Source organism: Myxine glutinosa, chromosome 1 (assembly GCF_964187855.1).
Source record: "Myxine glutinosa chromosome 1, kmMyxGlut1.1, whole genome shotgun sequence".
NCBI lineage: Eukaryota > Metazoa > Chordata > Myxini > Myxiniformes > Myxinidae > Myxine > Myxine glutinosa.
In genome coordinates, this window is record NC_136261.1 from 107,001,144 (window position 1) to 107,073,232 (window position 72,089).

General features: G+C 46.4%; 3 protein-coding genes across 5 annotated transcripts in view; 1 reads left to right on the top strand and 2 right to left on the bottom strand.

The window, feature by feature from the left end:
* Positions 1-1,938, top strand: part of HID1 (HID1 domain containing) — a 107,551-nt gene extending 105,613 nt beyond the window's left edge. The window contains exon 19 of the mRNA XM_068116764.2: positions 270-1,938. Coding sequence (XP_067972865.1) covers positions 270-333 — 64 coding nt within the window. The 3' untranslated portion in view covers positions 334-1,938. The remainder of the gene's footprint in view (positions 1-269) is intronic.
* A 20,223-nt stretch (positions 1,939-22,161) lies between these two features.
* TMEM11 (transmembrane protein 11) lies at positions 22,162-24,990 on the bottom strand. The gene is made up of 2 exons (XM_068116777.2): positions 24,924-24,990; positions 22,162-24,219 (listed from the first exon to the last, which is right to left on the bottom strand). Exons 1-2 carry the CDS (start codon positions 24,941-24,943, stop codon positions 23,718-23,720), a joined length of 522 nt encoding a protein of 173 aa, XP_067972878.1. The 5' UTR covers positions 24,944-24,990; the 3' UTR covers positions 22,162-23,717.
* An 11,872-nt stretch (positions 24,991-36,862) lies between these two features.
* LOC144889744 (uncharacterized) lies at positions 36,863-39,115 on the bottom strand. 3 transcript variants are annotated; one of them, XM_078770928.1, is made up of 5 exons: positions 38,107-39,115; positions 37,745-37,884; positions 37,505-37,569; positions 37,224-37,318; positions 36,863-37,040 (listed from the first exon to the last, which is right to left on the bottom strand). In XM_078770928.1, the coding sequence occupies exons 1-5, from the start codon at positions 39,077-39,079 to the stop codon at positions 36,916-36,918; spliced, it is 1,398 nt and encodes a 465-aa protein (XP_078627054.1). In that variant the 5' UTR covers positions 39,080-39,115; the 3' UTR covers positions 36,863-36,915. The 3 variants fall into 3 exon arrangements, with proteins under 3 accessions (XP_078627054.1, XP_078627055.1, XP_078627056.1); XM_078770929.1 differs by lacking the exon at positions 38,107-39,115 and having other exon boundaries at positions 36,864-37,040; positions 37,745-37,911; XM_078770930.1 differs by lacking the exon at positions 36,863-37,040 and having other exon boundaries at positions 37,137-37,318; positions 38,107-38,219.
* Positions 39,116-72,089: the final 32,974 nt, after the last annotated feature.

The window sequence follows — 72,089 nt, forward strand, 5'->3', positions numbered from 1 at the left end:
AAGCGGTTTTGACCAAGAGAGAGACAGAGACAGAGAGACAGAGACAGAGACAGAGACAGAGACAGAGACAGAGAGAGAGAGAGAGAGAGAGAGACAGACAGACAGACAGACAGACAGACAGACAGAGACAGACAGACGGACCCCTTTTTTTCTAACTTTTGCTTTTAAATATTTACTTTGCAAGATTTCAGGTGAGGTGAGTGTGAACAAATGGGATGTTTTAAAAAAAAAACCCTGTCATTGTGCGTTCTTGTCATTTGTTCATGTAGAAATGTCAATCCTCCGATCTGGTATGATACCGACGTGAAGCTGTTCGAAATCCAGCGTCTGTAAAGGATCCAGTGCTCGACGCAACACCTGCCCAGAAGAGTCATTTGCATTCAGCATGTTCTTGCACCTTTAGCTTTATGGTTATTTAATAAGCTTGTTATCTATGGGAATTTTGATGTTGGTTGTTGCTTGGTGTTGTTATTTCGTTTTAAATTTTTTAACTTGTTCTATGCCTTATAGGCCATGTGCACTTGCTGCTTCTGCTCCACCCCGGGTCCAAACCCATTCCGAACATCGACACACAGCATATTTGGCCTTTACATCAGATGCCATATTTGCAATTACATATCCTGCCTTATGTGCTGTACTCTATGCTCATCTAAAAATGCCAAGGCCAGACCCAGGAGGAAATATTCGATGGCTAAAGTGAGCAGGTCGGTGGGCTAAAATCTCCAAAGTAGTGCTGGGTTATATTATTGTAAAGTTCTTTGGAAAAGGGGTCAACATGTAAATACGAGTCACAGTTAGTATATATCAAAATGAGTATAATTTTTGCAAAAGTAACGGACAGAGTTAAAACGAAGAACCCTGTTTCCAAAAGGTTTATGTGTGGGTGAACACTTGCAGGTCGTGCCATAGTTGTATAAATTTTCTTACTGTACCATTCTTGCATCCACTGTGATCTCACGTACACTGCTTCATAAAATGAACCTGTATTGGTCAAATTTTTTTGTTCGACGGAACTTCTCAACTAGAGTGGTTAATGGTTATCCTCCAGTGACAGATCAAAAAAAATGCTGTTTTTTTTTTGTTTTTTTTTTTCATCATGTGCGATTCAATAAGCATGAGAAGCAGGTTTAGCTGTACCTGCAGAATCGTGGTATCCTATCTCTACACTGTGACAGATGTAACAATAGCACCAAAGTACTGAGGATTTTCATACTCGTGTGTAGATTTTAGCTTAAGACAGAGATGGTGTTGGTTAATGGGTTAGTAGTTTGTATGGGATTCGAGATGACGACTGACTTGAGCTCATTGCAGCTTGTCGATCCTGGAGCATGTGGCATCCATCTGACTACAGGTGCAAGAGCAGAAAAGGAGATCATTTCCTGCTATACCAGGCTAACTACTGAAACATGCATTCGCACAAGCTAAGAGTTTGGGATGCGTCGGCAACACATTTCCATTTCTGAATGTAGGAAACCGTTAGGTGTCATGGGAGCAATAATATAAAACGACGATGGATGTAATCAAGAAAACATTGATCGAAGTATGACGTCCACCGTGGGAAGGAAGGAGCTGACATCTGTTGTTAACGTTTTGTGGAATAATGGGTTGACAACCAAAATGTTGTCTTTTCCTAGCTTCCCAAGGCGATTGACATATTTTGATCAATGTTCTATTTATTCCATCTATTGTTCTACCTGTCCATATTCTCATGCCTTTACCAAGACTAGTTTTCCATTCTAAAACAATGATGGTTCAGGTTCCAGAAAGCAGAGCTGCTCTTGAATCCCAGTCAGAAATGGGGGTACGTACACCCATTACATATTGGTCATGTTCTCAGTGAGCACTTAAATACTAAGGGAATTGTGCCATGAGGTTATGCACTTGATGCGCCCATGTTGCCTCTGTGAAAGAGAAATAAATGATTTAAAAAAAAATCGATTTTTTTTTTTGTGTTACATCAAGTTAATCTGCTGTGGGAGTAGTTTTATGAGCAAGTGTTGATGAAATCGATGTGGATTTGGAAATATCATTCACATTGGAAAATTAAGAGATTTGATTTCTGGTCTGGGCGTGTAATTTTCCCACAAATATCAATTTAATTAATTTTAATCCTGTTCATTAATGTAAATGATTCACCCCCCCAGTGGTGTTTATAATAGCAAACCCCCCCCCCCCCCCATTGGAGGAAGACCCTCTCGTGTTCAGGCCGTTTGTGTTCCTATGGTTGGCAACGAGTGCCCCGGAAGCATTGACAGAGAGTGGCAATCATACGTGTGGGGCAATTGCATGGTTGGTCAGGGTCGCCCAGATAGCTCAGATAGCAGAGCACTGGTACGGGTTTCCAGAGGACCTGGGTTCGATTCCTGGTGTGGGCGGGTAATTTTCCCACATATATCAATTTAATTAATTATAATCCTGTTCATTAATATAACTAAGAAATAGATTTGGGCAAGTGTGTGATTAAATGTGGGAAAAATTCAATGCAGGCCCCAAAAAAGTCCTTGGAGACCACTAGCCCAGGGTCAATGCTCTGGGAGTTTTTCTTGGCTGTGCACAATTTCCCATTACCATGGGGTTATTCGATAGGAATGAAGGAACAGTTTATTTGAAATTACACTCGGGAGCTGTTAGGCTAAATTGTGTGTAATCTACTCCATAAGAAAGAAAGAGACTGGTGTTGGCTTAGCGGTTAGGGTGCCAGCTTGGGATCCTAGGATCCTGGGTTTGAATCCCGGTCGATCGCTGAATTAACGCCAAGGGGGTGGACTCAGCCTGTCATCCTTCTGGGGTCGGCAAATTGAGTACCAGTTCGCTGGTAATTCCCTGTGTGTGGCAAGAGGTGACTAACAGGGTTGGTGGCAGGAAGGGCATCCGGCCATAAAACATTGCTTCAAAAAGGGGACCATGGTGCCCGAAAAAGGTTGGAAAAACGTCCTCCAAAGGTGGTTCTACTATATAAGAGCTGGTGGTGTGTCTGTGTCGCCATTTTTCTCAGAGATGGCTGAACTGATCATCAAACTTTCAGAGGTTCATCAGTGAGTGCCTGGGAGTGCTGTGGTCAAAAAAAATATAGATATATATATATTGTTGGGAAAAAAGTTTTTTTGGGGGGATTTAAAAAAAAATTGCTCTATAGTGCCCAAGCCTTTTAGATTAATGACAGTTATATACAAATACACATTCGCATGAATAAATACAAAACAATCACCAGACATTTGAACACAAATAATCAAACAATTCCGGAAGCGGTCGAGGTTGGTGGGAAGGCTTCTTCTTCTTCCTGAACGTCATCATACTTAACTCAGAAACGTGATGAACGTCATATTCACCAGCATATATTCAACGAAAAGGTAAAATTAGTATTTGACATTTGTGATGGATTCTGATTTGGATGTAATTTTTCAAATATGTTAATGTTTTTTTTGCTTGAGCAACGCCGGATACTCCAGCTATAAACGCTTATATACTTCACTCGGTGTACAAATACAAATACAACTTTGTCTCGGGGGTAACATAGGTTATGTGGTGTTAGCCTCATTCGGGGGGGGGAACCGGGAGGAGGGCGTAAATTCTCTATGTAAATGTGTATCGCTACCTGGTCATGGTGGCAGAGGGTATTACAATTTCCCTTTTTACCTGTGCAACACTGAGGTTATGAAGCACTCTGCATGGCAAATTTTTTCCTCCTTTCCTTCCCCCTCCCCCAAAACGGAGGGACCTGTCAAAGCCACCCTCCCCCCTCCTCCCCCAAAAAGATGTATTTGAAGTATATCTTTCCCCTCCCTCTCCACTCCCACCACTCCCTTCTTCACCCCCCCCCCCCCCCCCCTCCTGCTCTCCCTCCCCCCAGAAACCCCAGAATGCCCGGGAGAAACTTCCATAAGGACAACCATCACTGCAACACTCCACCGATCTGGGCTTTATGGCAGAGTGGCCAGACGGAACCCAAACAGTTCCATCTAGGTTTCATCAGACCACAGAATCTTGTTTCTCAGTCTGAGAGACCTTTTTGGGCTTTTATGTGTCTTTCACTGAGGAGAGGCTTCCGTCTGGCCACACAATCCTGTCTCTGAGCTCTGCAGCAGTTCCTTCGACCTCATGGCTTGGTTTTTGCTCCGATATGCATTGTCAGCTGTGAGACCTTATATAGACAGGTGTGTGCCTTTCCAAATCATGTCCAATCAATTGAATTTACCACAGGTGGACTCCAATCAAGGTGAAGAAACATCTCAAAGATGATCAAGAGAAATGGGAGGCAACTGAGCTAAATTTCAAGTGTCATAACAAAGGGAATACAGATGCAGATGTATTCCATGCAGATGAATACTTATGTCAATGCGATATTTCAGTTTTTTATTTTTAATAAATTTGCAAAACTTTCTAAAATCCTGTTTTCTCTTTGTCATTATGGGATATTGAGTGTAGATTGATGAGGGAAAAAATGAATTTAAACGATTTCAGCATAAGGCTGCAACATAACAAAATGTGAAAAAAGTGAAGGGGTCTGAATACTTTCTGAATGCACTGTATCTGAGTAAAGATGTGATGCAGAGCATGATACTTGCAAAATCCACCCCTCCCCAAAATAAAAAGTTGCCATGGATACATCAAATTATCCATTTCATTAAGTTTAAAATTGATGATCTTAAAGTTTGGGTCAATCGGACTAAAATTGATTTTTCAGTTGAAAATTGATATTATAAGTTGGACCTTGAGCTGTTTAACCTTTGACCTTAAATAGTTGGTTCTCAATTCAGTGATGCACTGTGCAATTGCTGTTTATTTACAAAGTTAGTAGGATGAAAATTGACGATTTTAGAAGTTTGACATTGAGTTGACCTTTTTACCCCAAAAATAGTTGGTTTCCCAATTCAGTGAGGCACTATGCAATTGCTGTTTAATTTTCAAGTCAATCGGATGAAACTTGATGATTTTTCAGATGAAAATGAATGAACCTGTAAGTTTAACCTTGAGTTGACCTTTTGCCCTCAAAAATAGTTTGTTTCCCAATTTAGTGACAATATGCAAAGGCTGTTCAACTTTCAAGTCACTCGGATGAAAATTGTCGATTTTAGAAGTTTGACATTGAGTTGACCTTTTGACCCCAAAATAGTTGGTTTCTCAATTTAGAAACTCAATATGCAATTGCTGTTTAATTTTCAAGTCAATCGGATGAAAATTGACGATTTTAGAAATTTGACTGAGTTGACCTTTTGACCCCAAAAATATTTGGTTTCCCAATTTAATAACTCGATATGCAATTGCTGTTCAACTTTCAAGTCAATTGGATGAAAATTGACGATTTTAGAAGTTTGACTGAGTTGACCTTTTGACCCCAAAAATATTTGGTTTCCCAATTTAGTGACAATATGCAAAGGCTGTTCAACTTTCAAGTCAATTGGATGAAAATTGATGATTTTATAAGTTTGAACTTGAGTTGACCTTTTGACCCCAAAAATAGTTGGTCTCCCAATTTAGTAACTCAATATGCAAATGCTGTTCAACTTTCAAGTCAATCGGATGAAAAATGACAATTTTAGAAATTTGACCTCAAGATGACCTTTGACCTCAAAATCAATAGGCTTCTTCCTTATGACCAACTATGCCACCTTGTGAAGTTTCGTCAAGATCGGTTTAAAGTTGTGACCTGTCGGCGATTGACATCGAGAATAACGCACAAGACCAACCAATATATACACAAAGAATTAAGTTAAGCACCCCCCCCCCCCGTTTTTTTACAACCTCGCACATCACAAGTTTGTTGTCGTCAAAACAGTGTAATATACCCATGATATTGCTATATTTTCTGGAGAAGTGATATTATGGTCACATAAAAACATAACAATCATGCCGTTTTCAATATTTTATTCTGAATAATTTAAGGTGAAATTTTTTGGGAATTTTAGGCATATTTTCACCTCAATTTAAGTATGGAGCTATAGGTCCATCACGGACAGTGTGGATGACGTTTATGTTTTCTAACGTACAGTCATTGTTCTGAGAAGACCTCTAGCGATCTTTGCGTCAATAACGTGTGTAGGACCCACGTGATCGGATCACTGACTCAACCAATCACTTTTTTTCACTTTGATCACTCAATTTCATCAATGGATAATTGCTAATGTCATACCAATCATTATTTGATCTCACATACCTTAGAATATATGCCAATGTATACATATACACAAAGAATATATATTAGGGGGTGCTTACCTTAATTCGTTGTGTAGGGGTGCTTAACTTAATTCTTTGTGTATACTTGAAAAATCTTCGATTTTTGCAAGTAACAGACAGGAGTGAAAACAAAACATAACGTCACCCACCTTTGATAGTGGAAGTAATAAGGTCTAAGTTACCCATTATAGCATAAACAGTCCTATAATGTCACCCTTATGACAGATATACACATCACATTTGAATGACCAGTATCATATCGAACATGCAGATGGCAAACGGGACGAAGTTGATTTGATGAAAGGAATTTGTTCAATCAAGCACCTGGGTGCTTTCTGCTGTGTGTGACTTTTATTTTATCGACACCATCACACGAGCAAGTATGGCGGATTCAGTTATTTCTGTGCAGAATGAACCTCAACTGCAGCTGAATCGGTATCACTGCCTGCGTACCTGTTTTTGCAGTTATCAGGACGAGACTCGCAGAGCTCTGCACTGGACCCCTCCCTTACCGTGCCTCCTCCCGCCCCCCCCCCCCCCAAGCCCTCTCCCTCCCACAGATCTCCCGATGTCCCTGTTCTCTACTGTTGTGCTTGTTTGCTTCCCTCTCTCCATATTGTCTCCCGCCCCCTTTATCATACGTTTTATGTGTCCGTTTGTCTTTTTGTGATTAATGTTAGCTCTTACACGAGCCTCGATCTTGTATAGAAAAAATAAAAACTCGTTATCGTCCTTACACGAAGAGCATCCAGTGCATCACGAAGAGCACCCGCTTCACACATCCACATCTCACCAACTTCAGAACAGAATCGGGAGCAAGAGGAACTCTGTGGTCAGTATGGGCATACCAATTCCCCTGTGTTCACCCATGACCACACAATATCTGTTGGTTCACCAGACATTCTGGATACGGATCGAGTACTTGTCTCCGACTTCGACATGCAAGTGGGCCTCGAATCCACAGAATGCAAGAAGTACCGTCACTAGTTTTCACAAAAACATTCCACCAAGAAGTCTTCCTCTTACCATACATGCGTCCAGTTGTGTCGCAACAACTATTGCATGAAAACCTTGAAGGGCCTGAGCACGAATATCTCCAGGTGCATGATATATAGACTGCAGATTGACATCACGACCATTTGTCGCCACGAGGACTGTTTGATTGCACAATGCTGACACGGCAAGGATCAAAACATCTGTGTCTGGAGTATAGATGTGAACATTTTCTCCAGTTTTGTGAATTTCTGAAGCAGGAAGTACAAGAAATGGATCTGCCCGATTTGATTGCACACTCATATGGGTGATCGTTGTGACTGCAGACTTACACTTCTGAATCACCTGTTTAGCAAAGTATAGTCTTTTGTCTTGATAGTTTTGACATTGGGTAAAATCTCTAATGTGTGTTGTTTATTTTGTATTCTTGCATATGTGGTGATGTTCGTCCAGTGTGACGTTGTCTTGTGCTCTCTTTGAGAGATTTCACATTGTAGATATCAAACTAAATATGAATTAGGGTACCGATAACTTTCGCTCAGCCATTGCATCAAGGAGTATAGATGTATCATCTATGATTTAATAAAATGGCTGCTCAGGGGACACTGCAGTTTGTGTTCAGATTTGTCTCCACTTGTGCTTCAAGTAGATGACTAAGTTGTGTTTTGTCATTACCTGGATGAAGACTCCCATCAGCTGTCAGCAACAGGGGATTAATTGCCAAGAATTCGTATTCTTCAATAACTTCGTTCAAATCAACGTCTCTGGAAGATCGAGTTATCACCAGCAAACATGCCATGAATCGGTTTGATGCTTTGATCACAACTTCCTCTGCTCCAACTTTGGTGTTTTTACTCCAGTGAAGGATTTACAACTTTGTTATTTTATCCCAGCTTTTGACCACTTGTCTCTGTTCTACAAATTCCTTGTATGCTGTTTCACCTCGTTTTTCCATATTAAAAACAGCATCTGAAAAATATGTAAAAGAAACAACAAAAAGAGCAATCAGAGATTGCAAACCCTCACCAGGATGTATTTTCAGCGGTTTTTAAGGCTTTTGTGTTAAAACAAATATGGCGGCCGAACCACGTGACCGATGACGTCATCATTATTATTTTTTCTAAACTAATTTATTCCTAGATTATGATCAAGAAATTTCATCTTGATTGGATGAAGTTTTGTACTTGTCAAATTATGTCATAATGGAGGCACCTATGACATCATCATTAACATATTTATTCCCCATGGAGTTCTTTACAATGAGCCACGTCTCAATTTTTTCAATTCAGCACTTTCGGAGATATAGAGGTGCAAAGTTTTTCGTTTTTTCCAAGATGGCGGCCGAACCACGTGACCTATGACGCCATAATTATCATTTAAAAAATATACAGGTGGAGTTGCAATTATGGTGAAAATTTCCTGTCAACCGGACCAACGGTTGCAGAGAAAATCATATTTATTCTGTGCGGACAAACAGACAAACAAATGAAAAATCACTCATAGAGCGATACTTGGCAAAATAAAAGAAAGCAGAATGGCACTCAGCAGAGCATCCTTTTAACCTCACAATTAATTGGTGGTTGAATTCAGTTAGGTGATATGAAAATCCAATTCAAATTACAAGTCAATGGGATGAAAATTGAGGATTTTAGAAATTTGAAATTGTTGTTGACCTTTGGCCTATGCTGATCTCAAAAATAGTTGGTGGTTGAACTCAGTCTGCCGATATGTAAATCATCTTCAAATTTCAAGTCAATCGGATGAAAATTGAGGATTTTAGGAATTTGAAAATGTTGACCTTTGGCCTATGTTGACATTTTGGCCTATGCTGATCTTAAAAATAGTTGGTGGTTGAATTCAGTTAGCCCATATGTAAATCCTTTTCAAACTTCAGGTCAATCGGATGAAAATTGAGGATTTTAGACATTCGAAAAAGTGGTTGACCTTTTGGCCTACACTGATCTCAAAAATAGTTGGTGGTTGAATTCAGTTGGCGGATATGTATAACCTATTCAAATTTCAAGTCAATCGGATAAAAATTGAGGATTGTAGAAATTCGAAAAAAAAAGTGGTTGACCTTTGGTCTATGTTGACCTTTTGGCCTATGCTGATCTCAAAAATAGTTGGTGGTTGAATTCAGTTCGCTATGACAATCCTTTTCAAATTTCAAGTCAATCGGATGAAAATTGAGGCTTTTAGAAATTTGTAAAAAGTGGTTGACCCTTGGCCTATGTTGACCTTTTCATCTACGCTGATCTCAAAAATAGTCGGTGGTTGAATTCAGTTAGCCGATATGTTATTCCTATTCAAATTTCAAGTCAATCGGATAAAAATTGTGGATTTTATAAATTCAAAAAAAGTGGTTGACCTTTGGCCTATGTTGATCTCAAAAATGGTTGGTGGTTGAATTCAGTTCGCTGATATGAAATCCTATTCAAATTTCAAGTCAATCAGATGAAAATTGAGGATTTTAGAAATTTGAATTTGTTGTTGACCTTTGGCCTATGTTGACCTTTTGGCCAATGCTGATCTCAAAAATAGTTGGTGGTTAAATTCAGTAAGTTGAAATGAAAATCCTATTCAAATTTCAAGTCAATCAGGTTAAAATTGAGGATTTTAGAAATTTGAAATGGTTGTTGACCTTTGGCCTATGCTTACCTTTTGACCCCAAAAATATATAGGATTTTGTTGGACCACGAACTCTACCATTTGGTAATGTTTCGTGAAGATCGGTTTAAAATTGTGACCTGTAGGCAAGTATAAGTGAGCGGACAGAAACACACAAACCAGTGATCAACATACTTGCAAAAAAAAAAAAAAAAAAAAAATTGCCAAGTAACAAACAAACAAACAAACGGACTCAAATGCAATACCCTCTCCTCTGGCAAGGGTAATGATTACACTGGTCAACAAAAATTTTTAAGTTTTATGGTTCTAGTATATTTTGAGGTGATTCCAACCAACATGAACCTGTAGATTTCGATTATGATATCCAATTTTCACGAGCACATCCAGTTTTTGAGAACCAGTATACCATAGGAATAACAGCCACAGCTGAAATTTGTCTTGTACTCACTAATCAGGACTTTGTGACGAGACTATCTGAGCTGGAAAGCGTTGCTTGGGATAGCTTTGTGGCTCTTGCTAACAATTACCGTGGAAATTTTCGAGCACCAAATTATGAACAGCTTGTGGTGACAAGATGAAGGTGTGGAGGTTGAAAGAGGTGACAGTAAGGGAGGCATTAAAAGAGAGGCTGAGTAGGGTAGAGGCTGATGTGGTTGAGCTTGAAAGTGGTTGGATGTCAATGAAAGCTCGTCTGTTGGGAGCCGTTGGTGAGGTATGTGGATGGACAAAAGGACCACCGAGGCACTCGGAAACATGGTGGTGGGATGATGAAGTTGGAAAGAGGATTGACGAGAAGAGGAAGAAGTTCAAGGAGTGGCAGAAGGCAAAGGGTACGGGAGCAGAAACAGCAGAGCATGAAAGTTATAAGGCAGCCAGGAAGGCTGCAAAGAAAGAGGTAGCAAAGGCGCAGGAGGCATGCAGGAAAATGTTCGGAGAACGCTTGGATTCAGAAGAGGGTCAGAAAGCAGTATTCAGGATTGCAAAGCACATAGCGAAAGAGAGGTGTGACGTGATAGGGGTGAGTTGCTTGAAGGATGAAGTGGGACAAATCGTTGTCGACCCAGATGGAATTAAAGGAAGATGGAAAAGATATATGGAAATGCTGTTGAATACAGAGAATGAATGGGATGGCAACATAGAGAGTAACCCAGTTTTAGGACCGGCAGAGAAGATAACTGAGAAGGAAGTTGAGGAGGCGATAACAGCAATGAAGAGTGGAAAAGCGGGAGGGCCGACGGGAGTTGTGGGAGATATGTTGAAGGCAGCAGGAAGTTGGGGTGTGAAGAGAATGACAGAGATCTGTAATCTGGTGGTGAAAGAAGGCCGCATTCCAGTGGATTGGGAACTGAGTACCCTCGTCCCTCTATACAAGGGGAAAGGTGACCCTCTGGAGTGTGGCTCGTACCCAGCGATAAAGTTATTGGAGCATGGAATGAAGGTATTGGAAAGGGTGTTGGAGAGGAGGATAAGGAAGAAAGTGAAGATCGACGAAATGCAGTTTGGATTTATGCCAGGAAGAGGAACGACAGATGCGCTTTTCATTGTGAGGCAGTTGCAGGAGAAGTACATGGAGAAGAGGAAGAAGTTGTTTTTTGGGTTTGTTGATCTGGAGAAAGCATTCGATAGGGTTCCACGCAAAGTATTGACATGGGCATTGAGGAAGTTAGGAGTGGAGGAATGGTTGATCAGAGTCGTGATGGCAATGTACAAAAGAGCGCGCACAGCTGTAAGGACGAAGGACGGGAACAGTGGTGAGTTTGAGGTGAAGGTGGGAGTGCATCAGGGGTCGGTACTAAGTCCACTACTATTTGTAGCTGTGATGGAGGTGCTGGCTCAGAACGTAAAGGAGGGTTTACCGTGGGAGTTGTTGTATGCAGATGATCTGGTGTTGATTGCGGAAAGTATGGATGGACTGAAGGAAAAGATGAACAAGTGGAAGGAATGTATGGAGACAAAAGGTCTGAAGGTGAATATCGGAAAGACGAAGGTGATGGCAAGTGGTAAAGCATGTGGTGAGGTGGAAAGAACTGGGAAGTGGCCGTGTGCTGTGTGCAGGAAGGGTGTCGGATTGAACTCCATTCAATGTACAATGTGCGCTGAGTGGGTTCATCAAAAATGTAGTGGTCTGAGAGGGTCATTTACCAGTGTGGCAGCTACATTCAAATGTAAGGTGTGCACAGAGGGAGCTGCAGATGGAGGAAATGTTGAGTTGGATCTTGGAGACGGCGTGAAGCTGGAAGGTGTGAAAACATTTTGCTACCTCGGAGACATGCTGAATGGAGAAGGTGGATCAGACTCGGCAACGGTTGCTCGAGTGAGATGTGCATGGAAGAAGTTTCGGGAACTGAGTGGCGTGCTGATGAGGAGGAGAGTGTCGCTGAAGCTGAAGGGAAAGGTGTATGCTGCATGTGTGAGAAGTGTTATGATTTATGGGAGCGAGACATGGGTAATGAACGTAGAGCAGCAACGAAGGCTGGAAAGGGTGGAAATGCGAATGGTTCGATGGATGTGCGGAGTATCGTTGAGAGAGAGGAAGACAAATGATGAATTGCGAAAGATGATGGGAATATTGCCTGTGATTGATGCTGTGAAGAGGAACAGGCTGAGATGGTTTGGTCATGTGTTGAGGAAGGATGAAAGTGACTGGTTGAGAAGAGTGATGGAAATTGATGTAGAAGGAAGTAGAGGACGGGGAAGACCGAGAAAGACTTGGCTAAAGATGGTGGAAGAAGAAATGCGGGCAAGGGGGTTAACAAGGAGAGATGCAGAAAATAGGGCAAAATGGAGAAGATTGTCATGGGGACCGCAAGGCTAACCCCCGCTCTAGCAGGGAAAATGGCCTTAAAATGCATGTTGTTGTTGTTGTTGTTGTTGTGGACAAGATGTTGAAGAGTTACCAGGCGCTGGGTGCTCGAATGTCACTCAAGATACATTTCTTCCATTCTCATCTGGACTTCTTTCCACAAAATCTTGGCGATGTCAGTGATGAACATGGAGAAAGGTTTCACCAGGAAATTGCCATCATGGAGACTCGATATCAAGGCCGATTCAATCCAAACATGATGGGCGACTACTGTTGGACTTTACAGCGTGAAAGTGATTGCTCCTACAAATGCAAAAGTAAAGTTCAGAAGCACTTTTGACGAGATGTAAATAAAAACTTAAAGTTCATATTATTGTTGGAAATTTACATTTTTATATGTGATGTAAATAAAAACTTAAAGTTCATATTATTGTTGGAGATTTACATTTTTATATGTGATGTAAATAAAAACTTAAAGTCTATATTATTGTTGGAGATTTACAATTTTATATGTGATGTAAATAAAAACTTAAAGTTCATATTATTTTTGGAGATTTACATTTTTTATGTGATGTAAATAAAAACTTATTTAAGTTCATATTACTGAGTTCATAACTAAGTTCATATTATTTTTTGTGATAATAAATAGACTTATTGAGACTTGATCAAGGAATTCGCATGCTCTAAAGATTTTTTCCACACTTATGATGTACTACGTCAAGGTTACGTGATAGTGAAATTTTAAGGTCAGATTCGGATTCGTGGGCACCAAATTAGTTAGAAACAGTTGAAAATAAGTCAGAACCAATTTGGCTGTTGACCAGTGATTAGCTCACCTGGAACAAATTTCAGGGGAGATTATGCGATGGCGCGTCGGATGGCGCGTAGTCCGGCAGTCCGTGCGTAAACACTTGCAACTTCTTCTCCGAAACCGCTGAAGGGATTGTGACCAAATTTGGCACAAATTATATTTGTTGTGTTGTGACTAAAGTTTGTTCACGGCATAAAAAAAAAAATCTGAGTCTAAGAGGGTTTACGGGGGTCAAAGTGGATTTTTTTTTTTGTTTGTTTTTGTATACAAGATCGAGGCTCGTGAAAGAGCTAACATTAATCACACAAAACGTCAAACCGACACACAAAACACAAAAAATAAGGGGAGCGGCAGACAAGATGGGGAGAGAGGGGGAAGGACACAAACACAACATTTGAGAGCAGGGACATTGGGAGAAATGTGGGAGGGGGAGGGCTTTGGGGGAGGTGGGAGAGGTATAAAACATATGAACACTGCAAGGACTTCCAGGAAACGAGTTGGAATTTCAAAAAAGTGGATCTGGGGTGAAATTAGCAGGGGTAGAAAAGATCAAGGTTTTGGATGGGGAAAGATAAGAGATGGTGGTGATAAGCTGTTTTAAAGACCTGGAGGGAGGAGTGGGATTGAAGAGAGTGAGGGAGTTTGTTCCAGAGGCGGGAGAAAAGGGGAATGAAAGAGTGAAGGTGAGCAGAGAGCCTAGATTTTGGCAGTTTAACCATAAGAGGGTTGCTGGCAGATCTTGTGTGACCTGGAGGAATATTTGGGGGACAGAGCACAGAGAGAGCTGGGGGAGCAAGGCCGGAGAGGAGTCGGTAGAAGACAGAAAGACCACGAACCTGCCTACGGTGAGTGAGTGAAAGGCCCTCAGAGTTAACTTCATCGCAGGAGATTCCAATGATTCTGAAAGCTTTGGTTTCAACAGCGTGAAGCCGAGATAGGTGTGAGGCAGGAGCACCAGCCCAGAGGGGGGAACAGTATTCCATTGAGCTGCGGATGAAAGCCTTGTATGTGGTGAGGAGCTCAGGTGTGCCAAGGAAGGACTTCGCACGACGGAGGATGCCCAGTCGGCGACTGGCTTTGGAGGCCATCTTGGAAATGTGGTTTTCCCAAGAAAGATCATGGCAGATAGTGAGACACAAAAGCTTGAGTGACAGAACTTCTTGGAGAGGATTGTTGAGAAAGTAGATGGGAGGGTTTTCCAGTCGGTCCTTTCGGAGAGACATTGCAAGAGTGTGAGATTTGTCAGGATTGAAAGACATGTTCCACTTGTTTGACCAGTCTGTGATTTTTTCCAGGTCTGCAGAGAGTGAGGAGGCTGCAGACTGCCGAACTGAGGGATGAGGAATGGAGTGGCAGATAGTGGAGTCATCAGCAAAGAGATAGAGAGGATTTTCCAGAGAGTCGGAGAGATCATTGATGAAGACCAGAAATAGCACAGGGCCCAGAACACTACCTTGGGGAACTCCAGCCAGAACAGGAAGGGGAGATGAGAGAAATCCATTCAGGGCCACACGTTGCCTTCGACCAGAGAGGAAGTCTGCAAGCCATGAGTGGAGGTTTCCATGGATACCATAGGAGGAGAGTTTGGTGAGCAGAGCTGGGTGCCAGACCGTATCGATGGCACGTGATATGTCAAGTGAGACAGCTCTGATTTCCTGTTTGGCATTGAGGACCTCCATCCATTGTTGAGACAGCAGAAGCAACATGTCCAGAGTAGAATGACCATAATTGCAGGTTTGATGCAGGTTTGACCCCCCAAAATAGGAATTTGCTCTTTCCTCTGAAACTACACACACTAATTCGATGAAACTTCACCACAACCTTCACCACCCATGCAGTACCAAACTTTGTTCATGGCATTAAAAAAAAAATCTGCCCATTTGGGCGTCTAGGGGGGGGGGGTTTCCCCCCCCAAAATAGGTATTTTCTTTCTTCTCAGAAACTACACACACATTTTCGATTAACCCTTACAACCTTCATCACTCGTAATGTATCAATGTTCGTTCACGGCATTAGAAAAATTTGGGTCTGAGGAGGTATACAGGGTTGGAGGTGGGTGGAAGGGGGGTTTCCCCCAAAAATAGGTATTTTTTTGTTTGTTTGTTTAAAGTCTTATGATTATGTTAGTATGATTCTACATGCTTCCATCCTCTAGCAACCATTGAAATTGGTTTAAAATACCTTTGGTCTGTGCAGTATACTGTTTATTCCACCAGGTGAGCGCCAGGTGTATTGCCCCTATGTTTAAACTAATTATATTAGACATGTCCATTCCCCAAACATTTTTATGCCGATGCAAAAACTCACATTTCATTTTTTAAAAACTTGTTGAAAGCCATATTTCGGTCATTATTGAATTTTGCCGTGCAAACCTTCAAAATAGTACATATTTCATATATACAGTCGTGGCCAAAAATATTGCCACCCTTGGCACTTTTTTCAAATAATGCACCATTTCTTCCCGAAAATTGTTGAAATTAAAACATATTTTGGTATCCACATATGTATTTGTTTGATTTGCAGTGGAACAAAACAAAAAAAGCTGAAAAAAACTACAAAATATTAGCTTAGTCAACTCAAAAATCCTAAAATGGCCTGGACAATATTATAGGCACTTTTTAGAAGTCGTTGGAAATAATTAGATTTCAAGCAGGCGGATTCTCCTTTACTTTGGAATTAAACTCACCTATGGTGAGTTGCAGGTACCTGCAATATAAAAATCACTCGTTCAACCAGTTTGAATCGAGAAAAGGAGTCATTCTGCTGTTTTGTGTCACTGTGCGTACTGCAATGAGCATGGAGAAAAGAAAGAAAACCAGAGAATTGTCTGAGGAGGTCAGACGCAAAATTGTAGCGAAGAATGGACAATCTCAAGGCTGCAACTCCATCTCCAGAGACCTTGATGTGTCTGTGTCCACCGTATGCAATGTTATCAGGAAGTTTAAGGCCCATGGCACTGTAGCCAACCTCTCTGGACGTGGCCGCAAGAGAAAACTTCATCGAAGATTGCAGCGAAGGATTGTTCGAATGGTGGAGAAAGCACCTTGATGAACTGCCAAACAGATTCAAGCCGACCTTCAAACACAAGGTACGACAGTTTCAACTCGCACCATCCATCGCCAACTCAAAGAAAGGGGGTTCTATGGTTTCTATGGTTCTATGGCACTGTTGAGAAAGATACATAAGAAAGCCCAACTGGAGTTTGCCAACACACCTGAAGAAGCCAAATTCCTTTTGGGAGAATGTCCTATGGACAGATGAGACCAAATTAGAGCTTTTTGGTGAAGCACATCAGTTCTATGTTTACAGAAAACAAAATGAAGCCTTCAAAGAAAAGAACACCTTCCCTACAGTCAAATATGGAGAAGGTTCAGTGATGTATTTGGGTTGCTGTGCTGCCTCTGGCACAGGGTGCCTTGAATGTGTGCATGGCATCATTAAATCAGGTGATTACCAAGGCATTTTGGAGCACACTGTTCATGTTCTGCAAAGCATCCAGATACTACAAGCGTTACGCCTCAGTCCCCCGTCGGGGAAGTGATGTGAGTTGACAAAGTGGAAGACGCAGAAAACATGCTATGATATGATATTTCACTCACAAGGTTCAGACATACATGGAGGCGGCCATGTTGGATTTTTACGTGGCGACCCAATTTTCTATAGCGTTCTTCCTTATGCCTAGATACACCCACACACCAGATTAGAAGTTGGTACTTCGCTTATTTTTCAAGATATTCCGTCCACAAGGTTCAGACATACATGGCGGTGGCCATCTTGGATTTTGACGTGGCGACCCAATTTTAAACAGCATTCTTCCTTGTGCCTAGATACACCCACACACCAGATTAGAAGTTGGTACTTCGCTTATTTTTCAAGATATTTCGCTCACAAGGTTCAGACATATATATCGTGGCGGCCATCTTGTATTTTGACGTGGCGACCCAATTTTCAATAGCGTTCTTCCTTATGCCGAGATACACCCACACACCAAATTAGAAGTTGGTACTTCGCTTATTTTTCAAGATATTCATCTCACAAGGTTCAGACATACATAGCGGCGGCCATCTTGGATTTTGACGTGGCGACCCAATTTTAAACAGCGTTCTTCCTTGTACCTAGATACATCCACATACCAGATTAGAAGTTGGTACTTCGCTTATTTTTCGAGATATTTCGCTCACAAGGTTCAGACATATATATGGTGGCGGCCATCTTGGATTTTGTCGTGGCGACCCAATTTTCAATAGCGTTCTTCCTGATGCCGAGATACACCCACACACCAAATTAGAAGTTGGTACTTCGCTTATTTTTCAAGATATTCATCTCACAAGGTTCAGACATACATGGCGGCGGCCATCTTGGATTTTGACGTGGCGACCCAATTTTAAACAGCGTTCTTGCTTGTGCCTAGATACACCCACACACCAGATTAGAAGTTGGCACTTCGCTTATTTTTCAAGATATTTCGCTCACAAGGTTCAGACATATATATATGGTGGCGGCCATCTTGGATTTTAACGTGGCGACCCAATTTTCAATAGCGTTCTTCCTTATGCCAAGATACACCCACACCAAATTAGAAGTTGGTACTTCGCTTATTTTTCAAGATATTCATCTCACAAGGTTCAGACATACATGGCGGCGACCATCTTGGATTTTGACGTGGCGACCCAATTTGAAACAGCGTTCTTCCTTGTGCCTAGATACACCCACACACCAGATTAGAAGTTGGCACTTCGCTTATTTTTCGAGATATTTCGCTCACAAGGTTCAGACATATATATGGTGGCGGCCATCTTGGATTTTGACGTGGCGACCCAATTTTCAATGGCGTTCTTCCTTATGCCTAGATACACCCACACACCCAATTAGAAGTTGGTACTTCGCTTATTTTTCAAGATATTCATCTCACATGGTTCAGACATACATGGCGGCGGCCATCTTGGATTTTGACGTGGGTTGCACCCACACACCAAATTCGAATGCGGTCCTTCGCTTACGCACGCACACCCACACGCACGGACGGAAGGACTGACACACGGACAGAGGGGAAAACCAGAGTCCCCTTTCGCTCCGCAGTGCGACGGGGGACAATAATGACCGAGCTGTAATCAAAACGTATCATTCAAACATCAAATGTTGAAGATGGTGGCCACCCGGAAAATGGTGTCCAAAAATGCCAACTATGTTTGTTTGTTTTTTTATGAGTAACCTCAATAGATAGAAATAAAGTACATTGGCAACTAGAGGATTCATAAAACACCTTACACCTTGAAAAAAAGAACAAGAGAAATGTCCTTTCAATTATTTGCATTTCCGAGCACGATCTATATTTCCTACGAGCCACGGATTTTGTCTGAATCTCAATACGCCCCAACACAGAGCGCAAGCGGCAAATTAGATTGGGCGAGATGGTGTAGAATGGTACAATTATTTTGTCCAAGTTCAGTAAGTACGGCTAAACTGGAGGTTTGTGGAAGTGCCAACCACGCAATTCAGGTTCTCGTGTTCAAGTATATAATTCAATTGGAATACAAAAAAAAAACAATACAATCACATCTGCATACAGACAGACAGACAGACAGACAGACAGATAGTGTGAACCAATTGCTTAACCACACTATTGTACTTAGCTTGCAGGGTTGCAAAATAATCTATATTCGATTTTCACGAAATGACATAGCAGCATAGATTAAATACAAAAGTAACTAACCACACACCAGGCCACCGGAGTCCAGAACTTCAACTTCATCGAGCAACCTCTAAATATGGTCCAAAATGGGTGGAGTTTCAATTGGATGGAGGTCTAAAATGGTGTGATTTTTTTCTTTGTACATTGGAACAAAACTAGCAAGTTGTCCGTGCTTGCACGGGATTCTAAACAGAGTAGGGATGGCGTTGGCAATAATACAAATAGCGTCTTCTGTCATCAAGTCAGCATGCCGGGAGTTAGAGTTCACACTTATTGCCACATCTGATGTCATTTAAATGCTTTAATGGTGGTGTGGTGCTCCATTTGTAACTGTTTTGATGCCTCTGCCCTCGAAGGTGGCCAGAGGCATTATGTTTTTTGGTTCTGTCCGTCCGTACGGGCTAAACCTCGTTTTTCTCAGCAACCACATGTCCGATTGAGACGAAACTGAGGGTAGGATTCTTTTCTTTTTTTTGTATACAAGATCGAGGCTCGTGTAAGCGCTACCATTAATCACAAAAAAAAACTGACACATAAAACGTATAATAAAGGGAGCGGGAGACAAGATGGGGAGAGAGGAAAGCACACAAGTACAACAGTAGAGAACAGGGACATCGAGAGATCTGTGGGAGGGAGAGGGCATTGGGGGAGGAGGCATGGGAAGGGGGGTGGGGGCGGGGATGAGAGAGGTATAAAACACATGGACACTGCGAGGACTTCCAGGAAAGAAGTCGGTATTTCAAAAAAGTGTATCTGGGGTGAATTAACGGGGGTAGAAAAGATCTAGGCTTTGGATGGGGGCAGATAAGAGATGGTAGTGAATAGCTGTTTTAAAGACCTGGAGGGAGGAGTGGGATTGAAGAGAGTGAGGGAGTTTGTTCGAGAGGCGGGAGAAAAGAGGAATGAAAGAGTGAAGATGAGCAGCGAGTCTTGATTTTGGTAGTTTCACCAGGAGAGGGTTGCTGGCAGATCTTGTGTGACCTGCAGGAGTATTTGGGGGACAGAGTACAGACAGAGCTGGGGGAGCTAAGCCGGAAAGGAGTCGATAGAAGACAGAAAGACCACCAACCTGCCTGTGGTGAGTGAGTGAAAGGCCCTCACAATCAGCTTAATAGCAGGAAATTCCAATGATTCTGAAAGCTTTGGTTTCAACAGCGTTAAGCTGAGCTAGGTGCGAGGGAGGAGCACCAACCCAGAGGGGAGAACAGTATTCCATTGACCTGCGGATGAAAGCCTTGTATGTGGTGAGGAGCTCAAGTGTGCCAAGGAAGGACTTCGCCAAGGAATGACGTTGGATGCCCAGTCGGCGACTGGCTTTGGAGGCTAGCTTGGAAATGTGGTTTTCGCTGGAAAGATCATGGCAGATAGTGAGACCCAAAAGCTTTAGTGACAGAACTTCTTGGAGAGGATTGTTCAGAAAGTAGATGGGAGGGTTATCCAATCGGTCTTTTCTGAGAGACAAAGTGAGAGTGTGAGATTTGTCAGGATTGAAAGACATGTTCCACTTGTTTGACGAGTTGGTGATTTTGTCCAGGTCTGCAGAGCATGAGGAGGCTGCAGACTGCCAATCTGAGGGATGAGGTATAGAGCAGAAAAGAGTGGAGTCATCAGCAAAGAGATAGAGAGGATTTTCCAGAGAGTCGGAGAGATCATTGATGAAGACCAGAAAAAGCACAGGGCCCAGAACACTGCCTTGGGGAACTCCAGCCTGAACAGGAAGGGGGGACAAGAGACATCCATTCAGGGCCACAAGTTGACTACGACCAGAGAGGAAGTCCGCAAGCCATGCGTGGAGATTTCCATGGATCGACACCCATGTAGAATGTTTTATGATAATTGTGATGTTATCGGTCATGTGGAATGGCAGCATATTGGATTAAACTCAAATAATTAAAAAATATTTCTCGGAAACCGCTGAATGGAAAAATTTGAATCTTGGCACATTGTCAAGTACTCTCAATGGGGAACAAAAGCATGATAATGATGACATCAGTGATGTGGTATACCAGCCATAAATGTTTTAATTGAATGCCTTATTCTAAAAATCTGAAATTGCATGCACTTGACCAATGACCCATTTGTATTGACATATTAAATTTATGACATCATAGGTCACGTGGTTTGGAAGCCATCTTGGATAGAAAAACTAACCTTATCGGATCAGCACGAAACTTCACAAACGTGATCCCCTCCCGATATATATGCAGAATTTACATTTTTGATGTCATATGTCATGTGGTTTGGCAGCCATATCAGCTGACATAAAAAAAAAAATCCCTTCACCAAAACAGCTTCACCGATCAATATGAAACCTGTCCCGTCTGGTAAAAATGTGATACTTGAAAACAGCTGAAGTGATTTAAATCATACTTGTATATTTTTAGGAGCGTGACTGAGGGCATATACTTGTTGTCACGGGTAGGGACTATGCGGAGGCATATTGGCGACACAGTTGCATTGCTCTTGTTTCAATATATGTAGCTTTTTGATGTCTACAGTCGGTAAGAAAAATTTGTGTCAGTGACCAATTGCAAATTTATAGTACAATTAGAGGGTGACAGTTTGAAAAATTTTAACTTCTAAATTTTACCTGCAAATAAGTTCAATACTAAGGCAGACCCTCATTATATCCTAACTCTACATATAACTGATTCATTTTTGAACTGACTGATTTACTAAACATCTGACTGAGCAAAAACCAGCTCATTTATGACCAAGTTAGAAATGGTGAGTGTAGTTTGCTTCTGTGTCCATTTTGTCCACCCCATGTATCCTCCCCTTCCCCTCATTCCCCCTTACACCCATTATTTGTCCAAGTCTCCCTCTATTTTGTCCTTCAACCCTGCTGTTGGTAGTTCCACCCCTCTCACTGCTGTTCCTTTTGTTCTGTTGCGTCCTGATCCGTTCAGTGTTCTAGCTCTTCCACGAGCCTCGACTCTGCGTACAAAAAGGTGAATGCCTCCATGAGCCTCAGACTATAAAAAAAAGAACATAATTTTCCATTAACACAAACAGTCCACAGACTTGATCAGTGTGCAACCTGAGGCTGGGATACATTCAAACGTTTCCCCAAGTTTATTACAATACTGTTCCACTGCAAGAGCATGCCGAGGCCGTGGAAGTCAGTCCGGCCACAGTCATAGCTCGAGCACGAGATTAAAGAAATACAGAACAAATTGAATCAGCTGGCTGACTCATGTTCACTAAATTTCACAGTCCTTATATTTTACCAGAATGCACAGGCACAATTTCACACCTATGTACCATATACACCAGATTGCTGTAGTTTTTTCTGGACCATGCTGGAGGAATTGACCAAGCGCTTGTTGCCGATTAAGCGATAGAGTAGTTGTGAATGGTTGGAGGAGGAAAGAAAGATGCAGGTAAATCGCAAAATGATTGCATGTAAAACTGGGATGATGTTTCCCAAAACCTGCTCAAACCTCCACACTCTCAGGCGAGCTAAGAAGCTATCTACACGAGTATCAAAAAGGGAGGGGAAATGTGTTGTGAATCGAGAAGAGATGGAGAATCGAAGAGAGGTTGGGGTGGAGGAAAGAATGAAGATGAAAGAGTATGAAGACATTTGTAGGATCATATCAAAAATGATGAGCGGCTCCTAATTTAGCATTTTTATATTCATGGCATTCCAAATGTAACCACAATAAGTAATCTTCTTCAACAGCCACAATTATTATTGTGGGATTCGCCGGGGTAAGCTTTTGGCCCAAATCATCCATGAACCGGCTGGCCAGGCCTGACGCTCAACTAAGTATTTAGGGCAGGAATTTGTAATTTGGCAAGGATGCTAGCGATAGCTCGGCTACTCTTCGCGAAGGGTACCGTGGAATCTCCGGCGTTCACCAACTAAAGCCGGCAGACAAGATACCCGTTTAACGTCCATCCGAGGGATGGCACACACATTGACGAATCACCTTGCTTGAGGAGCACCAGGATGACGGTTTAAAGCTGGGTCGGGATTCGAACCTAATCTAGAGAGCTTATAGGTGAGGGGGCGTACCCCTCGGCCATCCTGTCAGCCCTAACCAGAATTATTGATAATTATAAAAACCAAACCAAAGTAGGAATAATGTAAGTAATACCAATTTCTTTTCTCCCTCAAAATAAGGTGGAAGTTAACTCACTGCAATCTTTACCAGATTATCAACGCACCTACTGCTGTTCCAAATCATTCCCATGCTACGAAATCTCATTACCAAACATTTCCAGAGCAGCATGATTGTGGAATAGGTTATTGGCTGGATGTAGCAAGGACATCAAATGGCTGGAAGAATGAGCAAAAGTATGATCTCAAAGGAAGGGAAACGATTCGATAAATGGACAAGTGTGTGCAGCTTCGATACGAATGGACAAGGCCGACAACCTTTATCTTTTTAATTTGTAAGCCAAACATCCTGTCTCGCAAAATATTTTGAGCAAATTTTGTGGTGGACCTGCAGCAACAAAAAATGTGTACAAGACAAAAAGAAAAACAACAACAAAAAGAAACATTTACCGGTAAAACCCAAATCCAACCCAGCCAGCTAAAAGTCTTGTAGCCAGGCATCACGAGAGCTTCATGAAGGATTCATCTCAGCACCGACATCGGACCCCGGTCAAGGTGCGTACATCTCGTACGCCTTACGGAGACAGTAGAGCGCAGCGGCGATGGCTAGAGTGTTGTGCAGCCGCTTGCGCAGCGTGTCGTCGCGCCGGCAGAGGACGACGGGCGCCGGAGCACGCAGCGTGTGCAACGGCAGCCGCGCCAGCACCTCGGCGTCGCCCTCCACCTGGTACTTGCAGCACGGGTCGTACTGCCACGAAACCGCGTAGAGCGCCGCGCAGGCGGCCGACACGACGCCCAGAGGCAGGGAAAGGCCGCAGACGTATCTGGACGGGACGAGGAAGGGGATGAGCAGGCAGCTCGCGCCCGCAAGCACCGCGCTCTTGTGCAGACAGTTTCCGACGGCGATCCAGCGTGCGGTCTCGTCCCCGATCCGCGCCGGCTCCACCACGATGTAGCGGTACTGCGCCTCGAGCGCACGCTCCAGCTCGAGCTCGAACCGCTCGTTGGCGGCGTCGCCCTCGTACACCTCGTGGATAATGATGCACTCCTCTCTGCACAAATCGGGGTCAAAGGTCAAAGATGCACGAGGTCCTTCGTGCAAAATTAGAGCCCGTCTACAATTTCATACTTGCACAACATGTAATATATATATATATATGTGTTGATGTATAGACCTACACAAAATGCTTACATTGGATGCGATACAAGGTAAAACGATTCAAGGTGCATAGAAACAACCACCGATTGGTTAATTTGGAAAGAACGCGATTGGCACTGCTCCAGGTGCAACCCCGCGGGCGAAACTCAAAAGGCAATAAGAACCCCTGAACACATTCATAGGTGGGTGGTCTTCCGTACGACCATTCTTCACCTTTAGCAAAACAAATGCGTGACCTTTCATATCAAAACACAGAAGCAAAGGAGCATACGTAATCCCCAACGCGAGAGCAGTACGGAACCCCCGAGGACGAGCCTTGTAGTTTGTAAGGAAAACTCGCGTCCCCCATCGCTCGGAGCACAATTTCGCAACAGAAACGGAAACCGCCCATCGTTTCACGTTTGGATCGTCCAGAACGGAGCACACGGTTAGTGGGGCCGACACATCGGAGGGCTGGACCGGGAACGTCGCGCCTTTGCATCGGCACCGAACGTTGCGCCGAAGCGGAATGCCGGGCGGTTCGACGGGCCGAAGCAATGGCCATTGTGGGCGAAACGTCACTGAAGCATGCTGCAAAAATCTGCGGCCTCCGCTTACCCAGGGCCCGCCGCCGCCATGTCGCCGCACGAGCCCGGAAGGTCGCAATGCGAGACGGGTACCTCGTGTAACCAAAACATCGGCGCAAACGCAAAACGCGATTTTCTTACCGTGTTGTATAAAAACGTCCAGCGTGAGCATTCCCGGGACGGGTGCCTCGCGGAACCAAAACAGGGGCACAAACGCGATGTTATTACCGACTTGTACTAGTACCCAGGGCCGGCGCCAGACTATTTTGCGCCCTAGGCAAGGCCAGCTACTTGCATGCCCCCCCCCCCCCATTTTTTTTTTGGCCAACTTCGATTATTAAAAACATGTTTTGTAGAAAAAATAAAAAGTAGAAAACTTGAAACTGCTAAAAAAAAATTAAATTGTAAGAATAAGTAACGTAAGATGCCAACAGCACCAATATTAAAGGTGCAATATCCATTAATATGGCAGTGGCCCTGTTAGGGTTGGGCTTTTCACTTAAAATGGGCTTTCACTTTTTAAAAAAATGACTACATGTGGTTTGCAATGCAAAATAAAGAAAGTGGTCCCTTTATGAGTGTGTGAATGGAAATTACAGATAAACAAAACAGTTTTTGGTTTGAGCAATAAGTTTTAGATATGCAAAATCAAAATTTGAAATAATCAATCTTTGATTATCTTTCGCAAATACAAAAGGAAATATTTTGGCACACAAATCATTTTTAACTAAAGGGCACTCGGTATAATGCATACCTCAGCCATTGGCAACACAACATTCAAACCTTTTAGTGCGGGAGGCCAGAAACATTTGTTTCACATCTCGAGTACAAAAGGTTTGAGGCCTGGAATATATGCATCTATGATAGGAGACCCCAAAAAGGCAATTCTTAAGTTCTGCAATTCTGCACAGCAACCAGGGGGCGCCACCAAAGACCCTAAATGTGACTCTTAATTCACAATTTGAGTACATCTTTCAAACTTGTCTTAAAATGTTCTCTATAGGAGTGGAAATCAGAATTCCCAATTCTTAAGTTTTCAATTTGTGTATTAGGTCGCTTAAGAACGACCTAATTAATGCTAATTAACGCTAATTAGCATTTTTAATTCACAATTTGAGTACATCCATGAAACATATGGCAATGTATTCCTTAGGTCATCCTAAATCAAGATCAGTCATTCTTAAGTATCCATTTCATGTATTAACCCACTTAAGAATGCACACTGACAAAAAGGAGAAACATAGATTGTATACAAACACAATGTTTTATTTTTTTATAAACTACACAAAAATGTACTTAGTATGCATGAATTATGCTTCAAAATCAGATCATAGTAAGTCATGTAGTAAATTGGCGTCCTGGTTCTACCGCCCATCAACAATTAAATCTCAAATCTCAGAACAAAAAACAATTTTTAATGTTAATTTTATAAAAATTAATACCTAATGTCTAACTTTTACTCTATTAGCGATATTGCTGTTTTATCTCTGACTATCGCTTATAAACTATTTAACATGTTTAAGTCTATTTAACACACTATTTAACACACAGTCCAATGAGTCCGGTCAGTGAGTATGTATAGAGATCGATATCATTCGTTCGAATCGCCCGTTCGAGCTCGTGGTATTTATGAATGTAATCTATATACATTCTCCAAAACTGGGCGGTTGCACCATGGCCTCCAGATCTTGTCACTTGGGTATATGCTTCATACGCGGCTGTGCATGCTTTGAAGACGTCCGAGTCTAGAGCAGACTGAAGCTGCTCCCACGTGGTCAGTTGAATGCTGCTTATCAATGCTTCTGTTTCTTCTCTGTGTGGGTAAGAGTCTAAGAAGGATGAGAAGTGTAGCATCTCAAGAGCAAGGGCTAGTATGGGGTGCAATCTCTTGCACCTGTTGAAATGTTTCCCCGTCAAAAATCCGTTTAAGGATCCGGTTGCAAGTACCTCAGATTCAGTCAGCATTTCTGGTCCTCCAGAGTTGGACAGGAGTTTCCCAATAGCCTTGAAGAAAGCCATTTCGATGTGGAATGGGCCTAACATTATGAAAATGTTATCAAATTTCGGTTTCTCAGTCACTTGTATTTGAAGTGCCGGCTTGGCTGCGCCCAGATCATAACTGACTATTCCGTATTTCTGTCCCGTCTCATTAGCACACCTCTGCGTGATGAGGAGAGTCTCCTGCACGACCTCTAGGCTGGTGATAGGCTGGCGTAAGTTTGGCATATATAGAACCTCTTGTTTTGGAAGGTGGTCACTGCAAATGCTTGCATTAAACCCAACCCACATAATAGGCAATACATCATTGCCAATGGCATGGCTCATCATCCACACGAGGTCCAGGTGGCGAGCCTTGTTGCTAACATCTGGAAGGCTGTAGACTGCAGTGTTTTTGTAACTGAACTTCGTCATCTTTGGTATCTTCCTATATGGCTGGAGTGCAGTATCTGTACTCTCAAGGGTTCTCTTCCTTTTGCCTGTCTTTACTTGCCGAGCACTAGTTGAGGTTGAAACTGCCATGACAGCAGATGCTTCACGTTCTTCATCAGGTGCTGGCACATTTTGGTACAGAATACCCATGGTATCGTGCAGCGAATTGGCTCCAGACATGGTTTGAGTCATCTCATCGAAATTGTCGAAGGCTAATCCGACTGGTTTACCTACGACTGTTCCTTTTGGACCAGCAAGCTTCTGTTCTTGAATGGATTCAGCTGTGGCAGTTTCAACTTCTTCCAATGTGTTGTAGCTTAAACAGTGACCAAACCTGTTCAGGACTTGAACCATTTTTTTACTGCCAGTGACCGACTTAACACTCATACCAAGAGCTACATGTTTTGCAGGTTTTGCGCGACCCCGTTGTACAATGAACAAGGCATCCTGACTAGACGAATTTGCGCGGCGCTTTACTGACTCTGTATATCGCTCTGGTTTTAGCCCTCCGTACAAAATATTGAAAAAATCTACTACAAGTTTTGGGGGTGACGAGTCCCCGTTTCTTAAATCCTCCAATGTCGGACATTCAGGAAGGTCGACCTTTTCAACCTTGAGCAACTGGTTGCGCAAAAGCAATGCTGCTTTGGCGATTGTTCTCTCATCAGTAGATGTGTAATCATATACAACACGAATTGCATCATCTGCGGTTTCTGCATTATATAAGATGTTTCCAAGCCTTTTCCCAAGTGAACTCTGTATCTTTATGCGCGCTTTGAAGTGACTCATCAATGTCCTAGAGAGGCTGAAGGCGCTTCCCCTGGGCGTTTCTGCGGATGCCGAACAAATATCAAGATAACGTTCATATACAGAATTAAGAAGTTCAGGTCTGTTGTCTATTATTACAGATTGCTCAATGTATGCAAAAATGTCCAACACACTGGTCTCAGAAGGCGTTTTTGTTTCACGTGTGTCCTTTTGGGAAACTCGATTGGCTGACAACAAATACGCACTTTTACATGAATGATGGTAGTGGGCCTCCTTGGCAATTAAATCCGTATCAACTACTTTTGGAATAACCTTACTGTCATTTAATGTCTTTGCTGCATTTTGGATCGATACACCGGCTTCAATGGTTTCACATCTTCCCAACAGTTCGACGCTTCCACCTTTGAGTCGTTTTATCTTTTTCTCACAGAATAGACAAACAGGTGGCAAAATCCCGGCAGATGATGTAGAAGGTGCCGACTCCTTGGATGGACGTAAATGTGGGGCATTGCTACGGTGAACATCACTGGCGGCTTTAACAGGCGGCGTTTGGGATGAGATGGCGGTAAAGTTCTTGTAACAAGAAACATGGTAACCATCCATTTCAGCAGGAGACGTAGGCAATCTCTGAACTACACCACAATAGACAGAGTCCTGGAAATGTTGCTTTTGCCGTCTATTAGCTGCTGCTGTTTCTACTGCTTCCCATTGCGTATCCTTGAAAGGTAGAACGTCTGGACGAGCTTTCTTGTCTGCACTGCGTTGGATGTGAAGAATACATCTGCGTTCCAATGATGAAACAGTAGGCTGGACAGTAGGCTGGACAGTAGGCTGGACAGTAGGCGTAGTATTGGTGGCCGATTCCATGGTTGCATGTTTCAAATCATTGTCTGAAAAATAAAATCACAGCGGGTGGTCAGTGAGCATGGCGAGTCAGTCAGTTTTGGTCAGTGAAATCCAAAAGAAGTTATTTCAAATTTTGAGGCAATAAGTCATTATTTTCTACTCAGCTGTGGTTCGAACCTGAAATCGGTATGCATACAGAACTTTGGATACCCTCATCTGCCTGGACATTTCCTGCGCGCCACCTAGGCCTACGGCTACATAATTCTGTATCGGCCCCGAATGCTTATTAGGCCTACAGCATAGTATTGTTTGTTGGGTTAGGGTTAGGGTTGGGTTAGGGTTAGGGTTAGGGTTGGGTTAGGGTTAGGGTTAGGGTTACCATGTTTCTTGTTACAAGAACTTTACCGCCATCTCATCCCAAACGCCACCTGTTAAAGCCGCCAGTGATGTTCACCATAGCAATGCCCCACATTTATGTCCATCCAAGGAGTCGTCACCTTCTACAACCTCTGCCGGGGTTTTGCCACCTAACCCCAAACCCTAACCCTATTTGTTGACTTACCTAAGCAGTGATCTAGGCATTGCAGGCAACATCAGACATTCTGCAGCCGATTCAGAGAATCTATGGAGGGAAAGAGCAGGAGATTCCCCATGATTAGGTCCTATGATAAACCGACAACTCCCTCTACAGGGTGTCCCAGAAAGTTCGTCCCTCAAGATAGTGTCACAAACCTGGATTGATAATGTGTTAATATTTCCCTTTAAGTCACTGGTTATTATTCCCCAAACAATGTTGTATATTGGTCCCAGTTATTCACTGCAGGACAGTCATTTCTGTAGAGAGGCACTTCCTGTTTAGGGTGTAATTGGCTCAAGTTAGGGAAGAAGCCTCCCCATTGGCTGGGAGGCCAAAACTCCTTCCTTAACCAAAACTGAACACCCTCGATCCGGCCAGCCAGACAGGTGTGTGCATGCTCAGCACTGGTGTGGGTGTCTACTTGGGGCCTGCCCTCAGGTCAGCACTCCAGCCCCTCCCTTGCATATAAGGGAGGGCCAGCCAGGGAGTGGAGGGGGGATAGCAGCCAGTGACAACCCAAATTCCGTTACAATACTGACTGCATTCTTAAGTGGGTTGATGCATGAAATGGACACATAAGAATTGCTGTTCTTGATTCACGATGATCTACTGAACAGTTTGGGACCAATTTGAAAGATGTACTCAAATTGTGAATTAACACTCACCTTGCCAGGGACGGGGTCAATGAGTACATTTTGCGTTCTTAAGTGGGTTAATACATGAAATGGATACTTAAGAATGACTGATCTTGATTTAGGATGACCTAAGGAATACATTGCCATATGTTTCATGGATGTACTCAAATTGTGAATTAAAAATGCTAATTAGTGTTAATTAGCATTAATTAGGTCGTTCTTAAGCGACCTAATACACAAATTGAAAACTTAAGAATTGGGAATTCTGATTTCCACTCCTATAGAGAACATTTTAAGACAAGTTTGAAAGATGTACTCAAATTGTGAATTAAGAGTCACATTTAGGGGTCTTTGGTGGCGCCCCCTGGTTGCTGTGCAGAATTGCAGAACTTAAGAATTGCCTTTTTGGGGTCTCCTATCATAGATGCATATATTCCAGGCCTCAAACCTTTTGTACTCGAGATGTGAAACAAATGTTTCTGGGCTCCCGCACTATTTTACTTCACACACCTTTAAGTATATATACCATTTAAGGATACTTGGCGTAACCAACCCGTCATGTTGCCACAATATTTCGCTTACAGTCAGACAAAGAAATAAACAAAAAACCAGACAAACAGAGTTTAAAACGTCTCATAAAAGTTTCAATTTCAGACGCATCAAAATATCACTTTGCGTGCCTTTTCCTTTGCAAATCTGTCACAAATTCAACCAGATCAAGTGCTGATGCCTGGGCATGTTCAATTGATATGGTTGCCAAACCAACTAGTCTCTTTTCCAACATTGTAGAGCATATGTAAGTTTGAGCTTTGAGAAACTACATTCACCACTTGCCACTGATACTGTATAAAATAATTTGTATAAAACTGTGACACTTTAAGGTTCAGTAATGCGCCCCTCTGATGTCTGCGCCCTAGGCGGCTGCCTAGTTGGCCTAATGGTAGCGCCGGCCCTGCTAGTACCGACTGCAAAGCCGCAATGAGCCAGCGAAGCCAAAGCCTCTTGCCACTATTTTACCCATCACTATGGCATCAGTAGGTTAGGTAGTTGGTAGTAGGTAGGTGTAGACTGTAGTAGGTACCGCAGCTGGTAATGAGCATGCCCGACTCGCGAATTCCAACTTGCCTTGTGCTAAAATATATACAGACTTGGCATTTAATATGGAATATTTTTTTGTGGGGGTGAACTTACTTTTCAAGATGACTTAGAACCAAAAGTTCATTGGAATTATGTTGAAATTATTCTAGATTTTGTTATTGTGACCTTTAAAAGAAACAAAAACCACATTTGACATTTCGAAGCAAATAAATGGATCCTTGAAAGTGATGTAAACTGATATCGAACTCAATTCACAGACAGTACTGTGTTAAACTTCTGTGCGTTTTCCAGAAGTATCTCTTTATTTTGCACATTAGCCAATTTTTTTTTTAAACAAAAACAAAAGTTAAATTACGACTGGGATTACTGACAGTAAAATTACAGTTCAGTACTTCGTGTAACCCCCACGAGCATTCAGGAGAGCACGTACACGTTGAGGCATGCTGTTCACGAGATTTGCCAAGGTTTGGACAGGAATCGCTTGCCATGCAGTAACAACAGCCTGCTGCAATTCACGCACAGAGGTCGGCTGCTGGTCCAAGTTGTCGATTTGACGCGTTAATTCTGCCCACAAGTTCTCTATCGGATTCATATCCGGAGACATGGCAGGCCACTCCATATGCTCTACACCATGGTCAGCAAGAAAGTGTTGGATCATGTGAGCACGATGAGGCCGTGCATTGTCATCTTGGAAGACAAAGTTTCCTCGAAAGGCTGCACGAACAAATGGAAGCAATGTTTCTTCCAGAATGGCCCTGTGCTTGAACTGGTTCAGGTTTCCATTCAGAACAACCAGGTCAGTTTTTCCCCCTGCATGAAAAGCAGCCCAAACCGTCACCCCACCACCTCCAGCTTGGACTCTTGGCACTATACAATCTTTGATGTAGGCTTCATGCACTTGTCTGCGCACTCGGGCGCGACCATATTGACGATAGACCAGAAATCTAGACTTGTCACTGAAGATCACGTGATTCCAGTGTCCTGGCTGCCATTGACGGTGCTCTCTGGCCCATTGCAATCGGCGCTGGCGGTGTTGTCTGGTCAGACGTGGCTTTCTCAGGGGACGCCTGGCGCGATAGCCTGCTTGAACCAGTCGTTGGTTGACTAGCCTTCTGGATTCAGGCACATTTGTCAGTTGCTGCCACTCAGCCCTAAGCCGATTAGCTGACTTCGTACGGCCATTGCGGACTAACCGGTGCAGCTGGCGATCATCCCTCCTTGTGGTTCTGCGGGGACGTCCTGACCTCAGTATTGGAGTAGGGACACCCCTCTGAGCATTTCGTTTCCGGATCTTTGACACCTGACCTTGAGTGATGCCATACTGCCGAGCAATAGCACGCTGTTTCATGCTGGAATTTCGTAAAGCCACCACTAAATGACAAACAGCATTGTCGAGTTGACGGACCATCTCCAGGGGAAGCGGCAATAACTTTTGTAGACGTGCAGCAGTTGTTTTCCATTAATACAGAACGCAACAACCCTTCTATACCTGATTGTGAAGCCAATCGTCAAATGTACCTGTCCGTACATTTTGTCACGCCACCTGTGATATAATCCTGTTATTGACTTCTTGCTGCGACAGACAAATCAGTGACGTGGTTCTTTTAACAAAGAAATCACCGAAGCGTAAAAGAAACTCACCAGATTGATATACCGAGTTCAGAAAGTGAACCCAAGTCAAGAAAAAAATATATATAGTCCATATTAAATGCCAAGTCTGTATATATATATATATATATATATATATATATATATATATATATATATATATATATATATTGTGGATTTGAGAATTGTTGTAAATATCACACTGTGTAGTATAATGAATTGTTGTAAATACCGCCCTCCGTAATGTAAAGGTCAAAGGTCGTCCTCTTATTTAATTCCTCGCATACACCTAGCCAATCTTAAGCCCTTCTCAATAGTTATCTCTTTATTCTATGTGAGTTTAAGGCTCTGTTTCCCATTAATTGACACTCCATTGCACCAAATTCAAATAAGATAGGTCCCCTTTCGTTTCTCATCCCGGCGGTGCGAGTGGTTTTCTCATCCCGGCGGTGCCAGTGGTTTTCTCATCCCAGCGGTGCGAGTGGTTTTCTATCCCACAAGACGCCATTGGCCATGTGCTCTGTCTCGGAGAAGAAGGGGGGAGGAGCCACCAAATCACGGGCGTGGCCCGCCCCTCGTCACCAGGAGGTGGAGCCAGGAAGCCCTCGCGCCCAACCAGGACTCAGTGGGTATGGCTTGGTAGGGCGTGTGATATAACCCGCAGCGTGACGCCCCCACGGAGAGTTGCGTCAGAGAAGAGGAGAGAAGGGAGTTCACCTAAGGGAGTCCACCGCCGCTTTGAACAAACCGCAGCTTTGAACAAACCGCAGCTTTGAACAAACCGCAGCTTTGAGCGTCGACAGCGGTGACGGCAGTTGCGGCCACGAAGCAACGTCGCCGTGCGGAGACGATTGGGGAGAGTTGGCGGCTGCTCAACTCGAGCCGCGATCATCCCAACCACCCGGATCCTTCCCGCCTCGTGATCCCACCTCCTCGTCCGTCCAGCCATTCCTCTGCTCCAAATGAACCTTCCTCTCCTTCCAGCCATTCGTGCCCTTCATCCCGATCATCATCCCCCCGTGTAAGTCTGATTGTCGTCCGTCTTTTATGTTGTCCTGGGGTTTAAGTAAGTCTGTATAAGCTAGAACTTGCACTGTGTCTTCTGGTCCTTCCATCCTTCTGTCTTTATTTTCTTTTCTTTCCTTCTCCTTGGTTTCTTTTGGTCTTGTACATAATAGTTAGTAATAAATCATATTTGTTCTTCCTACTTTTGCCTTCGTCTTCTTCACATCCGTTCGTCTTTGTGATTTCTCTATTGAATACCTGTGGCACGATTTGGCCAACGTTTCAGAATCGGGTTAGTTTCTGTTAATGGTTCGTGCCGCGGGCTGCCATCCGCTCGGCAATTAACATCTTGTCCGCGGTCTCGGACGAGGCTGCTCACCTGCCTCGTAAAGAGGCAGCTGGCGGCTTCAGGAGCGGAGATGGCCAGTAGGAATAGAAGGGGGATTAACCCCCCCCCCCCCCCCCCCCGTTAAGGGGAGTGCCGTGCTCCGTATCCGTAACAATATATATATATATATATATATTGTTGCGGATATGAGGATTGTATTTTTTTGATTGTGTGTATTGTAGTGGTAAATTGTTGTGTAACATTGGTTGGATATGGCCCCTCCTGCCTCCAGAGTTGTGTAAAGGTAAAAAGGGCGTCTCGGTAGTTAATTCCATGAAACACCACATTGAAGGACACGATAAAACCCTTGTTCAGTAGCTTATATCTTATTATGTGTTTTAGAGTAAGGCCTTGTCTTCCATTAGAATGACACTCCATTGCACCGAATCAATTAAGAATAGCTCCCCTTCAATACTTCCATTTCCCAGCCAAACTCTCCATCTGTAGGTAAAGCAGTTCACAAGCGTGGGGTGCACGCCCTCTCATGTCGCTGCGATAGTGAATATGTGCTCCGTGCTCTGTTTGAACAGGAGGGGCGGGGGCGCCAGGGAGAGGCAAGCCCAGGGCGCGCCACGAAGGGCGGGGCTGTTCAGCCCCATGCCCAAATAAGGAAACAAGCCCGTGGCTCGCCACGAGGGGCGTGCCGTCGGCGCCATGCCCAAATAAGGAGACAAGCCCGTGGGATTACCATACAAGGTCACGAAACAGAGCACGGGGGGGAGGGCGGTACCAAAACCGAGGAGGGCGTGTCAGACCCGCGCTGAAGGTATGAGAGAAGGGTGCGACGATCGCTGGGACAAGCTACACCAGAGATACGGCAGATGAGTCCAGGTGCGTAAGAGGGTTGGCAGTCCACCGGGAGAGAGTTCAGAGTTGCACCGGAGTTGCGTGAGAGATACGAAAAGCCTTTGACAAAGAGAAGTCCAGCCCCGTTTCAACCAACGAGTGACCCTGCCAGCGTGCGCTGTAAAGCCGAATACAAGGAGCTGCCGGCGTGCGCTGTAAAGCCGAATACAAGGAGCTGCCGGCGTGCGCTGTAAAGCCGAATACAATGAGTTGCCGGCTCCTCGCTTCCCGCCCGGAGTGGACCTGCTCGCTGTGCCCTGTGATCCCGCCTGCTCATCCCTCCAAGTCCAAACGATTCCTACCCTTCCATCCATTTGCGTACGTGAGTTTGTTCTGTTCGTGCTGTCCTGGGTAGTAAACTAAGTCAGTATAAGCTAGTAATTTGCACTGTTACCTGCTTTTTCATGTCCGCTGTAAATACCCGTGACTGCTCTTTTTGCTTATGTGTGTGTAAATAATAATAAACCCCGTTACTCTTCTGTACGTCTTCTTCTTCCTCTTTGCATTCGTCGTCTTAGTCTTTTCCCCATTGAATATCTGTGGCGCGATACGGCCAACGTTTGGGTGAATCGGGGAAACTGTTAGGTCGCGGAGCCTCCGCTCGGTAAATAACATCTAATCCGCGGACCGTAACAATATATATATATATATATATATATATATATATATATATATATATATATATATATATATATATATATATATATATATATATATATATATATACATATACATATATATATATAGATATATATATCGGAAGCCACTGAATGGAAAAATTTGAAACTTGGCACATTGTCAATTACTCCCAATGGGGAACAAAAGCATGATAATGATGACATTATAGGTAAAGTGGTATACCAGCCAAAAATGTTATAATCGAATTCCTCATCCTAAAAATCTGAAATTGCATGCACATGATCTATGACCCATTTGTATTGAAATATTAAATTTATGACATCATAGGTCACATAGTTTGGCAGCCATATTGGATTTAACCAAAAACCTTTAAAAAAACATCTCCCAAACCACCAAATCGATTGATTCGAAACTTTACGTGTGTCATTGACTTGGCATGGCGATTAAAAGATGATCACGAAAACATCATTGGTCACAAGGTGTGGCAGCCATATTGGCTTGAACGAAAATATGAAATAATTATTTCTCTGAAACCGCTCACCCAATCGATGCGAAATTTGACAAATATCATCTAACCGCACCTTTGCATATAGTTCGAAAATGATGATGTCGTAGGTCATGTGGTTTGGTAGCCATCCTGGATAGAAAAACGAACCTTGCCCGATCAACACGAAACTTCGTAAACGTGATCCCCTACCCATACATATGCAGTGTACATTTTAAAGTTATTATGTCATGTGGTATGGCGCCATATTAGCGTGAAAGACGATATTTAAAAACGTCTCTGAAACCGCTTCACCGATTGATGTGAAACCTCCCAGTAGGCACACAGACATTGAATCCACGTTGAATGAACGTCAAGATTCGACATTGACCCAGGGTTGAAAACGAGTTGGATTTGCAAATTGGATCAACGTCATGTTTCCAATGTTGAATAAACGTCGTTTTTCCAACATTGATACAACGTTGGTTTCCAACATTGATCCAACGTCAGGTTTAGACTGGATATCAACGTTAGTTTTCAACATTGAATCAACATGGAATCAACGTCGGTTTTCAACCTCATTTCAACATTATTTCACCTCAGAACTCTGTAATTTATGCAAAATCATAACGTGACAAAGTAGGATCAAGTGGTAATTAACACTTTTATTATCCACTGCTGAACAAAGCTATTTGAATTTCAGTTCTCTTCTGTCTTCTCTCTGCCACCACCTCCCCTCCTGTCCGGGGCGTATTTCAGGTTATTTCCAACGGCATGCTTCACCATGCTTTCGCTGCTCCCTTTCTGCTGCGCCAGAACACCAGCTACAGAACAAAACAGAAAGAACAGAAAGTTAATGATGGATATCACCATGTTTATGATGTCGAGAACATGAAGCTTTTAACAGGATTTCAAAAAATAGTGTTAAACAATGTTTAGTTAAAATCAGTTGACAGGTGGTTTGTACAGCTGGACACTGAGTATGTAACTTGTGCAAAGTAGCATACCTTGGACAGCATTGAAAAGCCTCGTCTTGCTGAAGGCCAACTTGCCTCCCGCCCCCGACATGTTCATCAGAGCCATGCGCTTGTTTATCATCAGTCTGTTGAGAGAAAACAAAATATTTAATAAATTCAAAGCACAGAAAATTATAACTATTATTGTCTTTTTGTTTTTTGTTATATTCTTACATAAAACGCAAAATTATAAAAAGGGTAGGTAGTAACATTTGAATTTTTGTAGTCAAGAACAAATTTCAGTACTGGCAATTTATTGTCACGGAACTTACTTCTTCATCACTTCATTGACATTGTCCTTGACCGAAACACCACCAATAGTTTTCAGTCGGGCAGTCTGAAAAGAAAACCGTGCATCTCTCTTCAGCCATCAGGTATTAGCCAGAGATTGATATATTTTACCGAACTGATATATCAGATTATGCATCCTTCCAAGCCGATTTGATTACTCTACTAGATATTATACACTATTTATTCCATTGTTGTTTTCTTGTGTTTGCTTCTTTCCTCACCAGTAATTGTTGTTTGTTCTGATCTGCCAAGGTTTCCTCCATCTCGTAGAACTCGTCTTCTGTGTCCATCTTGACGAGATGGAAGCTGGACTCATCAGGCTCGATTCTCTTGCCAAGACTCTTGACCTCATCCCTGATTTCTGTCAGGAGGAACATCACCTTTCGCTGGAATTCTAAGATAAAGGGCACAATGCTTTAGAACATTCAAAAAGGACCTCTACATGTATTTACCAGAAAACTCTTAACATACCTCCTTGCTGCTGGTATAATAATATGAAGGAGGATGTAATGTACTTTGAATTTTCCATCAATATTGTTAAATATTTCTTACACACACAAAAGAGAAACACTTCAAAGCTTACTTGCTTCAGTCATTGGGAAGACATCTGAATGTCCCTGTCTTGCCGACGGCGGGTTGGCAGGCCCGATCCGGGCAGAAGTTGTCTTTGAAATTCTTCTGCCATCGTCTTGACTCGACCAGGATCTGGACCAAGATCGCCCACTAGACACCGACCTGGACATGGAGTGTGACCTTGAGCCATGGGCCAAGGGTGTCAAGGACCTAGACATAGACCTATACATGTAGCTGTTGTTTGACTTCCCCTTCCCTTTCCCCTTTCCTTTCCCTTTGCCCGACCATACAGCAAAACTATATTCATGGCCTGTATCGCTAATGGGCGTCATGGACCTCAATCTCGACTTTGACCTCTCCTTGCGGCTGGGGTGTGTCGGGGACCTTGACCTCTCTTTGCGGCTGGCAGGTGTTGGGGGCCTTGACCTCTCCCTGCAGCTGGCAGGTGTTGGGGGCCTTGACCTCTCCCTGCAGTTGGTGTGTGTCGGGGACATTGACCTCTCCCTGCAGCTGGTGTGTGTCGGGGACCTTGACCTCTCCTTGTGGCTGGCAGGTGTTGGGGGCCTTGACCTCTCCCTGCAGCTGGCGGGTGTTGGGGGGCTTTGACCTCTCCTTGCGGTTAGGAGGTGTGCAGGACCTTGACCTTTCCTTGCCACTGGGGGATGATCTTGATTGTTGCTTCGATGTGGACGGGATGGGTGTTGGGGGCTTTGACCTCTCCCTGCGGCTAGGGGGTGTTGGGGACCTTGGCATCTTCTTGTGGCTGGCAGGTGCTGGGGGCTTTGACCTCTCCTTGCGGCTAGGAGGTGTGCAGGACCTTGACCTTTCCTTGCCACTGGGGGATGATCTTGATTGTTGCTTCGATGTGGACGGGATGGGTGACGAATGACACGCAACCTTACGAGCAATCTTCGGAGGTGGTGATGGCAGATCGAGGTTCTCCATTTCCAGTTGGGCAGAATCTCTGTCATCCTTGTTCTCATGGTCACTTTCCACTTACACTGGAGAGTCTGGAGAGATCAAACCTGAACATAACATTAACATGCAAAGCAGATGTTACAGTTAACATTATGTTTGAAAAATAACTAGAAACAGATTTCCTAATATTTTCCACATACACACCCATGATAGTCATTGTAGATTTTCTTCTTCTTTTTGCGTTTCTCTCCTGTTTCTTCTTCATCGCTGTCATCTAGTTCTGCTGTTGTTGTGTCGTCATATCTTTCGCACTCTGCCTTACTCGCTGAAACGCATCATAGGGAAATTGTTTCAATTTACCATTAACCTTTTGAAGCACGAGCACATGTTTTGCAGTGGTTAACTAGTTTACATATGTGACTAAACAGTCACCTGAGGTTAATTTGATCTTGACCAGGGGGAATTTTTGCCACTTCTTGTTTGGCATTCGCTGGTCCTTCATAGCCTGGGCTGCACTGGCACCTGGCGGCCAGTACACAGATCCATCTGTGACCCAGACAGGGGATGACACCTTCTTCTTCTGTGGTTCCCTCAACCCATACAGCTCTTGACCACTGTGACATGCTGCGTCTGAAACAGTTGTGCATAGGACTATAGGAGTATAATACCAGTTATTAATGTACCAGTATTTCCAGGGCAAAAATATTATTTAGGGAGGGGCAGCATGCGACCTATACCATGCAGAGCCTTCAATGCCAATTAATGTATATATAATACACTAAAATACGAGCACTAATCAGAAATAATCTATACTGGAAAATAGAAGAACATCTAAGGATATGGTATTCAAAGGATGATGCAGGTTGTCTAGTAATGCTTACTCTGGCTGTTAATATGTCCTCATGTTGTCATGGATGCCCTCTCCACCTCATGAAGCATAGGAAATAACACATGCCCTTGGTTGTATGGCAAGCACACTGCTTTGCGCCGAAAATCTCGTCTTTCCAGCACCCTCCTCTTCGTTCGGTCATGTAGGTTCCTGATGTATGTGATGTTAAAGAGCTTAGATTCACAAGGACTGTCGAAGAAATTTGACATGTGACGCTGCTTCATGCCATCCTGCCTAGTGTCCACCACAAAGGCAAATTCATCAGTGTGCAGCAGGAAACAGCTATCCCTTAGTCTTGTTGATATGCGTGTAAACATGCTCTTGGAGGGAGCAGGATGGTCATTTGCCTTTTCCAACTCTGTCAGTCGTTTGGCCACTTGAGCTATTGGATTTTTAGACTTCCTGACATACTTTTTCAATGTTTGTAGGTAATTTTCAAATTGAAAGGCTGAAATGTCATTGAGTGAACTCTTGAAATACTGCACGTCTTCATGAAGATGAATTAGGCCATGCACATTGTAGACGGTGAAAGTGTCACCATAGAGAGTTTCACACTTTTTCACAAAGTGCACCAGTAGTTCCTTTGCATAGGCTCGATAGCCATTTCTTGATTCTTCTTCAGTATCCAGCATAATGGATAGCGCGACTGTCAATGTAAGGAAATGTTTGTAAAGTCGAGTTGATACAACATTTCCCAATACCACAGGTCCAGTGTACAATACAAACTGTCGGAATTCTGTAGCTTTCCACCTGTCTACTTCGAAGAGGGACCTGGGCTGTCTTGCAAACTCGCTTGGCATGTGTCCATTTAAGGATACCGGATTCTCTGATATTTGAGATTTCTGTCGAGGAGACAAACGACACACAGCAGGGCCCTGCTTCAGGTGGCTAATTATGCGCTTTACTACGCCCAGGCATACAAGATGCATGTAGTCTAGTGGAAACTGCTGTATGCAAGAAATTCCAATTTGTATCAATGGCGACTCCCGTATTTGATGATGGTCGTAACTAACAGTGTTGAATCCTTCTTCGGTCCGTGGGCGACACTCACAGGGTGCCTTACCATTGAAGACAACACGGCCATTCCAGGACCCTTTTACTGTGCACCGCTCACACGAAAAGTAGGCATTGTGGTTCTTGGTCCCTTTCAAGAAAGCTCTAGCTGGAGCATCGCAGACGAAAGCATTTATGTTGAATTTGAATTTCTTGTTTCCATATGTGATCCCGTTTTCTTTCAAGCCTACATATTCTTCAATGAAGTCGGATAGGTACTCAGCCGTGTGACTGGGTTCGGCATCCCCACAATATAATGCAACAACAAATGGTTCACAAGTGGCGAAGCTGCACAAAATAGGCCAAAATTGAGCACCAGATTATTTGAAAAGTGGCACACCATCAATGTTGACGTTCAGGTTAATTGAGTTCTGCTGGGAAAAAGATGGGTTCTGGGCCAGTACCTTCAAAATGCCTGCTTCAATGCCAAAGTAAGCATACTGCCCACCACACTTCACAACTGAATCTATTTTTCGTGGAGTCTGTATCAATGTCCGTGCATCTTTTGGCAGTTGGTGCCCATGGCACCTGAGAATTTCGAGTAGTTCATTCAATGCAGATCTGGTGCATTTATTCTTTGCTGCCCATGCCGCAATGTCTACGCCAATGTCTGTGGCTGACTCTTCAGACTCAACATCAGACTCAGAGTTTTTGGACTCAGAGTTTTCCGATGACAGTACTCGGTCAGACTCAGATAATCGAAGATCTGAATCTGTGTCCTGTGAAGTGGCAGGCGATTCAATTTCACTCGAACATGCACCTAACCCTTCAATGGAGTGGTTGTCTTCCTCACTGCTGCTAGATGCTGCAGCAGCAAGTGCCAGTACTTCTGCGTTGCGTTTCCACCACTGCTTATAGTTGTAGCTTGTCATCCTTACCTGCAAAGAATAGCATGCAACCCCGGATGTAATTTTCAGTTTCATCCACGGCCATTTTGCTTGTGTAAAGGCCCAATGGCATGGGCTTAATCCCCACCTTCTTCTAAGACATGCAGAATATTGAGGACAACATGCTATTTGTTAGACTGCATAGATCTACCTATTTTAATCAATTTAATAACATGCACCATGCACCTGACAAAGTCAATGGTAATAAAGTCGTTTGGGGTTGTGTACCAGAAGTCAATGATGTCAATATCATTGAATTGCTAAGATCTTGCGTACATCTGGACTAGGTATTGCTGAATGCTATACAAAGTATAAAGGCCTAAATGCAACCTACAATGTGTGGGAAAGTTGGGGGAAATGTCCTTGACAAACACAGCATCCAAAGATTAGGGTGTGTGCTCTGTGCACTCCCCCCCCCCCCCCCCCCATCCCCCCCACACACACATACTTTGTGTGTGATATTTCGCAACTACCTCTAATATTTTAAATAGGTTACTGGATTTTCCCCCTTATCCGTACAAACTAGGGGGGTCTGGGGCTATGCTCCCCCGGGAAATTTTGGAATAAAAGGTGCAATTTGGTGACATCTGGGACCAAATTTACAGCTCCAGAAACTTTTTAGGTGTTTTTGAGAGTTAAATTTGCCTTCACAGGTGTTGAAAATCCAGTATTATATTCCACAGAGAACCAAAAGCACTCGGATTATACAGGTATCTACGTAATGACTCCTGCGGTGCCCTTATCTGTGTATCTGATCCCACACATCATCACTCTAATTAGGCAATGTTCTGGTGCTATAAATTGTGGTTACTGCGGCTGAGCTATTAAACTCCTAGCCTAGGCCAGGCCAAGGGAAGGACTTTTTTTTTGTTTTTTTTTTGTATACAAGATCGAGGCTCGTGAAAGAGCAAACATTAATCACACAAAAAGACAAACCGACACACAAAACACAAAAAACAAGGGGAGCGGCAGACAAGATGGGGAGAGAGGGGGGAGGACACAAAAGAGAGGGGGAAGAAGGGGAAGGACACAAACACAACATTTGAGAGCAGGGACATCGGGAGGACTTGGGGGGAGGTGGGAGAGGATTAAAACATATGAACACTGCAAGGACTCTGGGGTGAATTACCGGGGGTAGAAAAGATCAAGGTTTTCGATGGGGGAAGATAAGAGATGGTGGTGAACAGCTGTTTTAAAGACCTGGAGGGAGGAGTGGGATTGAAGGGAGTGGGGGAGTTTGTTCCAGAGGCGGGAGAAAAGGGGAATGAAAGAGTGAAGGTGAGCAGAGATCCTAGACTTTGGCAGTTTAACCATAAGAGGGTTGCAGGCAGATCTTGTGCGACCTGAAGGAATATTGGGGGGACAGAGCACAGAGAGAGCTGGGGGAGCAAGGCCGGAGAGGAGTCGGTAGAAGACAGAAAGACCACCAACCTGCCTGCGGTGAGTGAGTGAAAGGCCCTCGGCGTTGACTACATCGCAGGAGATTCCAATGATTCTGAAAGCTTTGGCCTCAACAGCGTGAAGCCGAGCAAGGTGTGAGGCAGGAGCACCAGCCCAGAGGGGGGAACAGTATTCCATTGAGCTGCGGATGAAAGCCTTGTATGTGGTGAGGAGCTCAGGTGTGCCAAGGAAGGACTTCGCACGACGGAGGATGCCCAGTCGGCGACTGGCTTTGGAGGCCAGCTTGGAAATGTGGTTTTCCCAAGAAAGATCATGGCAGATAGTGAGACCCAAAAGCTTGAGCGACAGAACTTCTTGGAGAGGATTGTTGAGAAAGTAGATGGGAGGGTTGTCCAGTCGGTCCTTTCGGAGAGACATTGTAAGAGTGTGAGATTTGTCAGGATTGAAAGACATGTTCCACTTGTTTGACCAGTCTGTGATTTTGTCCAGGTCTGCAGAGAGTGAGGAGGCTGCAGACTGCCGATCTGAGGGATGAGGAATGGAGCGACAGAGAGTAGAGTCGTCAGCAAAGAGATAGAGAGGATTTTCAAGAGAGTCAGAGAGATCATTGATGAAGACCAGAAAAAGCACAGGGCCCAGAACACTACCTTGGGGAACTCCAGCCTGAACAGGAAGAGGAGATGAGAGAAACCCATTCAGGGCCACACGTTGACTACGACCAGAGAGGAAGTCCGCCAGCCATGCGTGGAGATTTCCATGGATACCAAAGGAGGAGAGTTTGGAGAGCAGAGCAGGGTGCCAGACCGTATCGAAGGCACGTGAAATGTCAAGGGAGACAGCTCTAATTTCCTGTTTGGCGTTGAGGACCTCCATCCATTGTTGAGAAAGCAGAAGCAGCATGTCCAGAGTAGAGTGACCAGGTCTGAAACCAAATTGATGATCAGAGATCAAGCCATTGGAGAAGAGGAAAGATTTAATATCTGAAGCAATGATGGATTCCATGACTTTGCTGATAATTGGGAGAAGGCTGATTGGTCTGTAGTTGCTGGGATCTGTTTTTGCACCTTTTTTGTGCAAAGCGGTGATGTTGGCTGATTTCCAAGCAGATGGCAGATGACCTTGAGCAAAAGAGAGGGTGAAGAGAACAGAAAGAGGGAGTGAAAGAGCAGAAGAACATGATTTTAGGACCCGTGGGCTGATGCCGTCAGGACCAGTTGCAGAATCAGAGTCGAGGGTTGACAGAAACTTTTCCACCTTGTCAGGAGGAAAGGACACAGAGTCCAGGAGCAGCTGGGTACGACTGGGTATGGTGGGTACAGAGAGGGATGGGTTTGGGACACAAGATTTAGAGGCAAACACAGAGTTGAGGCATTCAGCTTTTTCACGTGCGGAGTCAGCCGTTAAGCCGTTTGAGGTGAGGGAGGGGATGGAGGGGGAACAAACACCAGAAACAGATTTGACCAGACGCCACCAGGATTTGGAAGAGGGAGACAGATAAGAGAGTTCGGTCTTGAGAATGGTGAGATATTGTTTCCTGGCTCTCCTGAGGGTGGAGACACACTTGTTTCGGGCTTTGTGAAAGGAAATGAGATTTCCTTCCGTTGGATTTGCTTTCCAGGAGACGAAAGCAAGTTGTTTCAGGGCAACAGCCTCACCACAAGATTCCGTGTACCATGGACGGGAGGAAGGGTATGACAACTGAAGACGAGATGGTATAAATCTGTGCATGAGAGAGAGCAATTTACTTTGAAAGAATTCCCAGGATGAGTTGATGTCAGAGGCGGTAGAGATGGGAGACCAGTCCAGATGATTGATGGCTGCTTGAAGACCGTGCCAGTTGGCCTGAGTGAAATGCCAGACTCGTCGACGCTGAGGAGGCTCTCTGAGAATGGTCAGAGAGATGTCCACTTTGACAAGCACATGATCAGATGAGCCGATTGGAGCAGAAGAAGAGCAGCAGACATTTTCAGGGAAGTTTGTCATAACCAAATCCAGAAGAGAAGAAGCTCCATTGACTGAGATCCGGGTCGGGAAATTGACAGATTGTGTCAGTCCCAGTGAGTCGCAGAAGTCCTTTGCTGAAGAGCCATGGCTGGTGAGAGAGGTACCCACACCCAGCCAACTGGCATGGTGACAATTGAAATCACCACATATGAGGAAGAGAGAGTTGGGATGGGTAGATAGAAGTTGGTCCATATTATCAGACAGTGAGATGTAGATGGAGTCATCGCTGATTGGTGGACGGTACAACACACATATGAACAAAAGGTGGGAGCGAAGGGGAAGCCGTAGCCAAAGGTATTCCTGGGGGTGAGGTGGAGAGAGGGCAGTGGAGGGCGAGTGAGGAAGAGAGTTTTTTATAAAGATAGCAACCCCACCTCCAGGACGAGGCTCAGGTCTATCATACCGGAGGAGGGAGTAACCTGGGAGAGATACCAAGGCATCAGAGATATCATGAAGGAGGAAAGTTTCTGTTAAGCAGATCACATCTGGTTTGTCAGAAGCAACCTGTATGGAGAGGTCAGTCAAGTTTGAGCGAAGGCCCCGGATGTTTGAGGTCCATACCGTTAATGAAGAGGAAGGGGGAGCATCGGGTCCAGAACAGGGGGGGGAGGGGTAGGGTAAGATGTGGAAGAGGAGGAAGAGGTAGGGAGAGCTGTTGAAGGTGTGTCAGAGATTTCAGAATAGCTTGGAGAAAGGGAAGAATGGGGCAGACAAAAGGTTTGATGGAGATTGGGTGAGGCACAGTGAGGTGTTATTTGAGGAGGGGGAAGAGCAAGGCAGGAGGTTTGGGGAGATGAAGGTGAAAGTTGGAAGGAGGAAGAAGCAGGGAGGATGCTTTGAGGAGGAGGGGTGAGAGGGGAGTCTAGGAGGGGAGGAGCGAGGGAGAGTCTCGGAGGGGAGGGGTGTGGGGGGAGTTTAAGAGGGAGGGGAGGGAAGGGGCAAGGGGGGAGATTTGAAGGGGATGGGTGATGGGGAGGATTTGGAGGGGAGGGGTGAGATTGGATTTTGAAAAGTGTACGATTCATGGGAAACGAACATTTTTTGCAAAATGAGTTTGAGACCTTCGAGTCAAAAATACGTTTGAGGACACTGGAGGAGGGGTGGAGTTCTGGATAGTTTAGGGAATGTAGAAAGGAGGAACTGTAAGAGATGGTATTGTTGCGAATATGGAATTTGGCCTCCATATCCGCTTGTAAATATTCCCCTATTTTCTCCAATACTCCCCAACTTTCCCCAATCCCCCATTCCCTAGTCCCATTGCATGTAAATAACAATCAGTAGAGCCGACCTTCCCCTTATTCCCCCATTAAATGTCGTGCCCAGGTCCACCGCACCACACGTAGACAACTTTCGGACATCTTCCTAGTTATTCTTAATCTATGTCAGTTAAGGCCTCGTTTCCATTAATTATGACTCTTCGTTGCACCAGAATGTGATTATATGGCATCAGTAGTGAGTTTAGGACCTTTCCCATACCTCCTCCCATCTTCTTCCCCAAACAACAACAATAACAACAACTACAACAACAATTACAACTACAACTACGACTACAACAACAGAGGGGCGGGGAGTGTGCGTCCTCACACCGGCTCGGTTACCCGCCATGACCATGCGCTCCACGGCGTTACCCCGAAGGGGCTGGCTGTCAGCTCCTCGTCAGGGGCGGAGCCAGTAACCCCCCCACGCACCCAATGAGAAGCAACGTGCCGATTCCATCTGGGGCGGAGCTAACGAGCCGAGGGCGTGTCACTCCCCGCCGGATATACGTGGCCCCGCGCCGGATGTGACGTGAGATGCGCCTCAGCTTGGAGAGAGAAGCCACCGCCACCCCCAGCGCGACGATACCTCCCCGCATCTTTGGACCGGACCGGACCGTACTGTACCCTGCCCCGAGCCCAGGAGGACCTGGAGCCATCGATCCTGCCTTTCCTAGCCATCAAACCCCCGTGTGAGTCAGCCGTTGTCCCGTTTGTCTGTCGTCTGTCCGGGGTTAATATAAGAGTGTGTCTAAGTGCCTGTCTTCCTGTAATATACCTCTAGCCCCTGTAATCTAACCTTTTCCGTACGAATATACTTGAGAATCGAAACATTGGTGTCGTATTGTGTTATTGTAATCCAGCCGGGTGTCTTCTTTTTCTTATTGAGCCAGCATCGCGCGACTAGTCAACGTTCGGGCACAATCGGGTAACTTGTGCAGACGTGGTCATACCATAAAACCGCTCGGTAAATAACATCCAAGCCACGTCTGTAACAATTGGTGTCGAGGAGTGGAATTCGAACCCGGGACTAAATTAGTTAGGCCCAAATTTTGGGAGGGAAAATCGAGCCGGAGCGCGTACGGCGCTCGACCGAATCGATTCGGAGCGCGTTTCCCGCGCGAAATTATAACGGCGAAATTTGAATTTGTTTTACGAAAATAAAAATAAAAACCGAATTTTGAAAGTCGCGCTATGGCGGATCAAGACAGCTGGGGTCCGGTAAAGGAGAGTGAGGTAGGGTCGATCCAGGACCAAAATGAGGGACAGGAGGAGAGCGAAGCAGTGAGGGCGGCAGGTTCGCAAAATAGCGCCGTCACGCACGAAGAAGCGGGCGCGCAAAATGGCGCCTCGCTCATCACCGCGCCAGCGACCGTGGCAGCGCCCCCGGTGGATTTGAACTTGTTTTTTATGCAAATGAAGGCCCTTATGGACAAGAATAATGAAGAAATGGAAAGCAGAATAATGATGGGAATGAGGGCTGATAGGGAACAAATGGGGAACCGGATGGATGCTCAGAGTGAGCAAATGAGGGTTAATAGTGAGCGATTAGAGGGCCAAATGGGGGTAATGGGAAACCAAATGGGGGTAATGAGGGACGAAGCGAGGGGTACCAGTGAGGGGTTAGACAATAATTTTGAGGAGTTAGACAAGAAATTTGGGAAGTTAGACAATAATTTTGAGGGGTTAGACAACGGGATAAAAGAAGTGAAAAATGGGTTAATGGGGGTAGAAAATAGAATGGCTGCCCAGGAGAATCAGATAGAGGGAGTGAAAAATGGGTTAGAGGGGTTAGAAAACAGTATGGAAGGCAAATTGAGGGACATGAGGGACCAAGCGGAAAGGGAAGTTAAACAAATGGAGCAGCAGATAGAGGGGGTCAGAATGGGGGTAGAAACCAAACTGGATGCTCACAGGGAGGAAATGGAGCAGATGAGGGTGGCATCTGGGCAGGAGATGCAAGTGATGGGAGAGGAGATCAGAAGAGGAGTGAGTGAGGAGGTCGGAGGAGTGCGCGAGGAGGTGAGGCACTGTAAGGAGCACATGGAGAAGGAGGTGAGAAAGGGGACTGTAAAGTTACAAGGGGGCATAGAGGTCCTGACGCAGGAGGTGGAACAGCTGACGGAGGGACAAAAAGGACTAACGGAGCAGGTTCAAAGGAACACTGCGGTATTAGGAGGGTTGAAAGCGACACAAAACGACATAAAAAACGACTTGATAGCGACAAAGAGGGAATGTCAGATGGTACGTGAGGGACTGACAACGAGGTTGGACGAGGTGATAGAGGTAATGGAGACGAAGGACCGGCAGGTGAGGACGCACATGGAAACGGTCAAGGTAGCCTTGGAGGACGAGCTTGAGGAGACGTACCGGGGAATAAAAGAGGTGAAGCACAAATTAGAAGAAGTGGAAGAAGGGATGAGCGAAATTAAGAAGCGACGGAGAGGGGATAAGAAAGAGATAAAAGAGGAGATAAAAGAATTGGTCCAAAGTCTGTGTTTGGATCGTGATGATGTGCTCATTAACCGGATGAGGGATTCGTAGGTGATGGAGGAGAAGCGAAGAGGAAGAGGACCCGGTGTAAGTGGTGACCAATATGGTCGTGCGTATGATGCGCCAGGGGATTTAAGAAGCTTGGGGATTGGTTTGGATCCGGGTGTTCGTGAAAGGCCGTTGGTGAGGTGTGTGACAGGTCTGGTGTGCGAAAGAGGAGGTGTGCGAGAAAGTCCGACTCTGGGGTGTGTGAGGAAAAAGTGTGTGCCAAGGAGTGAGGGTGTTGGCAAGAGTGAGTTGGTCGAAGCGCGTGTGCGAGGGAGCACAGGGAAGCGCGGTGTGGTGAGTGTTACGGAGGAAGTAACGAAAAAGTGTGCGCGGGAGGATGCGCGAGAAAGGTGTGTAACGGACGGGTGCATGGGGAAAGCGCATGCTGTCAAGAGTAAGGGAGAATGCATGCCTGTGGTGAGTGTTACGGAGGAAGTAACGAAGAAGTGTGCGCGGGAGGATGCGCGAGAAAGGTGTGTAACGGACGGGTGCATGGGGAAAGCGCATGCTGTCAAGAGTAAGGGAGAATGCATGCCTGTGGTGAGTGTTACGGAGGAAGTAACGAAGAAGTGTGCGCGGGAGGATGCGCGAGAAAGGTGTGTAACGGACGGGTGCATGGGGAAAGCGCATGCTGTCAAGAGTAAGGGTGAGTGCGCGACCGAGAGTGGAGGTGAGAGTAGTGAGAGTGAAACGGAGCGTGAGTTGGTTGTGGCAGGTGAGCGAGGATGTACACCTGGAATAGAAGGATGCACACCTGGAATGGTAGAGCGTGAGTGGGAATGCACGCTGGAATTGGTAGTGAGACACGTGGTTGGGTGTGCGGGTGCGAGCACACCTGTGATTGTCACAAAGGAGGTGACCGAGAAAGGGGCGCGAAGCGGTGTATTGGTGAGGTGTGCGAGCAACGAATGTGTGCCAAAGTGTTCGGTGGTCAGGTGTGTGACCAAGTCTGTGAGTGGAATGAGAGTACCTGGGTGTGTAAGGAGCGGTACGAGGAGCATGGGCACGGCTGGATGTGTGAGCAAGGAACGGGCTGCGGGGTGTAAGCGTCCAGGTGAAGCATCGACGTTACACGGGTTAGAGGTTAGAGCGACTTTTAGCCGAAGCAGGCCCTCGGTGCGTGCTGGGCCTCGCTTTGAACGGCCGCGTCCGTGCTCCACTAGGCGGAGCGGGCGGCAGGATAGGAAGGGTCGTCATGGCGACCACTTTTTGGTGAGGCATTCCGGCAGGCCGAGATCGAGCCATGGGATGGCTCCGTGCCGAGATGGTGCGTGGGATCTCGGCCCGGGTAAACCTCCTTCCCTGCACCGAGTGCCGGACGCATCCAGCCGCTGGCACAAAACAACCAGCATCCATTGCTTGGCTTTACGAAGCCGGGCTTTGGACAGGGATTGGCGCACCGAGAGGTATTAGTGAGTAGACTGGGTGATGAGGTTAGTGTTTTGGACCCAAAATTAGAGAAAAACAAAATTTGATGATTGGCAAGGGATTGGCAGTAGTGATTGGCAGATGATGGGCAGTGATTGGCAAATTTTTAATTTGTTGAAATTTGACGTGCAAAATTGATAGTGAGAGACCCCCGATGTGGTGGGATGGCAAGTCCACCATCCTTCCCATGTGGTGGGGGCAAAGGAGCAATAGCTTATGGGGTGTATGGCAGTGAAAACTAGCCCGGGTGGGTTAGGATATTGTGTGTAGGGATCTAGCGAAGATGACAGTAGGTAACGTTAAGTTTAGTTAGTGACTGATACCTGTAGTGGGGACGCAGGTAGATTAGTATGGATGATAATGACGAGGGAGCGCAATAGTTTAAAAGAGACGACTGGGAAGCGCGAGTTTCAGAAGGGAGTAGTTAGCTGAGATGATGCCGTGTTTGTGAGAATTGAACAGGTGTGATTGCACAGGTGTGCAATTGGACAGGTGTGTGGAGCAGTGTATGAGTAGTGAGTGTGTGGATCAGCGCGAATGCGCTTGGGGAGAGAAGGGTGCAGGTGGCACCAGGTGTGAGAGCACAGGTGTGCAAGTACAGGTGTGTGGAGAGAGTTGGAGTAAGTGGTACGGAGTGGTGTGCATGGTGCGAAGGTGTGGATGGGGGAAGAGTGGACCCCCATCACGGATACCCGGGGCGGGTAGTGTAAGTGTTAGGTAGAGGGTGCAGGTAAATTGTGGTTGGATATTGGCATTTGTGGTGCGGTGGCAGAATGGTGTTGTGGATGGGTGCATTAGTGTTGTGGAAATGGCTGGGCGTGTAGCCTGTTAGTGTGTGTAGTTGGTTGGGCACTCCACCACTGTGAGGATGTCGGCCAGGTGAGACCGCAGGTGGGCTCTGGGAGCCGGTAGTTGTGAGTGGGTGCCTGAGGATCCCGGGTGTGGATCGGGTAGCCCAGTGCCAGAGAGGGCACCGAGTGGGGAGAGCGCCAGAGGGCCTGCCCCAGTTAGTTAGGTTAGGGTGAGGAGCTAGGTAAGCTGCAGTGGTGGAGGGTGCAGGCAACTGGCCCTCTGGTGGCAACTGCAGTGGTGGAGGTGTGCAGGTGGGTAGACCCACTGGGAGAGGTACACGCCACAGCCCAGAAATTGTGCGAGGGCACCGGGAGATGAATCGGGGGAGTGAGACCCCAAATTGAAAAGCACCACAGTTTGGCCAATGGGAATTGGTTTTTAGAACCCATAGTGTAAGAGGGCCAATGGTTTGGCCGGAGAAAGACCCCGGGTAGTGTAAAGTTGTAAAGTCATTTAGGAAATAGTTAGGATTGATGAACCTGTCGCACCATACGCAGCCACTTACCTGAGGTGATGATGATGACTCCACACCTGTGTTTTCTTTGTTCTGTTGCAGGAAATGAGAATTGCTGTGAGGATTTGTGAGACGCATCACGACGTGGATGAGACATTGGGGTGATTCCATCTCTCCCTCCCTAGGAGGGACTGATGATGAATTGGTGATAGCAAATTATGATGTTGAGTTGGAGATGGCAAATTTTGATGAGAGTTGAAAATGGCAAATTTGATTGGTTAGGAGGGAGAGAAGACGAATTTGGTTTATGGGAGGAACGGGGAAGACAGTAGGGATGTTTGTTGATTTGTAAAGTAGATGTTTATGGGTAGTGTTGTGTTTTGTGGATACAGTAAGGGGTAAGGGAGGGGCCATGTAGGTTACCTGGTGGGGGGGGGGGCGTACGGTAGGAACGTACCTGTCTCACCTGGTTCCCATGTGCCCCCAGTGTGCATTACCTTGCATTGCGTGCACTTTTGCGCCCTTACCACCTTACTCACTTGTCTTCTTCTTTTGTCTCCCACCTCCGAGGATCTGGCTTTGGGGTAGAGAGAGAGGAGAGAGAGGTGCTGGCTACGCAGTTGTGGGCCTGCACTTTCGCTGCTTGCTGCCTGGATCGATACACCATATGGACCGCAATGTTGGTGGCCACCCACAATGGACCGCAGTTCTTTTGCGGCCAAGCACCACCCGTGGATGGACCTATGGGTCAACGTGGCACCTATGCCATACAGGTGAACCACTTTTAGTTGACACCACTGAAGGCCACAATACAGAAATGGACGCGGTTGGCGCCTTTCTTTATTTTTGAAAGAAGCCAGAAGGCCAAGTGCACCACACGAAGAGCAAGAGACACCTGCAGGGTTAGGGGTTGTTGAAGTTATTTTTATTCATTGAACAATGGTGACTGCACTGGATGGTGCTGACTGTGTGATGGGGTGGTGCTTTTGGTGCTTGGAAGGGGTGCTCTGCACATTATTAAAGGCCGTAGGCCACAGAGCACTCGTGGGTTGGTGTATCGATGCTGGCATGCGTGCTCTCTCTATGCATAACATCTGCATGTGTTCCTCCAAAAACAGGTCCTGGATCGTAGTGTAAATAGCAGCGTAGTCTTGTAAATAATGCTCCCTACCGGCTGTATGTTTAGTTTGAGAATTCTTTCCGCGATTCGGTTATCCTGTGGGTGTGTTTCTGTGAGGAGAAGGGTGCAACGTCGCAGGGGGACATATTTACTCATTTGTGAATATCTGTAAAACTGTCGCACTCAGGGTAGAGTTAATAGTAGAGGGAACTACATTGCGTGCCACACTAAAGTAGGTAAAAATTTATCGGGTCGGGACGCCCCGAGGGTAGAGAAGGGTGCAATGTTGCGAATATGGAATTTGGCCTCCATATCCGCTTGTAAATATTCCCCTATTTTCTCCAATACTCCCCAACTTTCCCCAATCCCCCATTCCCTAGTCCCATTGCATGTAAATAACAATCAGTAGAGCCGACCTTCCCCTTATTCCCCCATTAAATGTCGTGCCCAGGTCCACCGCACCACACGTAGACAACTTTCGGACATCTTCCTAGTTATTCTTAATCTATGTCAGTTAAGGCCTCGTTTCCATTAATTATGACTCTTCGTTGCACCAGAATGTGATTATATGGCATCAGTAGTGAGTTTAGGACCTTTCCCATACCTCCTCCCATCTTCTTCCCCAAACAACAACAATAACAACAACTACAACAACAATTACAACTACAACTACGACTACAACAACAGAGGGGCGGGGAGTGTGCGTCCTCACACCGGCTCGGTTACCCGCCATGACCATGCGCTCCACGGCGTTACCCCGAAGGGGCTGGCTGTCAGCTCCTCGTCAGGGGCGGAGCCAGTAACCCCCCCACGCACCCAATGAGAAGCAACGTGCCGATTCCATCTGGGGCGGAGCTAACGAGCCGAGGGCGTGTCACTCCCCGCCGGATATACGTGGCCCCGCGCCGGATGTGACGTGAGATGCGCCTCAGCTTGGAGAGAGAAGCCACCGCCACCCCCAGCACGACGATACCTCCCCGCATCTTTGGACCGGACCGGACCGTACTGTACCCTGCCCCGAGCCCAGGAGGACCTGGAGCCATCGATCCTGCCTTTCCTAGCCATCAAACCCCCGTGTGAGTCAGCCGTTGTCCCGTTTGTCTGTCGTCTGTCCGGGGTTAATATAAGAGTGTGTCTAAGTGCCTGTCTTCCTGTAATATACCTCTAGCCCCTGTAATCTAACCTTTTCCGTACGAATATACTTGAGAATCGAAACATTGGTGTCGTATTGTGTTATTGTAATCCAGCCGGGTGTCTTCTTTTTCTTATTGAGCCAGCATCGCGCGACTAGTCAACGTTCGGGCACAATCGGGTAACTTGTGCAGACGTGGTCATACCATAAAACCGCTCGGTAAATAACATCCAAGCCACGTCTGTAACAGTATTATATATATTTTTTGGAATGAATAGATTTGGTGAGCAAGACGAAAGCATCCTTTTGTAGGAAAAGAAGAAAAGGGTGTTATAATATATGAGAGAAAATAGTTGTTCAGGGGAGAGATTATACATTTCTAACCGCGTGATCGCGAACGAAGAACGAACGAACAAAAAGAACAACAAATAAACGAATAAGACCTGGGAAGGATTTTTTTTTTGGGGTTTTTTTTTTTGTTTGTTTTGTGAGTACAGATATTAAACAAGGAGGTACGGGGTGAACGACTGGTACGAAACAGAGAACGAAAATAATATCAGCGCATTCGACGAATCGCTGAGAGAAAAACAAACCACAAGGTCTGAGACGGTACGGTAGTCTAAGCCTACGAGTACTAGGCCGCAGAATACTCGATACCATTAACCGACGATTGTGTATACATGAACGAAAAATTAGCACCGAAAATTTTCCAAAAGATACGCTGTCGGTACATACACCGAAAGATAGATAGTCTCGACAAAAACACAATTGAGAAATATCACTTAGCTTCGAAAGCGTGAGCGCATGGTAGCAGCTTCGAAAAGACGTGACCTCGCCGTGATCTCGCGAGATCTCCAAGATCTATATATATATAGACTTGGCATTTAATATGGAATTTTTTTTTTTCTTGACTTGGGTTAACTTTCTTAACTCAGTATATCAATCTGGTGAGTTTATTTTACACTTTGGTGATTTATTTGTTAAAAGAACCATGTCACTGATTGTCGCAGCAAGAAGTCAACAACGGGATTATATCACAGGTGGCGTGGCAAAATGTACGGACACTCGGACAGGTGCATTTGATGATTGGCTTCACAGTCGGGTATACAAGGGTTGTTGCGTTCTGTATTAGTGGAAAACAACTGCTGCACGTCTCCAAAAGTTATTGCCGCTTCCTCTGGAGATGGTCCGTTAACTCGACAATGCTGTTTGTCATGGAGTGGTGGCTTTACGAAATTACAGCATGAAAGAGCGTGCTATTGCTCGGCAGTATGGCATCACTCAAGGTCAGGTGTCAAAGATCCCGAAACGAAATGCTCAGAGGGGTATCCCTACTCCAATACCGAGGCCAGGATGTCCCCGCAGAACCACAAGGAGGGATGATCGCCAGCTGCACCGGTTAGTCCGCAATGGCCGTACCAAGTCAGCTAATCGGCTTAGGGTTGAGTGGCAACAACTGACAAATGTGCCTGTATCCAGAAGGCGAGGCAACCAACGACTGGTTCAAGCAGGCTATCGTGCCAGGCATCCCCTGAGAAAGCCACGCCTGACCAGACAACACTGCCAGCGCCGATCGCAGTGGGCCAGAGAGCACTGTCAATGGCAGCCGGGACACTGGAATCATGTGATCTTCAGTGACAAGTCTAGATTTCTGGTCTATCGTCAAGATGGCCGCGTCCGAGTGCGCAGACAAGTGCATGAAGCCTACAACAAAGATTGTATAGTGCCAAGAGTCCAAGCTGGAGGTCGTGGGGTGACCGTTTGGGCTGCTTTTCATGCAGGGGGCAAAACTGACCTGGTTGTTCTGAATGGAAACCTGAACCAGTTCAAGTGCAGGGCCCTTCTGGAAGAAACATTGCTTCCATTTGCTTGTGCAGCCTTTCGAGGAAACTTTGTCTTCCAAGATGACAATGCACGGCCTCATCGTGCTCGCATGATCCAACACTTTCTTGCTGACCGTGGTGTGGAGCATATGGAGTGGCCTGCCATGTCCCCGGATATGAATCCGATAGAGAACTTGTGGGCAGAATTAACGCGTCAAATCGACCACTTGGACCAGCAGCCGACCTCTGTGCGTTAATTGCAGCAGGCTATTGTCATTGCATGGCACGCGATTCCTGTCCAAACCTTGACAAATCTCGTGAACAGCATGCCTCAACGTGTACGTGCTCTCCTGAATGCTCGTGGGGTTACACGAAGTACTGAACTGTAATTTTACTGTCCGTAATCCCAGTCGTAATTTAACTTTTGTTTTTGTTAAAAAAGAATTTGGCTAATGTGCAAAATAAAGAGATACTTCTGGAAAACGTACAGAAGTTTAACACAGTACTGTCCGTGAATTGAGTTCGATATCAGTTTACATCACTTTCAAGGATCAATTTATTTGCTTCGAAATGTCAAATGTGGTTTTGTTTCTTTTAAAGGTCACATTAACAAAATCTGGAATAATTTCAACATAATTCCAATTAACTTTTGGTTCTAAGACATCTTGAAAAGTAAGTTCACTCCCACAAAAAAAATATTCCATATTAAATGCCAAGTCTGTATATATTGTTACGGACACGACTTTGATGTTATGGTGGGCCGAGCGGAATGGCCGCCGTGTCCGCACAAGTTACCCGATTATACTCGAACCTTGGCCGAGTCGCGCTACGCTAGATCAATGAAGGAAAAGGACACAATGGCTGGGATTAAGGCAACGACACAAGGGGTACAGTTCTCAAGACCTCCGGAGGAGGTTATATTAGTTCGGAACGTTTAGATTACAGGGATTAGAGGTACAGCATAGTAAGGTGGGCACTTAAACACGGTCTTATATTAGCCCCGACAGACGACAGATAAACGGGACAAAACTGACTCACACGGGGATTGATGGCAAGGAAGGCGGGTAGTCGATGGCTCAAGGTGCACCTTGGCTCAGGGACAGAATCGACCCGGTCCGGTTCAAAGATGCGGGGAGGTCGCTCAGCGCTCGGAGGTCGCGACTTGTCTTTCCAAGCTGGGGGCGCATCTCACGTCACATCCGGTAGGTGGCTGCGTATATCCGGCGGGGAGTGACACGCCCTCGGCTCGTTAGCTCCGCCCCAGATGGAATCGGTCCGCCCTTCTTATTGGGTGCGGGGGGGTTACCGGGCTCCGCCCTTGACGAGGAGCTGACAGTGAGCCCCTTCGTGGTAACCCCGTCGGAGCGCATGGTCAATGGCGGCTAACCAAGCCGGTGTGAGGACGCACACTCCCCGCACGCCGTTGTTGTAGTTGTTGTTTCATGGGGAAGATGGGAGGAGGTATGGGGAGGTCCTAAACTCACTACTGGTGCCATACAATCACATTCTGGTGCAACGAAGAGTCAGAATTAATGGAAACGAGTCCTTAACTGACATAGACTAAGAATAACTAGCAAGAGGTCCGAAAGTTGTCTACGTGAGATGCGGTGGACCTGGGCACGACATTTAATGGGGGAAGAAGGGGAAGGTCGGTTCTACAGAGTGTTGTTTACAGACAATGGGACTAGGGAATGGGGGATTGGGGATAGTTGGGGAGTATTGGGGAAATAGGGGAATATTTACAAGCGGATATGGAGGCCAAATCCCATATCCGCAACATTGCACCCTTCTCTACCCTCGGGGCGTCCCAACCCGATAAATTTTTACCTATTTTAGTGTGGCACTCAGATGTAGTTCCCTCTACTATTAACTCTACCCTGAGTGCGACAGTTTTACAGATATTCACAAATGAGTAAATATGTCCCCCTGCGACGTTGCACCCTTCTCCTCACAGAAACACACCCACAGGATAACCGAATTGCGGAAAGAATTCGCAAACTAAACATACAGCCGGTAGGGAGCATTATTTACAAGACTACGCTGATATTTACACTACGATCCAGGACCTGTTTTTGGAGGAACACATGCAGATGTTATGCATAGAGAGAGCACGCATGCCAGCATCGATACACCAACCCACGAGTGCTCTGTGGCCTTACGGCCTTTAATAATGTGCAGAGCACCCCATCCAAGCACCAAAAGCACCACCCCATAACACAGTCAGCACCATCCAGTGCACCAATAAAATGTTTAATGATCATTGTGTGGTGTCGCAGCCGGCCGATGTTCTGCCGCTGGTCTTGCCTTTGTGTGGTGCACTTGGCCTTCTTACTTCTTTCAAAAATAAAGAAAGGCGCCAACCGCGTCCATTTCTTTATTGTGGCCGTCAGGGGGCCAACTATAAGTGGTTCACCTGTATGGCATAGGTGCCACGTTGACCCATAGGTCCATCAATGGGTGGTGCTTGGCCGCAAAAGAACTGCGGTCCATGGTGGGTGGCCACAAACATTGCGGTCCATATGGTGTATCGATCCAGGCAGCAAGCAGCGAAAGTGCAGGCCCACAACTGCGGAGCCAGCACCTCTCTCTCCTCTCTCTCTGCCCCAAAGCCAGATCCTCGGAGGTGGGAGACAAAAGAAGAAGACAAGTGAGTAAGGTGGTAAGGGCGCAAAAGTGCACTCAATACAAGATGATGCACACTGGGGGCACATGGGAACCAGGTGAGACAGGTACGTTCCTACCGTACGCCCCCCCCCCCCCACCAGGTAACCTACATGGCCCCTCCCTTACCCCTTACTGCATCCACAAAACACAACACTACCCATAAACATCTACTTTACCAATCAACAAACGTCCCTACTGTCTTCCCCGTTCCTCCCATAAACCAAATTCGTCTCCTCTCCCTCCTAACCAATCAAATTTGCCATTTTCAACTCCCATCAAAATTTGCCATCTCCAACTGAACATCAAAATTTGCCATTACCGATTCATCATCAGTCCCTCCTAAGGAGGGAGAGATGGAATCACCCCAATGTCTCATCCACGTCGTGATGCGTCTCACAAATCCAACAGCAATCCTTACTTCCTGCAACACAAAACAAAGAAAACACAGGTGTGGAGTCATCATCATCACCACAGGTAAGTGGCTGCGTATGGTGCGACAGGTTCATCAATCCTAACTATTTCCTAAATGACTTTAACAACTTTACACTACCCGGGGTCTTTCTCCGGCCAACCCATTGGCCCTCTTACACTATGGGTTCTAAAAACCAACCCCCATTGACCAAACTGTGGTGCTTTTCAATTTGGGGTCTCACTCCCCCGATTCATCTCCCGGTGCCCTCGCACAATTTCTGGGCTGTGGCGTGTACCTCTCCCAGCGGGTCTACCCACCTGCACACCCCCACCACTGCAGTTGCCTCCGAGCTTACCTGCTCCTTACCCTAACCTAACGACCTGGGGAAGGCCCTCTGGCGCTCTCCCCACTCGGTGCCCTCTCTGGCACTGGGCTGCCCGATCCACACCCAGGATCCTCAGGCACCCACTGACACTAACGGCTCCCAGAGCCCACCTGCGGCCTCACCTGGCCGACATCCTCACAGTGGTGGAGTGCCCAACCAACTACACACACTAACAGGCTACACGCCCAGCCATTTCCACAACACTAATGCACCCATCCACAATACCATTCTGCAACCGCACCACAAATGCCAATATCCAACCACAATTTACCTATACCCTCTACCTAACACTTACACTACCCGCCCCGTGTATCCGTGATGGGGGTCCACTCTTCCCCCATTCACACCTTCGCACCATGCACACCACTCCGTACCACTTACTCCAACTCTCTCCACACACCTGTACTTGCACACCTGTGCTCTCACACCTGGTGCCACCTGCACCCTTCTCTCCGCAAGCGCATTCGCGCTGATCCACACACTCACTACTCATACACTGCTCCACACACCTGTCCAGTTGCACACCTGTGCAATCACACCTGTTCAATTCTCACACACACGGCATCATCTCAGCTAACTACTCCCTTCTGAAACTTGCGCTTCCCAGTCTCCCCTTTAAACTATTGCGCTCCCACGTCATTATCATCCACACTAATCTACCTGCGTCCCCACTACAGGTATCAGTCCCTAACTAACCTTAACGTCACCTAATGTCATCTTCTAGGGCCCTATCAATATCCTAACCCACCCGGGCTAGTTTTCACTGCCATACACCCCATAAACTATTGCGCATTTGCCCCCCCTGGGAAGGGTGGCAGGGGTGCCACCCTTACCCACCGGGCCCATCGCTCACTACCAATTTTGCACATCAAATTTCAACAAATTAAAAATTTGCCAATCACTACCCATCATCTGCCAATCACTACTGCCAATCCCTTGCCAATCATCAAATTTTGTTTTTCTCTAATTTTGGGTCCAAAACACTAACCTCATCACCCAGTCTACTCACTAATGCCTCTCGGTGCGCCAATTCCTGTCCAAAGCCCGGCTTCGTAAAGCCAAGCCATGAATGCGGGTTGTTCTGTGCCAGCGGCTGGATGCGTCCGGCACTCGGTGCAGGGACGGGGGCTTACCCGGGCCGAGATCCCATGCACCATCTCGGCGTGGAGCCATCCAATGTCCCGATCTCGACCTGCCGGAATGCCTCAACAAAAAGTGGTCGCCATGACAACCCTTTCTATCGGGCTGCCCGCTCCGCCTAGTGGAGCACGGACTCGGCCGTTCAAAGCGAGGCCCAGCACGCACCGAGGGCCCGATTCGGCTAAAAGTCGCTCTAACCTCTAAACCGGTTACCGTCGATGCTTCACCTGGACGCTTACACCCCGCAGCCCGTTCCTTGCTCACACATCCAGCCATTCCCATGCTCCTCGTACCTTTCCTTACACACCCAGGTACCCTCATTCCACTCACAGCCTTGGTCACACACCTGACCACCGAACACTTTGGCACACATTCGTTGGTCGCACACCTCACCAACACACCTCTTCGCGCCCCCTCCTCGGTCACCTCCTCTGTGACAATCACAGGTGTGCTCTCATTCGCACACCCAACCACGTGCCTCACTACCAATTCCAGCGTGCATTCCCACTCACGCTCTACCATTCCAGGTGTGCATCCTTCCATTCCGGGTGTACATCCTCGCTCACCTGTCACAACCAACTCACGCTCCTTGTCACTCTCACTACTCTCACCACCACTCTTGACAACACACTCACCCTTACTCTTGACAGCGCACTCTTTCCCCATGCACCTGTCCGTTACACACCTTTCTCGCGCACACTCTCCCGTTACACCCTCTGTAACACTCACCACAGGTGTGCATTCTTCCTTGCCTTTGACAGCGCACTCTTTCCCCATGCACCTGTCCGTCACACACCTTTCTCGCGCACACTCTTGCGCACACTCTCCCGTCACACCCTCTGTAACACTTACCACACCGCGCTTCCATGTGCTCCCTCGCACACGCGCTACGACCGACTCATTCTCGCCAGCACCCTCACTCCTTGGCACGCACTTTTTCCTCACACACCCCAGAGTCGGACTTTCTAGCACACCCCCTTTTTCGCACACCAGACCTGTCGCACACTTCACCAACGGCCTCTCACGAACACCCGGGTCCATCTCGACCCCCAAGCTTCTTAAATCACCTGGCGCATCATACGCACGACCATATTGGTCACCACTTACACCGGGTCCTCTTCCTCTTCGCTTCTCCTCCATCACCTGCGAATCCCTCATCCGGTTAATGAGCACATCATCACGATCCAAATACAGACTTTGGACCAATTCTTTTATTTCCTCTTTTATCTCTTTCTTATCCTCTCTCCGTCGCTTCTTAATTTCGCTCATCCCTTCTTCCACTTCTTCTAATTTCTGCTTCACCTCTTTTATTCCCCGGTACGTCTCCTCAAGTTCGTCCTCTAAGGCTACCTTGACCGTTTCCATGTGCGTCCTCACCTGTCGGTCCTTCGTCTCCATTACCTCTATCACCTCGTCCAACCTCGTTGTCAGTCCCTCACGTACCATCTGACATTCCCTCTTCGTCGCTATCAAGTCGTCTTTTAGTTCTTTCTGTGTCGCTTTTAAACCTCCTAATACTGCAGTGTTCCTTTGAACCTGCTCCGTTAGTCCTTTTTGTCCCTCCGTCAGCTGTTCCACCTCCTGCGTCAGGTCCTCTATGCCACCTTGCAATTTTATAGTCCCCTTTCTCACCTCCTTCTCCATGTGCTCCTTACAGTGCCTCACCTCCTCGCGCACTCCTCCGACCTCCTCACTCACACCTCTTCTGATCTCCTCCCCCATCACTTGCATCTCCTGCCCAGATGCCACCCTCATCTGCTCCATTTCCTCCCTGTGAGCATCCAGTTTGGTTTCTACCCCCATTCTGACCCCCTCTATCTGCTGCCCCATTTGTTTAACTTCCCTTTCCGCTTGGTCCCTCATGTCCCTCAATTTGCCTTCCATCCTGTTTTCTAACCCCTCTAACCCATTTTTCACTCCCTCTATCTGATTCTCCTGGGCAGCCATTCTATTTTCTACCCCCATTAACCCATTTTTCACTCAAATTTGTCGTCTAACTTCCCAAATTTCTTGTCTAATCCCTTAAAATTATTGTCTAACCCCTCACCGGTACCCCTCGCTTCGTCCCTCATTACCCCCATTTGGTTTCCCATTACCCCCAATTGCTCACTCTGAGCATCCATCCGGTTCCCCAACCGCTCACTATCAGCCCTCATTCCCACAATTTGGTCTCCCATTCGTTCCATAAGGGCCCTCATTTGCAACATAAAAAGGTTCGAATCCACCAGGGGCGCTGCCACGGTCGCGGGCGCGGTCGCCGTGACCAGCGAGGCGCCATTTTGCGCGCCCGCAACGTCGGGCGCAACGACGCTATTTTGTGCGTCTGCTACCCTCACTGCTTCGCTCTCCCCTTGTCCCTCATTTTGGTCCTGGATCGACCCTGCCTCACTCTCCTCTACCGGACACCAGCCGACTTGGTCTGCCATAGCGCGACTTTCAAAATTCGGGTTTTTATATTTTGTAAAACACAATCAAATTTCGCCGTTATAATTTCGAGCGCGGGAAACGCGCTCCGGATCGAATTCTACTTCCCAACACCAAAATGTTACCCTAATGGTACAATTGGTGTTCCAAAATTTGGGCCTAATAAATTTAGTCCCAGGTCCGAATCCGACACTCCTGACACCAATTGTTACGGACACGACTTTGATGTTATGGTGGGCCGAGCGGAATGGCCGCCGTGTCCGCACAAGTTACCCGATTATACTCAAACCTTGGCCGAGTCGCGCTACGCTAGATCAATGAAGGAAAAGGACACAACGGCTGGGATTAAGGCAACGACACAAGGGGTACAGTTCTCAAGACCTCCGGAGGAGGTTATATTAGTTCGGAACGTTTAGATTACAGGGATGAGAGGTACAGCATAGTAAGGTGGGCACTTAAACACGGTCTTATATTAGCCCCGACAGACGACAGATAAACGGGACAAAACTGACTCACACGGGGATTGATGGCAAGGAAGGCGGGTAGTCGATGGCTCAAGGTGCACCTTGGCTCAGGGACAGAATCGACCCGGTCCGGTTCAAAGATGCGGGGAGGTCGCTCAGCGCTCGGAGGTCGCGACTTGTCTTTCCAAGCTGGGGGCGCATCTCACGTCACGTCCGGTAGGTGGCTGCGTATATCCGGCGGGGAGTGACACGCCCTCGGCTCGTTAGCTCCGCCCCAGATGGAATCGGTCCGCCCTTCTTATTGGGTGCGGGGGGGTTACCGGGCTCCGCCCTTGACGAGGAGCTGACAGTGAGCCCCTTCGTGGTAACCCCGTCGGAGCGCATGGTCAATGGCGGCTAACCAAGCCGGTGTGAGGACGCACACTCCCCGCACGCCGTTGTTGTAGTTGTTGTTTCATGGGGAAGATGGGAGGAGGTATGGGGAGGTCCTAAACTCACTACTGGTGCCATACAATCACATTCTGGTGCAACGAAGAGTCAGAATTAATGGAAACGAGTCCTTAACTGACATAGACTAAGAATAACTAGCAAGAGGTCCGAAAGTTGTCTACGTGAGATGCGGTGGACCTGGGCACGACATTTAATGGGGGAAGAAGGGGAAGGTCGGTTCTACAGAGTGTTGTTTACAGACAATGGGACTAGGGAATGGGGGATTGGGGATAGTTGGGGAGTATTGGGGAAATAGGGGAATATTTACAAGCGGATATGGAGGCCAAATCCCATATCCGCAACAATATATATATATATATATATATATATATATATATATATATATATATATATATATATATATATATATATATATCTATATTATAATAGCCGTAGATGATTCTGTCTGTCTGTCTGTCTGTCTGTTGGGCGTCTGTCCGGGGTGTGGCTTACTCGGTTTGCAGAGTAGCTCCACCCATAGCTCCACCCATTCTGGGAGTGGCTTCATATAATTATAAACAAATATCCACCATTTTATTAACTCGCATAGCTTTGAGGCCTGTTTTGTAGGCCCGTGGTGTCTTGCTCTCTCTCCCAGTTTTATTTCAAATCAAATTCGATATATCATTTCATTTTTCACAGTCGCTAACATCGTTTTAGACTCGGTTGAAAAAAAACGGGAAGAAAATCCAATGAAAGTTGCCATTTATACAACGAAATGAATTCTCAAACGCCTGTAACTTCAAGGCCATTGAGTCTCTCTCACGCCTTTATCTCCAATCTAACTCACCATATGATTTCATTTTTATCGATGGTTTTAGACTCGGTGTCAGCAATAATTGAGCACATTCCACACACGCGGGAAAATGCAGAGATATATTTTTAAAAATCGCGTCATGGTGTATCATACACCGCCCAACATGACACCGACGGCAACGTGTCGATATATATTAAAAATTCGCTTTTGCTTTTCCGTTAAGATATATTACTTTTTCGTTTGATGACAGTCGTCACAAAAACGTCAACAATGATGCCGACATATATTTCTTCGTTTTTATTTCATTCAACATTATTATCCGGAAGTAAAATATGTTTCAGGAAATTACCGAGAGATATTTCTTCGTTTTTTAAAATTAGTTATGTGCGCATACACTTTAAAAAGGTTTATTTGAAATCTTTAATTTTCCACAATATGATTTACTTGCCATTTATCATTTGATGATTACGAGACACTTCCTCTTGAGGATCGTGACAATTCATGCGCTGCGTGGAAACTTCTATTTCCAAAATGAATGAGACGATCCATGAAGAACGCAGACTTGAACAGGATGTAGCAAGAAAACGAATGAGACGGGCGAACAAGTCCATCGACGAACGTCAATGCGGACTTGCGGGGTCACCCGTGGGAATCCCACGGGCATGGCTGTGTGTGACATTTCGACATATTGAGTTAGATGCTGCACATTCATTTTTACAAAATGGTTACTGGCAAGTCATCAGATCCAGAAATGGTGGAATGAACACAATTTATTTACGCAAGAAAGAAAGCAAGACGGGCCGATTTCCGATTCCGACGGGCCGACGGGCGAGACGGGCCGATTTGGAGCAAGAAAAAGAACGAGACGGGAGGAAACGACAGAAACGAGACGGGGAAAGCCGATTGGAGAGGCGAGTGAGGAGCGATTGGAGAGGTGAGTGAGGAGCGATTGGAGAGGCGAGTGAGGAGCGATTGGAGAGGCGAGTGAGGAGCGATTGGAGAGGCGAGTGAGGAGCGATTGGAGAGGCGACTGAGGAGCGATTGGAGAGGCGAGTGAGGAGCGATTGGAGAGGCGAGTGAGGAGCGATTGGAGAGGCGAGTGAGGAGCGATTGGAGAGGCGAGTGAGGAGCGATTGGAGAGGCGAGTGAGGAGCGATTGGAGAGGCGAGTGAGGAGCGGTTGGAGAGGAGAGTGAGGAGTGATTGGAGGGGAGTGTGAGGCGCGATTGGAGAGGAGTGTGAGGCACGATTGGAGAGGAGTGTGAGGCGCGATTGGAGAGGTGTGTGAGGCACGATTGGAGAGGAGTGTGAGGAGCGATAGGAGAGGCGTGTGAGGCGCGATTGGAGAGTGTGAGGCGCGATTGGAGAGGAGTGTGAGGTGCGATTGGAGAGGAGTGTGAGGCACGATTGGAGAGGAGTGTGAGGCACGATTGGAGAGGAGTGTGAGGCGCGATTGGAGAGGTGTGTGAGGCACGATTGGAGAGGTGTGTGAGGAGCGATTGGAGAGGCGTGTGAGGCGCGATTGGAGAGTGTGAGGCGCGATTGGAGACGAGTGTGAGGCGCGATTGGAGAGGAGTGTGAGGGATTGGAGAGGTGAGGGATTGGAAAGGAGAGGAATGTGAGGGATTGGAGAGGAGAGGAGTGCTAGGTGGAGACAGGAGAGTGTCAGGTGGAGAGGAGTGAGGGGTCACATATTATGTGAAATAAATAAATTGTGTTCATTACACCATTTCTGGATCTGATGACCTGCCAGTAACCATTTTGTAAAAATGAATGTGCAGCATCTAACTCAATATGTCGAAATGTCACACACATCCATGCCCGTGGGATTCCCACGGGTGACCCCGCTAGTCTATATATATATACGAGGTGTGTTCAAAAAGTTTCCGACCTTTATTTGTCGGGCGTAAACAAATGAAGCTAGGGAGGCGTTGATTGGTGCACGTATGTAGGCGATCCTAATGCGCACGCGTCAATTTTTTCCCACCTGCAGAAGCTGTCATTCGAAGGAACTGTCGTTCTGTGACGTCACACAGTCGTGCAGTCACGCCCATTGGTGACCTCACAATGAAGGGTTCTGTTGGCTGTCGGTTCGTATTGTCGCATTGAAATGGAATTTCATTTCGACGAAGTTTCGTTCGCTCGTCGATGATGAGCGGTCGTCATTTCTTTGCGTATATTTGCCATCACAATTACTGTGTTATCGTGTTATTCCGTCATTTTAAAAATATTCTCAGCATGGTGACCAGGCATTTCCGAGCCGGTCTAACCCTCTAGCCGATGAAACGAATGTCTTCAGGACCGTCTATATATTAGGTACGCATTTCGGCTAAATTGGACCAATCGTGAAGTTGGGCAGGCCTGGGAGAATTGTTGGTTCGTTATTATTGCCAAATGATGTTACTATTATTATTGGTGTTAATGTTATTAGTATTAATTGTTATATACTTTGTTGCAATGTTATCGTTGTGTCTCTTGTTCATTTGGAAAGCCATGCCATGGAAGGACCTATTGAGCTTCTCTCTACACACCTGAGGATGGTGTCTGTCAAAAACATTGAAAGCCTAACGAACTGAGGAGGTCACAACGATCATTCGGTTGTATCACATTCCACATCAGAACGCTCAAGCGTAAGTACACAAAGAACATGGCGCACACACACACACACACACACACACACACACACACACACACACACACACACACACACACACACGTGGATATATCGCGACCTGGCAGGAATCCGTTGCACCTCTGCAAGCCGCATGTGTAGATAACAACCAACGTCGCAAACACTGACACACACAAACAGGCCCATTCGGTTCAGAGTAACTCAGCTCCAGCGAGGTGGAAACGAGCAGCTGTGCATGTCCCCGTCCACATGGAAGGTTGTCGAACCGCACCTTCAAACCAGTTAAAACGTACACGCAAATCTTCCCACTCGTTCAAAGCTCACCTGTTGAAGTAGCACCAGGTAAACGAGGTTGAAGTACAGTATGAAACAGCGAAGCGAAGCAACGAGAAAGAAACACGTGCTCGCCATCTTGAAGCAATGTTCCAAATGCGATAAGGAACTGTCGTTCTGTGACGTCACACAGTCGTGCAGTCACGCCCATTGGTGACCTCACAATAAAGGTTTATGTTGGCTGTCGGTTCTAATAGTCGCATTGAAATGGAATTTCATTTCGACTAAGTTTCGTTAGCTCGTCGATGATGAGCGGTCGTCATTTCTTTGCGTATATTTGCCATCACAATTACTGTGTTATCATGTTATTCCGTCATTTAAAAAATATTCTCAGCATAGTGGCCAGGCATTTCCGAGCCGGTCTAACCCTCTGGCCGATGTAACGAATGTCTTCAGGACCGTCTATATATTATGTACGCATTTCTGCTAAATTGGACCAATCGTGAGGTTGGGCAGGCCTGGGAGGATTGTTGGTTCGTTATTATTGCCAAATGATGTTACTCTTATTATTGGTGTTAATGTTATTATTATTCATTGTTATCTACTTTGTTACAATGTTATCTTTGTGTCTCTTGTTCATTTGGAAAGCCATGCCATGGAAGGACCTATTCAGCTTCTCTCTACACACCTGAGGATGGTGTCTGTCAAAAACATTGAAAGCCTAACGAACTGAGGAGGTCACAACGATCATTCGGTTGTATCACATTCCACATCAGAACGCTCAAGCAGAAGTACACAAAGAACATGGCGCACGCACGTGCGCACACACACACACACACACATACACACACACACGTGAATATATCGCGACCTGGCAGGAATTCCTTTGCACCTCTGCAAGCCGCATGTGTAGATAACAACCAACGTCACACACATTGACACACACGGACACACACAAACAGGCCCATTCGGTTCAGAGTAACTCAGCTCCAGCGAGGTGGAAACGAGCAGCTGTGCATGTCCCCATGCACATGGAAGGTTGTCGAACCGCAACTTCAAACCAGTTAAAACGTACACGCAAATCTTCCCACTTGTTCAAAGCTCACGTGTTGAAGTAGTACCAGGTAACCGAGATTGAAGTGCAGTATGAAACAGCGAAGCGAAGCAACGAGAAAGAAACACGTGCTCGCCATCTTGAAGCAATGTTTCAAATGCGATAAGGAACTGTCGTTCTGTGACGTCACACAGTCACGCCCATTGGTGACCTCACAATGAAGGGTTCTGTTGGCTGTCGGTTCTTGTAGTCGCATTGAAATGGAATTTCATTTCGACGAAGTTTCGTTCGCTCGTCGATGATGAGCGGTCGTCATTTATTTGCGTATATTTGCAATCACAATTACTGTGTTATCGTGTTATTCCGTCATTTTAAAAATATTCTCAGCATGGTGACCAGGCATTTCCGAGCCGGTCTAACCCTCTGGCCGATGAAACGAATGTCTTCAGGACCATCTATATATTATGTACGCATTTCTGCTAAATTGGACCAATCATGAGGTTGGGCAGGCCTGGGAGGATTGTTGGTTCGTTATTATTGCCAAATGATGTTACTCTTATTATTGGTGTTAATGTTATTAGTATTAATTGTGATATACTTTGTTACAATGTTATCGTTGTGTCTCTTGTTCATTTGGAAAGCCATGCCATGGAAGACCTATTCAGCTTCTCTCTACACACATGAGGATGGTGTCTGTCAAAAATATTGAAAGCCTAACGAACTGAGGAGGTCACAACGATCATTCGGTTGTATCACATTCCACATCAGAACGCTCAAGCATAAGTACACAAAGAACATGGCGCACGCACGTGCGCACGCACACACACACACACACACACACACACACACACACACACACACACACACACACACACGTGGATATATCGCGACCTGGCAGGAATCCTTTGCACCTCTGCAAGCCGCATGTGTAGATAACAACCAACGTCGCACACATTGACACACACGGACACACACAAACAGGCCCATTCGGTTCAGAGTAACTCAGCTCCAGCGAGGTGGAAACGAGCAGCTGTGCATGTCCCCGTGCACATGGAAGGTTGTCGAACCGCAACTTCAAACCAGTTAAAACGTACACGCAAATCTTCCCACTTGTTCAAAGCTCACGTGTTGAAGTAGTACCAGGTAACCGAGATTGAAGTGCAGTATGAAACAGCGAAGCGAAGCAACGAGAAAGAAACACGTGCTCGCCATCTTGAAGCTGTAGCGGTTACCGCTGGATGCACACAATCGCCTTGCACCGGCCAGAACACGGCCAGACGCGCCTCTCCCGGGCATGCCCGGACTCACTGTTCCCGGGCACTCCCGAACCTCCCGGGCATGCCCGCTATCGCCTTTCCAGGGCTCGCCCAGAGCGTCCGGGCATGCCCGCTATCGCCTTTCCAGGGCTCGCCCAGAGCGTCCGGGCATGCCCGCTATCGCCTTTCCAGGGCTCGCCCAGAGCGTCCGGGCATGCCCGCTCTCGCCTTTCCAGTGCTTGTCCAGAGCGCCCGGGCACGCCCAGCCTCGACTTGCCAGGCCGCAGCCAAACACGCCCGGGCAGGTCCAGACTCGCCTTTCCAAGGCTCGCCCTTGACACCCGGGCATGCCCGGTATAGCTTTTGCCGGGCAAACTTCCCAACATAAATGTGTATATATATTGCTGCCCGATAAACGGGCTTTTGTCAGAATACCTGAGCTGTTTTGTTTCAATAAAGCAACTCGGACGAATTCCGTCTTTGGTCGCGTCACTTCTTTCGACTCGCGTTGGAGCGCAGCTCCTTCACTGGTGACCTACCGACATGGACACGGCAGTGACTCTTAAACTGCCTACCTTTTTGGAGGCTCACACGGCTGTTTGGTTCGCCCAGGCGGACTCCCAGTTCGCCCTGCGAGGCATCACCGCGGACGACACCCGCTTCCACCACGTCGTGGCAGCGCTCGGTTCCGCCACCGCAGCCCGCGCCCTGAGCCTCCTCGAGCACCCGCCGGCTGCCGACAAGTATGACGCGCTGAAGACGCTCCTCCTCGACGCTTTCGCCCTTTCACCTGCGGCACGCGCACTGCGCCTGCTCGACCTGCCCGAGCTCGGCGACACGCGCCCGTCCGAGCGCATGGACTATATGCTCTCGTTGCTCGGTGAGCACTCTCCGGATTTTCTGTTCCGCGAGTTGTTCCTTCGCCAGCTGCCTCACCCGGTGTGCCTCGCCCCGGCTGGCACGTCGATCACCGATCCCCGCACCCTCGCCAGGGAAGCCGATAAGATCTCCTCGGCGGGCCAACACATCGGCGCGGCTACCTGGAGCCTGCCGCCGTCCGAGGCGACGCCCACGACGCCCGAGCGCCCTGCGCGGTTGGAGGCCGAACTGCCGGTGAAACTGGCGGCCGCCACGCCGCACCGACCGCTTCCGACACGACGGCCGGGGCCTCCACCTGACCAGGCGTGGTGTTATTACCACGCCAGGTTCGGACACAAGGCTCGGACGTGCCGACCCCCGTGCACTTTCGGCAAGTCGGGAAACGGCCGGGCCGGCGTTCATTCCCAGCCATGAGCGCCGGCCACTCGGGCAACTTGCTTTTTATTCGGGACAAAGCGTCCGGGCGGTGTTTCCTTTGTGACACCGGCGCCCAACTGACCGTCATACCCGCCTCCGAGCAGGACAGGCGGGACGCCGTTTGCGGCCCCTCTTTGGTCGCTGCTAATGGCTTGGCCATACGCACTTTCGGCCCGCGCAACGTCACCCTCTGCTTCAGCAGCCAGCGCTTTCAGTGGACCTTTGTGACCACCTGCGTCCCCATGGCTTTGCTGGGCGCCGACTTCCTCTGCGCGCACGGGCTGCTGGTCGACGTCAAACGTCGTCGCTTTGTCAACGCCGAGACCTTCAGCTCCCTGGCGTGCACGATGAGCAGCTCCGCGCCGACCGAACTGGCGTGCGCCCTCCCGATGGCGAACGAGTTCGCTCGCCTGCTCGCGGAATTCCCGGCCCTCACACGGCCGACGTTTTCGGCCGTCGCAGTGCGGCATGGGATCGAGCACCACATACCCACTACGGGCCCGCCGGTCTACGCCAGGGCCCGCCGCCTCGACCCAGCCAAGCTCGCCGTGGCAAAGGCCGAGTTCGACGCGTTGGAGCACCTCGGCATCGTGCGGCGCTCCAATAGCGCGTGGGCCTCACCACTGCACATCGTGCCAAAGCCGGGGGGCGGATGGCGCCCGTGTGGCAACTACCGCCGCCTCAACGACGCCACCACCACCGACAGGTACCCGATCCCGCACATCCAGGACTTTCCCGCCCGCTTGGCGGGACGGGTCATATTTTCCAAAATTGACCTGATACGGGGATACCACCAGGTACCTGTCCGGGCGGCCGATGTCCCGAAGATGGCCGTCATCACGCCGTTCGGCCTGTTCGAATTTTTGAGGATGCCGTTTGGCCTCAAGAACGCGGCCCAGGCGTTCCAGCGCTTAATGGACGGCGTGCTGCGCGACCTGCCATTTCTTTTCGTCTATCTGGACGACATCCTCGTCGCCAGCACGTCCCGCG

Coding starts and splice junctions, on each gene's coding strand:
- TMEM11 (XM_068116777.2), bottom strand. CDS start 24,943: ATGGCGGCGGCGGGCCCTGG. Junction 24,220..24,923: donor ATGGCGGCGGCGGGCCCTGG/GTAAGCGGAGGC, acceptor CGATTTGTGCAG/AGAGGAGTGCATCATTATCC.
- LOC144889744 (XM_078770928.1), bottom strand. CDS start 39,079: ATGAGAACAAGGATGACAGAGATTCTGCCCAACTGGAAATGGAGAACC. Junction 37,885..38,106: donor CTTCCCAATGACTGAAGCAA/GTAAGCTTTGAA, acceptor TCCTCCTGACAG/AAATCAGGGATGAGGTCAAG. Junction 37,319..37,504: donor GTCAATGAAGTGATGAAGAA/GTAAGTTCCGTG, acceptor TTCTCTCAACAG/ACTGATGATAAACAAGCGCA.